The 72,089-nt window shown below is 40.2% G+C and overlaps 1 protein-coding gene, 1 long non-coding RNA gene and 1 pseudogene across 3 annotated transcripts; 2 read left to right on the top strand and 1 right to left on the bottom strand.

Moving 5' to 3' along the window:
* LOC124976602 (putative high mobility group protein B1-like 1) overlaps positions 1-603 on the top strand; it is a 6,394-nt pseudogene extending 5,791 nt beyond the window's left edge.
* Positions 604-23,151: 22,548 nt separating this feature from the next.
* LOC124978035 (uncharacterized) lies at positions 23,152-26,302 on the bottom strand. Its single transcript, XR_007107308.1, has 3 exons — positions 26,162-26,302; positions 25,893-25,956; positions 23,152-24,001 (listed from the first exon to the last, which is right to left on the bottom strand). It is a non-coding gene; the product is annotated as an uncharacterized LOC124978035 (long non-coding RNA).
* A 12,485-nt stretch (positions 26,303-38,787) lies between these two features.
* On the top strand, positions 38,788-45,927 carry Bmp4 (bone morphogenetic protein 4). Of its 2 annotated transcripts, XM_047540000.1 has the most exons (4): positions 38,788-39,078; positions 42,259-42,383; positions 43,457-43,836; positions 44,800-45,927. In XM_047540000.1, the coding sequence occupies exons 3-4, from the start codon at positions 43,464-43,466 to the stop codon at positions 45,654-45,656; spliced, it is 1,230 nt and encodes a 409-aa protein (XP_047395956.1). In that variant the 5' UTR covers positions 38,788-39,078; positions 42,259-42,383; positions 43,457-43,463; the 3' UTR covers positions 45,657-45,927. The 2 variants fall into 2 exon arrangements, with proteins under 2 accessions (XP_047395956.1, XP_047395957.1); XM_047540001.1 differs by lacking the exon at positions 38,788-39,078 and having other exon boundaries at positions 42,265-42,383; positions 43,510-43,836.
* Positions 45,928-72,089: the final 26,162 nt, after the last annotated feature.

Below are 72,089 nucleotides of genomic sequence, written 5' to 3'. Positions count from 1 at the left end.
CATGTGTTTTTCTAGAGTATCATTCATCAGATTTTCAGAGGGTCATAATCTCAAAACAAAAGTGAGAACTACTTTTCTAGAGGGGTAAAATTCTCTAGGATTTTGCTGATATGCAAAATTCTATAATTTCCAGCCTCTTCTTCAGAAGAATTAAGTTGAATAATTTAAAACTTCATTGTATTTTTTCTTTTTGCAGTTTTTGTTGCATAAAAGTACAGAAAAGTATTTTAGTTCACCCAGATTTAATCTTCCGTGTTAAAACAAAAAAGTATGAGTTGGTTCATTCATTACAAATGACATGCCTATTTAAAAGGAAATACCACTTCATACTTCAACATTCAATTTGAATTCTAGTTATTTTAACCAAAATATTTCAAAGTCCTTCTCAAAAGAAACAAAACCACAGGCCTCTCCCTGTCTATCCTGAGGAAATATAATAGATAAAACTTTTTCTCATTTAAAAGTACATAAGAATTCTAGTTAACCAGTTAAAAAAATTTAAAGTAGGGTAAATAGTCAATAAAAAAGATAAAAGGGAACACTCAAAATGACCAGTTAAATCCAGTGAAGACAGAAAAAAAGGAAAATGAAAACCAAGAATAAGTGTAATAAATAGAAAATAGCAAGAAGGTAGAATTTAATCCTGTGATACCAATCATCTAAGTGTGAATGATTTGAACACACGAGTTAAGAGACAGAGATTGCTAGACTGGATAACCTAGCAAGACCCAATTACATACTGTCTACAATAAACCCACTTGAAATGTAAGGACTTAGATTAAAACTAAAAGGATGGAGAAAGATATAACATGAAACACTAAGTGAAAACCGGAGTAAGTATACTAATTTCAGAAAAAGCAGACCTCAGAATAACAAGTTTATCAGAGATTAAGAGAGACTTTACACAGTAATTACAGAGTCCATTTTCCTAGAATACATAACAATCCTAAATACGTATGCGCCTAACAATAGAGCTTCAAACATGTGAGTCAAAAACTGACAGAAGCAAATAAAGACAGACAACTACCCAATTAAAATGGCAGATTTCAATAACTCTCCCTCAGTGACTGATAAAACAAGTAGAAAAAAAAAAAAAAAAAAAAAAGAGTATCGATCACCTAAACAGCATTATTCAGCAACTTGACTAATTGACATTTATAAACCACCCCACCTAGCGGCAGCAGAATACATATTCTTCTCAAGCACACATGGAACATTCACTAACTTAAACCATATTCAGAGTTATAAAGCAAATCTTACCAAAATTAAAAAAGAAATCACATAAAATATGTTCCCAGACCATAATGAAATTAAAAGCAAATATATAACAGAAATACATCTGGAAAATCTTCAAATGTTTGGGAATTAAACAACACACTCCTATATAACCCATAGGTCAAAGAGGAAGTCCCAAGAGAAATTTAAAGCACATGGGTGTGAAGCCAGGACAGGGTGTGGTATAAGGGAAGTTGGCATGGCCTACCTGTGAAATGGAAACAGGAGCCAGGCCCTCAGGGCCCTGAGGGGAGTACAAACACATGAGATGTGGGATGAGGTTAAGCAAGGTTGGAGTTGTGAGTGTGGGTTGGGGCGCTAGGGTGGGGAGGCAGTGCTTGGAGGACATTCAGGGCCTCAGTGGTAGGTTCCCAGTACAGCTGCCCAGGTTTTCTTCTAAACACTCTGCTTTAATGAACACAGTAAATCACATTCCTTTGGACCAGATAGGGAAACAAAGTCAAAGGATATAGTCTAGTTTTCAGTAGAATACTCAATTTATAGCTCTTTGTTTTTGATCTGTTCCTTCCAACTCTCAAAGTACCCCATACTAAGCTTTCCCCAATATAGACAAATTGTAAAAATCATAACTATGGCTTGCTTACTATGAGGTAGACACTATGCTAAGCATTTTGTAAATGTCATTCTATTCAGTTCTCATCAAAAAACACCTGTCAGGGAGATATTCTTATCTCCATTTCACTGGGGTATAAACGGAGATACAAAAAGATTAAACAGGAATACAACTGGTAAGTAACAAAGCCAGGATTTGACTCCTGTTGCTCCTAAGACTGTCAGTACCCATGGTGCAATGCTCCCCACTGAGGTTGATTGGTGGTTATTAATTTTGTACTCCTTAAAGTCTGAAACCACAAAAGTCTGAAAGGATCTGCTGGAGATGTTTTGCTTTCCTTGGGCAGAAATCTAGATGGTTTAGAGTACCCATAGAGGGATTTAGTAGGAGTTGGTGCTGCAATTATATTGAAGCAGAACCACTGAAACACACATCTATGGTATCTTCACTAGGATACACTTCACTAGGTTGAACAATCCATATACTGTCAGCGGGCCTTCCTGTTGGTCTCTTTGTCAGTGGACCTCTGAACCAAAATAAGTTGCATGGTGAAGAAATTCACTTTAGGCACACAATCTTCAATTGGGTCTTTTGTGATTACTAGAAAATACTGAGATTAAAAACAAAATGAAAAAAATAAAATATTCTTTTCATCACACAGTGGAAATATTGAAGGAAAATCAAAAGAATGCTAGACTGCAGAAAAATGTTTATGTAAGCAGACAAGGTAAAATATAAAGCACGTGGTTGATGGTATATAATATGAAATTTTGACCTTCTCAAGATGGTGGATTAGAGGCACCCAGCACTCGTGTGTGTCTCAAAGTGGTAGAATTAAAATAATTGGAATGTAGCTGTTCATTGAGCTCCTTCTAGCATGCAGAGCATCTGAGAGATATTCCAACTGTCTCCAGTTGCAAATACTCCTACTAGTCATTTGATGAGCACCACAAAGGAAGGAAAAAAGGGGTGAATAACCCCCAACCTTTCCTCTGTCCAAGGAGTATACAACCTAAGAAGACATGGAGAACAGCTCTGATGGGCATAGGCTGAATTTCCACTCTTGCTCTTCATTCAAGTACCTCAGTGGAGAGGAAATTTTTATTTTTATTAATACTTCTTTTGTTGTTGCTATTTGATGTTTGTTTCTTTCTTCTTCTCTTTGAAATATTTAGTTTTTGTTTTCTTTTCCTTTACCTCATTTTTTACATTTCTTCTGCTATTTTAATTTTATTTTTATTATTTAAAAATTTAAATTTAATTCTATGTTATTTTTCCTTTTATTTTCAGTTGATGGTGTTGCTGTTTTGTTGTTATTTTTAATTGGTTTTTACTTTATTTTTTAATCTTTTTGTTTTCTCCTTCTTCTTTTGTTCTTCCTTTTTTCTTTGTGGTGCTGGGGATTGAGCCAGGCACATCAACTATGTTGGGTGGGTGCCGTGCCACTGAGCTACGCTCCAAGCCCAGCTAGAAGGCATCATACCTTGCTCCAGCCACAGTCTAATCCTGCTCAAACTGTGGTGGATGTTTCAATTTAAAGACTAGCAGGGGATAAAAGTCCCCAACCAATGACTCATCCCCAAGTGTATGTGTCTATGGGAGGTCTCAAGTCCTGCTCCTGGATACTCACCCCAAGAGCAATAGCAGAGAGAAATAGCACAAATGTTGTGCTTGCCACACCTATAAGGGATCTTCACATCAGTTGCTCCCCTACTCAATCAGATTGTATATCCCTAATAAGACTGGAGGTAAGTATCACAGAGGGGAAATTAGGACCCTGACCCCTGTCTTCTTCTGAAACAACTGGAGCTGTAGCAGTGTCTAAATAGAGGATAAAGACTCCAAACTCATCACCATGATTGAAACAGCCAGTAACTGAATAAATTTTAGGTAACAGAGTCAATATCAACAAACCCTGAGGAAACCACCAATATCTGAGATGGGCTTCCATTCCCACTGTAGGAATAAACACAGAGGGTGTGCCCACATATGCTGTTATCTACACATACCCTTCTTGAACTACCTGCTTTTGCAAGACCTACAGAGAAAGCAAGTCTTCCAGCTTCTAACACAGTATGCACTGGGTCAAAACCCACTAATTAAAGCTGAAGAAGCCACAGGGAAACTATGCAATGACTTCCAATTGGAATTAAACTCAACACTATACAACAAACCAGTATCCCAGGGCTCATCATGAAGAGAAAGCCACATATTAAGACCCTCACATTAGAGTGGGAGAGACATCTGTCCCAATAGATCTCAACATAAAAACAGGAAAAACAAGACAATATGACATTTTCCAAAGTTTATAGCTCTCTAATTAACTTATTCCAAAGATACCAAAGTGAATGGAATGCTTGACAAAAAATTTGAAAGAATGATTTTTAAAAATTCAATGGTTTCCAAGAGGATACAAATAAACAGCTGAATGAGTGAAGGAAGGCAACGAAGAGTGTGAATGAATGATTAATAAAAAGATGGAGATTTTGCAAAAGAAACAAATGGAAATCTTGAAAAGTTCGATGAGTCAGATTAGAAATTCAATTGGAAGCCTAACTAAGAGATAAGATCAAGTACAAAAAAGAATAGCAGGGTTTGAAGACAAGGTTGAGGAATGGCCACAGACAGTAATGAGGGGAGAAAAAAAATGAATGAACAGAACATACATGATATGTGGGACACCATTAAAAGTCTGGAATACACTAAATACATGTATAAGAGGACTAGACAGGGAAGAAGAGCTATAGACCTAAGGCACAGAACAAGCTATTCAGAAAAATAATAGAAGGTTCCTCAAATCATGGAAAAGACTTGAACATACAGAATACATTTAGAAACCCAAATAGATGCAACCAGACTAGAACCTCTCTACAACATATTAAACTGCCAAAATTACTGAAAAAACATAAATACTAAAATGCTGCAGGAGAGATGTCACATTTAATGGCAAACCCATCAGAATAACAACATATTTCTCAAGAGAAATTCTAAAGGACAGAAGACATGGAATGATGTATTTCAAGTCCTGAAAGAAAATAACTCCTGACCTAGATTATGATACCCAATAAAGTTATACTTCAGAATGGAAGAAGAAATGAAGACCTTTCAAGATAAGCATTAGGCAAGGGAATTCATCACTACCAAACAAGCATTACAGAAGATACTTAAGGGAATATGCCCAGAAGAGGAAGAAATATAAACATAATATGAGAGTACAGGAAAGAATAAATCTCACTAGAAGAGTACATAAGCAATTAGGGAATAGGAAAGTGATTAAAATTGGCAAGAATCAAATATTATTACTACAGAAAAGTATCAAACCTCTAAGATGAATGAGAGGAAAAAACAAGCAGGCAATATTCAAAACAACAAGAAGAGCTACAAAATGACAAGAGTAAGTACAGACTTTTCTATAATAACCCTGAATGTCTTAATTCTCCAATTAAAAACTGGAGGCTAACTGACTGGGTTAAAAAATAAGAACTAACAATATGCTGCCTGAAAGAAATTCATCTCACCAGCAAAAACATACAGAGACTGAAACTGAAAGAATGGAAATTGATATTTTAAGCAAACAGAAGCCAAAAGCAAGGAGGAGAAGCTATATTCATATCCAACAAAACAGACTTTAAGACAAAATCAGTTCAAAAGGACAGAATGTCACTACAAATGAATAAAGGAAACAATTCATCAAGAATATATAACAAACGTGGATGCTGATTCATTATGAGGTGGGGCGGCAAGGGAAGAATGGAGGAACTTTAGATTGAGTAGAGGGGAGTGAGAGGAGGGTGGGGGTATGAAGATGGGAAAGATGGTGGAATGAGATGGACATTATTACCCTATATACATGTAAAGGTTACACAAATGGTGTGACTTTGTATTGTGTATAACCAAAGAAATGAAAAGTTGTGCTCCATTCGTGTACAATGAATTGTATGCATTCAATAATATTTGTAATATTGGTAATAATATTTGATTCTTGTCAATTTTAATTGCATGCAATGAATTGCAATGAATGAATGCATTCTGCTCTCCTGTATAACTAATTAGAACTAATAAAACAAAAGAATATATAACAAACAGAGTGTGGTGATGCATGCCTGCAATCAGCAACTTGGGAGGCTGAGGCAGGGGGCTCACCCAGTTCCAGGCCAGTCATGGTCACTTAGTGAAGCCTTCAACAGCTTAGTGAAACCCTGTCTGTCTCAAAATAAAAATTTAAAAGTACTAGGGATATATCTTGGTTGGGAAAGCACTCCTGGGTTCAATCCCCAGTACCTAATAATAATAATAATATTATTATTATTATTATAAATATATATGCACCTAACATCAGAGCAACCAAATTTATAAAATAAGCACTAGAGGGCATAAAGGGAGGAATAGGCCCCAATACAGTAATAGTGTGTGATTTCAATATCCCACTCTCACCAATAGATAGATCATCCAGACAAAAATCAAATTACACTACAGACCAAATGGATTTAACAGACATCTAGAATATTCCATCCAACTGCTTCAGAATACACATTCTTTTCATCAGCACATGGTACCTTTTCCAAAATAGATCTCATATTATTGAATTTCATAGTTCATAAAGCAAGTCTTAACACATTCAAAAAATTGAAAAAAATTCTTGCATCCTATTAAGTCACAATGGAATAAAATAAGAAATCAGTAATAAGCAAAACTATAGATATTATACAGATTCATGGAGACTGAACTTTTGAATGAATAGAGTCATGTCATTGAGGATTTAAAAAATTAAATATTTGTGTTCTTGATGACTGTCATTCTAACTGGAATGAGATGAAATCTCTGTGTAATTTGATTTGCATTACCCTAATTGCTAAAGATGTTGAACTTTTTAAAATATATTTGTTGGCCATTTGAATTTCTTATTTTGGGAAGTGTCTTTTCAATCTGTTTGCCCATTTATTAATTGGGTTGTTTGGTATTTTGGTGTTAAGTTTTTTTAGTTCTTCATATATTCTGGATATTAATCCTCTCTCAGAAGAGTAGCTAATAAAGATTTTCTTCCACTCTGTAGGCTCACTCTTCACATTTTTGTTTTCTTTGCTCTGCAGAAGCTTTTTAATTTGATGCTATTCCACTTATTAACTCTTGGCATTATTTCCTGAGTTAGAGTCTTATTGAGAAAGCTGTTGTCTGGGCCTACATGTTGGAGTGTTGGCTCTACATTTTCTTGCTGTCGCATAGTTTTTGGTCTAATTTATACATAGACAATGGAGTACTATTCAACTGTAAAGAAAAATGAAACCATGTCATATGTAGGAAAATAGATGGAACTGGAGGTCATCATGTTAAGTGAAATAAGCCAGACACAGAAAGGCAAGTATCACATGTTTCCTCTCATAGAAGGAATCTTAAAAAGGAAAAAAAAAAAAAAAAAGGAAAAGAAATAATGACCTCACCTAGAAGTAGAAAAGGAACCAATGAAGAAGGGGATGGAGACTATGGGGTTTGATGGAAAAAGAGAGGTGGTAAGAGATGGTACAAGGGAGGGTGGACATATATACATACACATATATATACATATGTATATATGAAAATGTCACAGTGAAATGCATTGATTTGCACAATAAATATGCATTAATAATTGAAACAAAAAAATTAAAATTGAGATTTATGTTTATGGATTCAAAGATTCAAATTTTTTAAAAATATCAGTTACCACAGAAGTTATCATTAGAACAAACAAAATTTATGTGCATTTCGAATGAGTTTGGGTATGTTACTTCAATTGCTCTTTGCCTTAATTTCCTTGTCTGAGAAATATGTATAATAGCAGTGTTTATTATTACACAGTATTATTATGGTGAATATACATACATAATAATAAGTGTTCAATACATTTTTAGTTGCTATAAATTTATGTCCGGTACCATGATAGAATTAAAAGCATGTGTGAAATATTTATCTTTTTAAGACCCTGATCAAGTGTGCCTTCCAAAACTTCCAAAAGAATAATCCTTCCCTCTTCCTAAGTTTTGGGTAGATTCCTATTTTAGCATCCATTACATTGTTGCATAGAGTGTAGAAACATCTTGGAAACTCTTTTGAGGGCAGGAATAGGGTCTTAATTCATCTTTCTTTCTTGACCCTCCCCTACTTCACCCTGGCCTGCAAACACAAATACAGTGGCACTTAGGCTAGGAGCTTGGAACTTAGTGTGTAGAATAAATGTTTGTTAAATGGAAATGAATTGAATTGACATGCAAAGTCTGGGCCCACCCAGGAGAAAAGAGACTGAGAGAGCAAGAGGAAAACTTAGAGCTGGCATTTGTCATTCAGAAAGTGTTATCCCACTTACATGCATTTGAATGAAAGGCTCTTGACACTGTGGAGTTTGTGGTTGAAAGACAACAAACAAAAGCTTATTTGAATCTATTGAGGTGCAAACAGTCCTTTATGAAATATGAACTGACCGGACTTCTGACTTGTCGAATTTTGGCCCCCAATTATAGTCTATGTCAGACTGGGATCTCAGAGAAACTTTTGATAAAGCTGTAGTTTGTGAGCTTTACTTGTGCAAATTAGTGTGAGCTAAAGGCAACTTCTCAAGAGACTCTACTGTGATTCCCCAGTTCATAAGATTCATAGGGGTTAAATTCGGTAAAGATAGGTGGAGTTTTGGTCTGTGGAAGCCTGACCATGGAAATCAAATGCAGTCAGTGGTGCTGGCATAAATTCCTAGGGTCAGTTAGGAAAGTTCCATTTGTTCTGCAGGGTAAACACGTGTGCACACATGCACACACATACACACTCAAACACACACAAGTCTTTAACATATATATATTCTCAGGCACACACACTCTGAAACACACTCCGAGATACACCACCTCAAACACTGACTCACAGGTACACACAATAAACACATGCACACACACACTTTTCTAGTAATGACTACAGAAATTGCACGAATCAATCCTTTGAGCAGTAACCCCAAGTATGAGTATCTAGAAATTGACTTCTATCTGGCATATAATAGTACCAGTACTCAGGGCTTTATGTTTGACCTCTACACTTGTTCTCATCTTCATATTGGTCTGTCAAAATCTCCTGTGAAATGAAAATTCCTATCCCTATGCCTTCAGAGAGTTTGTCTCAGCAGGCCTGTGATCAGAGTCTACAAATAAGCATTTGCAGCCAGATAGATAATAGAAGATCTAAAACACTTTGGATCTAAAGACTTATGGCTATGTTTTGAGGTCTAATAGATCTACCTACATTTTATCATTGAACCAATGAGACCTCAATCATCAAACATTGAAGTCTACCTGCAGCCTGGCTGTCTTCACCTGGATGGTTCTAGTGTGCTTCCCACATTTGCATCATAAGAAGGGACTTGTTTAAGAATGGGATAGCCAGCCACTCTGCAAGTTGAGGCAGTAGGATCACAAGTTTGAGACCCGCCTTAGTAATTTAAGGGGAAAAAAGGATCATCCTACACAGTTGTGTCTGAAATGAGAGCAGACAGCTCATTCCCTTGTGTAGATGTTCATGTATAGCACAGATTAAGGATACTGCCTTTGAAATGCTTGGAACATTCTGGAGCATTTTGGATTTTGAAGTTGGAGATGAGAGATGCTCAACCTGTTATCCCATTTTATCTCTGCAGAGTAGGCACTCAAATCCAATGCAACTTTCTTTCTTTCTATTTATTTATTTATTGTTTTGGTACTAGGGATTGAATTCAGAGGTGCTTTACCACTGAGCTACATCCTTAGCACTTTTTATTTTTTTTTTATTTTGAGACAGTGTCTCAGTAGATTGCTGAGGATGGAATTACAAGCATGCACCATTGCTCCTTGCAAACCCAATTTTCTTGATTATGCCACACCTAACATATGTCTTCACTGGCTGACCAGGAGTCTCATCAAATGAAATTTCCAGAGCAGGTGATATTAAAATACTTAGCAACCAGTAGAGCAGGTACAGGCCCCTTCAGAACCGATACAGATATGTGGGCCCTGAGGTTGTTGCCTGAGTGCAAGAGAGTGTCCTGCTCACTCCCCTGCCCCACCCACTGATAATGGCATAGTGTCCTTCAAGATATTATCATAGGGGACTCAAGCCCCTAATTAGGGATGAGAGAAAGAAGCAGGAAATCACCTGCTTCCACCCAGCTTCCAGAACAAATGAGAGCAAACAGAGAATGATGACCAAAAAATGCAAGTTCACTTTCTTCTTGAGACAGGGTAGAGGACTGAATTAGAAAATGGGTTTCCATAGGAATTGTGACAACCTTCCCCGCAAATAACATTGCAGACACATAATCTGACAAATATTCTGTATTTACGAAGATGAAGGATCTAAGTGTTTTAAATTGTGACCCTTCTGCAAATCATTGACCAATCAGTACCAAAAGTCGACATAATTTGGCAGTAGTGACCATCAAATGCTCTTTAATTTCCTTACTATAAAGAATTACTCTCCTCCTAGGACTCAGGTACAAACACCTGAGATGAGAATGCTGGGAATGTCTAAAAGGGTGACTCATTAAGTCCCTCACAGTTGTGCCTGGATCCAGCCCAGGTCAGCTGTCCCTGACCCTGTCAGGGCCCGTAGGATGCCCTGCAGGAGCAGGGTAGACTTGGCAGATTTCAGATTAGAAAAAAAACTCTGATCAACTACAGGTTTCCTCCTTCTCCCCCACCCCGGCTCCCATCTTCATCTATCTCAGCTCTGTTAAACTGAGTTTTTAGACTTAATATTTAATCTATATAAGTCTTACAACTCATCATTCAATATTTTCATACCAAGGTGAACTTTCATGTATGATAACAGTTTCTAACTCTCTGTTTTTCTTTTTTGTACTCTGGTCATAAGCACTCCGTTTAAGACTTAAAATACTTCTGATTTAAAAATCATGCCACTCTGATGTAAAAATCCCATACTTAATACAGCCATGCCTAATAACCATGCCTGCAAGGTATTTAAGGTAATTGGAAATTATTTTATTATGGCTTCACTTCCCTAAAAGCATTCCAACATCACTCATTGAAGTACCTAAAATAGAAGCTTGATCTTGGAATTAATTAGGGATTAACACGGAATCTTAATTTTAAATGTATCAAAGGAAAGAAAACAATTTAGACCCCAGTATACATCAAAGGATAATTCTATCTGGCAAGGCACAATGACTTTGCAGCCGCCTAATCTCTCACCACACCCTAATGCTTCCATGGCGACCGCACCACAGAAACCCCAACAACATATCTAGAGTTGCTCCTTCAGGAAAGGAGTTCCTCCAAAGCACTGTGCCTGCTACTTAATCAATTATGGCTACTTACAACCCCCCACCCAGAAGCTGTTGTATCCCAACAGAAAATTTCCACTCGCTCAGTCTGACTCTTTGGAAGTCCTAGATGAGGGACCTTCTGCTGACTGTTGCTGAACACTGATGAGTCTTGCTGGCAGAGCCTCTGCCCTGCTTTCAGTCTCTGCAGTATGAGAATCTGGAAAGGCACAGGGCACTTGACCAGGGGGATAAGTGAGAGGCCACAGGAACAAGGTGAGAGAAAATTCAGAGGCCCATGACCGGCTGCATTCAGGGTTCAAAGCGGTGTCAAATGTCAGCACTTCGCAGTGAGGAGATTCATATGCACATACCCTCTTCTTGTAAGCAAAAATCTCACGTGCATTTTTCTCTTTTTCACATATTTGAAAACTTTGCGTAGCCGAGGAAGGGATTATGCACTGGGAGTGTTTCATTTTCAAATGTTTTTGCAGAGGGCTTTTGCCTCCCACCTACATTTCAATCACATATAGTGAACTTCACTAGAAAGAAAAGGTTTTCATTTAAAATTTGAATAAGCACCATAAAATCTAGAAGGATTCAGCAGGCCTAACTCTGAAAGAGAAAATTCTGAGTAAAGGAACCATCTTTAATTTAGAGGTCAACTTCTACCGAAACACCATCATCCCAACCTTGAGTCAACCTGCTCATAATTTGAGACTTTGGTATAAGGGAGTGAAATTTAGGACTTCAAGAGCTAAAATTTTATTTCATCAGGATGCAAATCTCTTAAGTGTATCTTGTTTTCTACCCATATTGACTGATAAGGGTGTTTTTCTCTTTTACTTCTCCTTTTTTTTCTCTTCCTTTTTCTAGTAAGTGTAACTGATACAAAATTTTAAAGTTGTCCCCTGTACAATTCAATTGAATTGCCTTATCTCCAGTGCTAGTTACTCCTATTTTCCAAATACTCAGCTTTCATTCAAGTACGGAACTGAGTTCCTCTTGGCAGCAGAACAGATACTATAGAGAGTCTTTCCTTTTATTTAGAAATACCTTTTGGGGGCAACTTTCCCCTTGCCGTAGGCTAAAACAATTATTGGAGCTGTAAACAAAGCCAAATCACCCACCTTGGACAGCCAATTCCAATGGGATGCCCCTAATGCTGGAAATGGTTTTTTTATCTCTTAAGAGGGGTTTTCAGTTTAAACTGATAAACAAAAATATGTTGTTAGTGAGTGTTTTCCTGGGTATAATGTATCCCCCAAAGCATTTTTCCTGAGAGGGAAATGTTAGGCTCTTGATAAATGAAAAATAAACTCTTGTTTTCAAAGATAAATTATTACAATGAGAACTTTCTCCTACCTTAAAAATTGAATACTAATCTTTGGCTCTGTCTGGTAGAGTTTCCCTAAATTGTTGGATGCATTCCATGTTTCTCAGACTTTGTTTTGGTAAAGAACAAGGGGAACATCTCCAGTGGGTGAGTGATTTGCCTTATCATCCTTTCACCGCATCCTCAGAGATCTTTAACTTTTTAAGCAGTGGCAGTTAAGTCTTAAGAACACCCAGAAGCATGCCCCAGGCTTTAGCATTCTCATTTAAAAAAAAAAAAAAAAAAAAAAAAAAAAGCTTGGACATCAGCAAAGCAGAAAATGAATAAGGCAGGTAGTTCAATTCTGATAAGATTAGAGATCTCCTGCAAATCAGGTAAGCTGAACTGCAAACAAGTGCCCCTACTTGGGCAGAGGTGGCCTCTCCTCTTTCCTGTGTCTGAGTTTACTTAATGAGAAGAAAAGTTATAGATAGGCTCTTTCTCAGTTTATGTGAGCAATGAGGTTGTTCTTTCACTTTTACAAACATTTTTAATCACGTCTTCTTACCTTTGTGCATCAAAAAGAGGTTATCTAAACCACAATGTAACTGTCTCTAGGCTATGCTGAGAAAACTGGTACAATCATCAATTTTAAGGGGACTTTCTCATGAAATAATAGACATAAGGAATGCTTGACCTTTGCAATGACACCTCAGGCCTTCCCAAAGGAAAGCCTTTTCTTAAAAAGAAGAGAAAAGAAAAGAAAAATGACTGTAGAAACATACTTTTAAGACCTAAAATTCAGAATGCAATTATTCCTTCATTAAAAGCTTTACAAATTGGTTTTATTTAAAACTGTAATTATAAAACCAATACTTCTTATTTCAGTATGATGTAAAAACCCTTAAACTATACTGGCAAATGGAAAGGGTAATGAAGAAAATTTTTGTTCAACCTTTTGTTTGTTTGTTTTGCATTTTGCTTGAAGTGCTGCCCACGTAAAAATCATGCAAGTGAGCAAACAAGTGTACCAGTGTACCTATACCACGTTTTAACTTTTGTAAGACTGTTCTGAATATTTTACTTGATTTTTTTTTTGTTTTCAAATCAAAGTTGTATACTATATCACTTATAAAAAGATTTTTTTCTAAAGAAAAGCTTAGGAAAACCATATTTCCAAAGTTAAGTAGTTCTTGACAATTATAGTTGATTTTTTTCCTTTACTTTTTGATTTCTCAGTTTTCCTGTTTTCTGTAATAAATATTTATTGCTCTTAAAATTTAAAGCACTTTTGTGTAAAAATCATAAGAAGATCTGGATCATACTTATCTCATTCTTGGATGTTTTAAACACCAGCTTTGGGACTCTGTCTTCATCACTTCGCTGCCTATCTTTGGGTTGAGTTTCTCCTTCAGTAGCTTTCTTCCTCCTCTCAAGCCCCTTCCTAGGTATTCTTTTTCCTTCTTCAGTCAGGATCACCTGCCCTAAAACTAAGTGCCTAGGGTAACTAACAAAGAGAGGAAAGAGAGAAAGAAGACAGGGTGCTACATCAGGGGAGCTTCTGAGGGATAAGAGGCCACAGGAAGACTCATTATACAGATATGGGAAGGAAAGTGAGACGGTGACTTGTTCAAGGTCAGATCACCAACTTGCAACAAAATGGGATTAGAACCCAAGACCGTTAGTTGCAACTTGAACCTGTGATGGATCCAAGAGTCCTGAAGTGCAGACCATCAGATGTGTTCAAGACACAAGGCAGGCATTTCATGCTGAAGCTGGCTGGAGTTTATTCTAGAAATGTACTGCTGTCCCTACCCCAACACCCGCCCCCAACACCTTTTTATTCATCGTCCTGTCTTTGATAGAGCTGTGAGCATTGAGAAATGCTCCCCTGTTGTAAGAGGCACAAGTGCCAAGCGATGAAACCAATGACTGACCTGCAACTCCTGTATCTAGAGCAGTAGGGCAACCAAGAGCAGTGGCCACCACATCTCAAGGGGACCACCACCTCAGCCCGTTGTTGCCATCTATGAATTCTAGCCAGTGCTGCCAGATCTTCTGATTTGACCAGAGAAGATTTTTTTTGTGTGAAATTTGCCCATTTAAATATATTGATGTCCAACTTAGAAAAGCACAAGTCAAGCCTGAGAAATTACATCAGCTGAGAGCCAGAAAAGTTGCAAGTATTAATGAAGAATATGAAAAATGGGGCAGTTGCCTCAAAATCTTAGTGAGAATATACATATCCTTGAAGCCTTGGTGAAAAAGGGAAAGGCAGCAGCTATCTCAAGCGCTGGTGGGTAGTCTCAGAGTTTAGTAGCATCAATGCAGGGGCTGAGCATGTAAGTATAGTGGGGCACTGGGCCCTGAGCAACTGCTCTTTCTGTGCTTTTCATATTACATCTGGCTTTCTGTGTCTTTTTTTTTTTTTTAACATAGAAACAAGATTGTCATTGTTGCATCACTGGCTTACAACCAACAGACAGACCATCCCTAAGACCTAGAAAACTGTGGCAGTGGATTGGGATCTACTTGTTGTAACTTATATGTAACACACATGGATTCCTAAAACATGTGAGCCTGTACCCTGGTGACCATAGAAGGACATCCTTCTTGCCATGTCCAAGAATCTGCTTATATGTGCCACCCTCCACGTCTGACTCTCATTTAGAAAAAAAAGAAAACCCTTTCCTCACCACAGAACCTATTCGTTGGATATACCTGAAATTTGACAGAACAAAGATTGAAGGTATTCCCTTTTATATTCAACTCATAAGAGAGAGCATTCCTTTTGAAGTGAGGACAACGAAATTTCACCTTGGCAACCTCACCTAAAAATTTTAGGTATAATGCCTCTACATGTTTCTATTTTCTCCAAATTTTCTGCCATGAGTGTCTATTGTTTTTATAATCTGGAAGGGAAAATGTTCAGAAAAAAATCTAGAAGGCAAATCAAACAATGTGTCTACTTGAACAACATGTCTATGTAAAGAGTCAGATCAGCCGTCAGGTGGTTTAAGAAGGCACCAGCGAGGTGGAAAGAACTTCAGCTACAGTCAGCAAGTCCCAGTTTAGCCTCAGCTTTTCCTCTCCTCCTGAACCTCTGAGCGCTCATTCTTTTCTTCTGTTGAATGAGGATGGGGATGCCTGTGTCACCTGATGCTACCATAGAAGTTAGTGATATGTTATGTGCACATGGAAGGTTCTGGATCAATGGTCATAGTGTCTGTGATAATTTTGTTTACTGCACCACCCACCATCAGATTGAGAGAGCTGAGGGAAACCATGGTGAGCATTCAGATTCACGTGTGTTCATGAGAACAAACCCTTCTGAGGTCAACAGACAGGTGAGGAGTTTGTGTTTGTTCCCGTGCTGATACAGCTCAGTACAGCACCACAGAATCATTTTATTGTTTGGAACCTGTACAAATTCTAGGAGAAAAATTTGAGTTTTTTATTATTATTATTACTTTGGGTATTATACTATTTTAGAAAGAATCAGTGATTGAATTTTCAGAGTTGTTTAAAACTAATTTTTTTGCTTCTACATCATCTAATTTTAAAAATCATACATTCTTTTCCCCTAGAGCTCTTTAACACAAGAACAACCTTTTAGAATAAACATGAATCTTGTGCTAAAGATTGTAACACTCTTATCAATACTTTGCACACAGTAAGTATTCAAAAAATACTTTTTATATCTGATTAAATGCTCCATGGCCTGAATAATGGCCATGGTGTGATAGAATCTGATGGAAAAGTGCAAAACATATTACATTGATTGAAGCAACCTGACCCTTTAGAATTAAAGGAAATGCCAGTACCTTCAGGATTGATGCCATAAATTAAATATTTTTTCCCAGCCTACTAGTAGTTTGCTATTGTTTTCATTTTGCAGTATTTGAATTTATGATTTATTATGCCAGCCTAATTTAAGAAACCCTACTTAGGCCAACTGGAAATTAACATTCTGATCTTCTTCTGGGTCTGTTCACCTCCACTGACCACAATGAGCTCCACCTTATTGCTCCCAGGTAGACTGACTGTGTCCACAGTCAACTCATGCATACTATGCTGTCTTTCTAAAATGCCAATCTAATGCAGCTGTGACCTACTGGATAACAAGAGCTAACATTTACTGAGCATTTACTATGCTTGGCACTGTGTTAAGCATTCATTATCCCATTTAATCCTTGTAAAAGTCCCACAGAATTATTCCCATTTAACAGAGAAGCAAAGGAGGCCCAGAGAGGTTAAGAAAATTGTGCAAGTAAATTGCAGATTACATTTTGGGCTTCATTCATCCACTTAATTACACACACTCCTCCCCCACTGCAACTGCAGTAGCATGAAGGCAGGATGTATTAGGCGTGGTGACACCTCGGTCACATGCTGTCTCTTCTGTCTGGAATGCTCTTGACTACTTAGCATTGAGACAGGTCCTCTCCATTGTGAAGGCTTCTCAGACATGCCTCCAACTTTCTGCTTATCCCAACATTTCCGCCACACACCTGTGGCCTGTCTTGCTTTACCATTATTAGTTTATCTGTTTTTCTCTATCATCAAATGCCATGAGCCCTGGAACTTACCATATTGTATTTGTGTTCACTTACACAAAGCCTGTTTAGTACTAGACACTCACCGAATGTTTACAAATGGATGAAGTGTGAGATCCTCAAGGGTCTTACTGATCTTTATATACCTTAAACCAAGCTGCAGCCCCAGGAGGTCTCTCTGAAGGGACCCACCTCATGTAGACAGGTCTTAAAAGTATCCATTTCTGACAGTCACTGGCCTGAGGAACCTACTGGTTCCCACCCCTTCTGCGTGCCTTTCATTCTCTTTCCTGACTTCCGGCAACATAGGCCTTAGCTTGGAGTCATGCCTCATTCATCCTGCTTCTTGGTCCTGCCACATTCAAATGGTTGGCAAGACTGATCAGTTCTTCCTGTGCAATGCCTTCACCTGTCCCACTCCATTATTGCTATTCTCCTACTAAAAGAGTAGTGGGAAAGGAAAAATTTTAAATTGGAAGTAGGAAAGAACTAGGGGAAGAAATCATAATCTGGTTGCAAAGGAGGCTTAAGGAACTGATTTTGAAGCTGACTTTTTAAAGCAAAATATTTTCTTTAGACTGTTGCAAATTAGTAACGTGGCCAAGTTTTATAAGTACACTTTACCTAAATATAGAGGGTATCAACTGCATATACCTGATGATACAGGTATACGTATGTCAGTGATAAAGATTATAGTAAGGGACACTATTTTGTACAGCAACCATTAGAACTCCTTCCTACCCAGTTTCTTTGACTCCAAGCACTTTATCTTTTGTTGTCAAATAAATTTTCCTACAGCACAGTTTCAGTATTATTATCATTCACAACCTTTCCCTGGTTTCCAATTGCCTAGTAAATGACAAGTGGTTTTTGGTTTTGTTATTTAATGGTGCTGGGATCAAATCTAGGACCTCATGCAGGCTCTACCATTTGACTACACCTCACCTCTGTCTACTACATAAGGAACAGTCATCCTATACATGAGCTCTAAGGTTCTGCACAATGTGGATCCCCCTATTTATTTATTTACTTATTTATTTATTTATTTTTGGCTTTATCTTCCTTGAGTCGCTATTGCCCCCTCTCCTACCAATTCCTTTAGCCACAAGTAACAGAACATTTAATGTGCACTGACTTAAACAAATGGAGAGCTATTTTTCTCATCATAATAAGAAATTAAGAGATCTACTGCCCCAAGGGCTGGTGAGGTACCTGATGATGGCCCAAGCGCCTATCTCTCTATGGTTCTGTTCTGCTTATCACCTCAAGACCTCAAGATACACCTCCAGGAATCTCATCCACAATTCCCAGGAGGAGAAAGGAGAGACTGTGAAGGGCAAAAGTTGAAGGAAAGTGTGTGCTAATTTGAGCCCATCTTGTTTTTTATGGTAAGGGAAACACTCTCCCAGAATCCTAACCCAGCAATCTTCTGCTTATGACTCAATGACTAGAAGGGTGTCACATTATGGAAGGTGACTGGGGAAGGTGAAGTTGTGGATGGAGGTGGCCCAGCTAACAGCAGCACTTGTCACACTCCCTGTTCCAATCAGGTAGCACTCTCTCCTTCCTCTCCATCTGCCTTCACATCATTTCCTCCACCTCAGTGATCTTTCTCCTCCTCTATTGCTTATTAAAGTCCTTTCATTATTTACAGTCCTGATAAAACACCACATCCTCCAAGAAGCCTCCCTTGTCTCCTTCTAAGCCTCTCTGATAAAATGTCTCCTTCTGAGATCAACCCCTGCTTGTATTTCTGCTATACATAGAACTCCTCACACTGCACTATAGTTAATTATGTGTGTTTTGTCTCCTTGTCTGTATTTTAAGGTCCCAGGGGACAGGGAGTATGTCCCATTCATCTTTGTATTTCCAAGACAATCATCACAGAGTAGGTATTCAATAAGCTTTGGATGAATGTGTGCATATTCTGCAATATTCCATTTTGAACAGAAAAGTCTGCAATACCCACACATTGTGTTGTCTATAATGGCCCTTCTGATCCAAGTTAAAGGAGAACATCTGCAGTCCTCTGTGAATATTGGCTGCTGTCTTCTGTCCTCAGCCAAGGCAGGGACATCTGTGGTGGCAACGTGACTATCTACCAATGCTTTCTATGTCCCTCTGCCCAAATGTGCAGCTGTTTCCTGGGTGGGAAAATAAGAGAACAGTAAAAATCAGACAAAATAACAGCAATTTCAGCAAGAGGCTTGTAAGGGTATTAGATGTAAGAACCTCAAAACTGTGTTACAATATAAGCAATAATATTAATGCCAATTAATAGCATTTATCAAGCCCCTTATGCCATACACTACTTTATATGCAGCATGCTATCAGCTCCTCATAAAAATATACTGTACTCTTTATTAAATAAGGAAATCATGTCTCAGAAAGGTTGAACAATTTGTGCAAGGTTACATAGTTATAGGTGGCAAAATTGGGCAAACACTCACTTCTTAGCACAAGCGTGTAAGAGAAGGGGTGTTAGCTCTCTTACAGATAAGGTGCCTGCAACCCAGAAAAGTGAAATGATTTTCTCCAAGCAGAGCAGTGCAGTCATCAAGAGAATGGACTCTGGTATTGAATTGTTTGGGTTTGAATCCTGGAATACCACTTATCAGTATATGGGTGCAAATTGTTTCATTTCTGTGCTTCAGTTTCCTAATCTGAAAAATGAGGTTCTTGTGAAACAATAGGAGCTAAATGCACTTAAACAGACTAGTCTAGCATTCAGTCCAAAATGCATTTAGAAGTGATGGACTGTACCGCCACTCGTGTGTATGATAGGGGCTACCATAGCACAACATACCTGGTGTGCTGAACAGAGCAGAATTGGGTATTCAGGTATGCTCTGCTCCTTCTTGAGGAAAGAAACAAATACTGCTTTCTGACTTGCAGTGGTAGGAGTCTTCTCTCTTCAACAAAGAGATGTCTAGGTCTACCAGCCCCACCCATCAGAGTCATGCCTGTGGAGAGAATGGCTCTATCAGCATTTCTTCCCACTGCTAGCGTTACTTGACCCAGAGTTAGCAGGCTTGTGTCTTTGAAATTGTTTTAGAAACAATTTTTTTTTTTTACAAGTTTGTGCTGAGTTTTGTAGGGTGATCTCGACAATGTCATTTAATTTTGTCTAAGCCACATTTTCTGCTGTGTATCTAGTCTCCTAAAAGGTTCCCTGATGAACCATTCCTCTTGGTATGCACACCATTTGTGAAGGCCTCTTCTACAGGGAATCTAGAGACTTTGTCCTCTCCATAGAATATGGTACAAGGGACTTGTGTGACTTCTGGGTTGAGGTTAAAAGAAGTCCAGTCACCTCTGACTTGTGTACTTGGAAAGCTCTCTCAAGGGGATGCCACACACTACATGAAAGTTCAAATGCCATGAGACCTTTAGATGTCTGAGGCCCCCGCTATCATCTGACTGTAAGTGCAGGATACCCCAAGTAAGAAATGCCCAGCTGAGCCCAGTCAATCTATACAGCCATAAGAGATGACCATAATTGTTATTTTAACCCTGTTTGAGATTATTTATTTTTAAGTACCTGACAATTGAGCACTCCTGATTCTCCAGAGTTTTTGGTGCAGTTATAATACATTTGAACCCAAACTGTAGATATGAATTGTAAGTCATTTTTTTCCTTTTCTTTTCTTTTCTTCTTTTTTTTTTTTTAATGGTACTTGGGATTGAGTCCAGGGGAGTTCTAACACTGAGCTACATCCCCAGCACTTTTTATTTTTTATTTTGAGACGGGGTCTTGCTAAATTGCTGAGGCTGTTTAAACTTGGAATCCTCCTACCTCAGCCTTTTAAGTTGCTGGATTACAGGCGTGTGCCACCGTGCCTGACTTTTTCATTTTTTTTTAACTTTCATATTATATATATTATATGCATATTTATCAGTCATAATATCACCACTTAATGAGAAATCAGAAGCATTCTTACCAATATTAAAATGAAAACAAGTACTTCTAATATCTGTTTCCATTTAACATTGCAAATATAATTTGACATTATTTTTTTCTTTAGCACTGTGATGGAGATATTATTTTAAGCAATTAGACAAGAAGCATACTGATTGAAAGGACAAGGTAAAATATCTTTATGCAATTATGTTACAGTACTATAATGAAAATGAAATTGAAACAGTAAAGAATACACTAAGGTAGAAAGATATATAATTAATATACAAATACCACTAGCATTTATGTATGAGCCTTCAGATTTAAGGAAAAGCTATGATAACAACAAAAACAAGGAAATTTAGAAAGAAATATACAAAGGCCAAATGTTTTCTCTGATAAGTGGATGACTATATATAACGAGGGAAGATGGCGGGGGGAAGAGAAGAATGAAGGAACTTTGGATGGTGTAGAGGAAAATGGGATGGGAGAGGGTGGGGGATGGAAAGATAGAATGAAACAGACAGTATTACCCTATGTTTACGTATGATTACATGAATGGTGTGAATCTACATTGTGTACAACCATAGAAATGAAAAGTTGTACCTCATTTGTGTACAATGAATCAAAATAAAAATATATTTATATATACTTCAGTTTAGGTAGAAAGCATATATTTATGATGTTGAAGTTATATCAAGAACAAGGGGTATTTTTCTACCTGTTGAAACTTTTTATGGCTTTTCAGAAATGATCTGACATTTTTATCACATAGGCTTTTTCATTTTTTATTAAATAAGATTTTATTCTAAAGATACAAATCAGAATTCGTGGAAGTCCATATGCAAAGCTTTTATTAAATAATAGGAAGAGAACTACTACATCACCTATCATACTATATATTTGTCTATTTGACTGTCACCTGTCTTCCTTTTTTGAATGCAAATTCAAAGATGATGATGATTTTGTCTGTTTCATTCTTCTCTGTGTTCGCACTGCCTAGAACAGTGCTTGGCTTACAGTGGGTCTGCAGTAAATATTTATTGATTAAGGAGAAAGAAGATAAATGTAACATAAATAGTGTATAATCCAACATTAATGTCATAAATATATCCAGCCCATAAAAATCTCTCACATTGACTTCCTAAATAAAATGTGACATAAAAGTGTTCATCATATGGTATGTTTAAAAAATTTAAAAAACACTGGTTAAAAAAAATCAGTTTGTAAATCAGCAAGTGCTACATAATTTCATTAAAAATTTCCAAGTGTTTTTCTGCAAAGCACAAGACCCAAAGTATTTTTGTCAAACTATGGATAGTAGGTATCTCTGGGTGAAGGTTCACAAGAGATTTTTGTTTTTTTCTTAGTGCCTCTCGCATATTTTCTAGAATTTTAAAAGTAAAGTTTTATGTGTTTTATAATCAGGAAAGCATTATTTCATAAAACAAAGTTGGAAGCATTGATATACCTATTTTTATGCACATCTTATCTAAAAACCACAAAAATTAAAGTCCTTTAAGTTTTTCTCAATCAATTATATGTTTTGTGTGTATTATTCTAGTCATGGGCTTTTCTAACTTCCCATAGAGTCGACCATAGCACCTCTGCCCACAGGAATAATGAAATAAAAGGTAGAAATAATTCTTCTGTGGCTCAAGTAAATTCTAATAACATTTTCTGCAGACCAGATCATTGAGGCACTGATTGTCCAAGGCGTCATGGACACTGATGAAAATGAAACATTTCCCCAACTGCAGGCAGATATAGCATGTTGGTAGAAATAGCAAGTTGGTAAATGTGTGGAAGCAAACTTCCAAGCCCATTGTGAAAGTGACCCATTGCAAAAATAAAACAGCATACTTTTATGGTGGTAGATTCTTGTGTATGTATATTTCTAAAGTCCACACGAAAATGCCTTGGAATTCAACAGACAATGGAGAGAAAATTGCTTCCTCTCTGACATAAGAGAAGCTTTCTGCTTAAGAGGAAGCACACATGGGGAAGGAGCACTCCACGTTCTGAATATTTTCTTAGAAGTAAAATAGTGATGACATCGCCTATGGCACTCACACTTCTGTGACTTACTGTGATGAACAACTGCTACTAGTTTATGTGAAACTGTAAGGCCAGCCATAAATGGTACCAAAAACCAGATATGCTCTGGAAATGGGTGCTAAGAAGTCTAATTCCTTAAAGAAATAATACAGATACCTCTAAAGGTGATCCTAGTTAGTTCTCTACATGCTCCATCATTGGGAACTAAGCATTGTTTAGCGATGAAAATGCTTTTGGGAACAGACATTAACTCCATTGATGACCAGACCAAATTGTACACCATAAAGTTCTCTCAAGCCTGAGTTTCCGCCTAGATTTTCTATCTACATTAATGGCTAGAAACAATAGAATGCTTACCTCTTCTTTCTGCACATTCCTTACTTGGAAGTCTTGTCAACTAACCCTCAGAATATTCCTTGGACTCTGGTTTCTCTCCTATTCCTGTGACACACTTGGGTTTCTTCCCATCTCTTACCATGACTTGTGTACCAGCCTCTTAACTCTGCTCCTGGATGTCTTTCTCACTTGGATTAGGGAGTGTTTCTTGAAGGTGAACAGCAAGTTTTAGAGTCCCTTACATTTTCCAGAGGGCACTGTTCCTAATAGCTGTTCAACAAATGATTCTTGATCACTTATTTTCTTGCTTGACCAAAAGGTAATAAGGTGGAAAAAGCACTAAAGTGGAGAAACTAAACACCTAGGTTCTGCCGTGTGGCTCTCTGTATTAGTTACCTATTGTTTTGCAACAAATAACCTCAAAATTTGTGACTTAGAACAACAGCATCTCTCATATTATCTATGGATCAAGAGTTGAATAGAGTATAGTAGAAATACTTATCTTCCCTTTGTGATATCGAGAGCCTCTGTTGGGAAGAACTAAAAGTTGGGTGAAATGACAGCTCTGTTCTGGAATCATCTGGAGGTATCTTCATTCACATGGGTACTGATTGATGCATATCAGCTGAGGCCACAGCTGGCTGCCCATCAGGACCCTGACCCATGGTAGCCTTTCTGGTGGGTCAGTGGGGCCTCCTCACAGCATGGCAAGGGCAACTGGGTCCTAAAAGCAAGGTTTCAAGACAATTGGTTGGAAGCAATATCACTTTCATGACCTTGCCTTGGATGTCACATAGCCTCAATTCTGTAGTCATAAATTTACCTGGTATATTAGGCAGAACAAATAGCACTCTAAAACGTTCACATTTTAACCCCAAACCCATACATTTGTTAGCTCACCTGGCAAAAGGGCTTTGCAGATGTGATTAAGTTAAGGACCTAGAGATAGGAAGATTATCCTGGATAATCCAGATAGATACAATATAATCCCAAAGGTCCTATAACTGCAATCCAGAAGCTTCAGAATCAGAAAAGGAGATATGATACAAAAGCAGATGGCAGAGGGATGCTGGCCATGAGCCAAGTAATGCAAGCAGCCTCTAGAAGCTGGAAAAGGCATGGAAACAGATTCTCCCTAGAGCTTCCAGAAGGTTTCAACCCTGCCAATATCTTGAGTTTATCCTACAAAGACATATTTTGGAATTCTGATCCTCAGAACTGTAAAATAATAGATTTGTGTTGTTTTATGCCAAGAGTTTTTGGTAATTTGTTACAGCAGCTACAGGAAACTGATATACCCAAATTCAAAGCAGGGAATGTAGACTCCCATCTTGCAATGGTAAGTGTCAAAGTTGCATTCAAGAGCATATGGAACAAAACAGATTGTTGTAGGCAGCTTTTAAAAATGCAATCTGCTACACTTGACCACTAAGTAGGTGGGTAATTATAGGTTTGTCTTACTGGGTCTCAGTCTCATCATCTGACAAATGAGAGGCTTGAGTGTGAGGACCTCTAACATTCAGGTCCCCCAAATTCCTGGTCTTATGAGTGAAAGGGAGGTGTAGTATTTTCATGAGAGATCATAATAAATCATGGCTAATTTCCTAAGTTGTCCCTTGATTCTTATCATCATTTACTATTCTGAATGGAATGGGTATAGAATACCTGGATCAGAAAGTAAGCATGGTGAACTCCTAAGAAGGTAAGAGGTGGGCATGATGTTTTTTGCTTGTTTGCTTGCTTTTGTTTTCGCAAAACTTCAAAATATAAAAAGAATGAAGGAAGGAAGGAAGGAGGGAAGGAAATTATTAATTCTTTGAGACAGGGACCATCTCTTGCTGATTCTTAAATTGAATCCCAGTAAATGACATAGAGTCTAGAATTCAGATGACCTACAAAGAAAGTCATATGAAAAATAAAAAGAAAACACAAGGTGCACTGGTTATACACTGGACAGCTTTTTAGGGTGGCCTACCCTTGGGTGGATTATTGGGTACAAAGCCTTGATTCACTATTTCTTGGAAAGCTAGTTCAGTAGTCTTTTAATTGGTCTAATTTATCTTATCCTTGTCCTAAATACAGAAACTAGAGTAATTCTGATAAAAGTTAATGTTATCCATGTCCTTCTTTACCGAAAACCCTCCAGAGGCTTCCTGTCCCACTCGTAAATGAATCCAAAGCCTTTATCAGGGCCAGAACTAGGGTGAGGTCTGGGAGATTCCTGGGGTGCCTAATTTAAGGAGGCACTCACTCTTAGGCACCCACCCTGCTCTTGAACAGTTCTGAGAATGACTGCTTTCTAAAATTGTGTGCTTTGCTTGCCCCACCCTCATCCTGACACTGACCCTTAACTAAGATGGTGATTCAAGACCATACACTATTGGACATCTGATACCCCTCATCTCTCTGATTTCATCTCTTCATATTCTCTCTTGCCTCCTTCTACTCAAGTACAGTACTCTCTTGTTCTGGCCCTCATTTCTACCTCAGACTTCATACTGCTCTTTCATTTGACAGGAGCATGACTCCCTAAATGTACTTGCTCATTTTCCCTTTCTATAACAAACCACCTGAGACTGGGTAATGTATAAAGAAAAGAGATTCATTTAACTCACAGTTTTGAAGAATGAAAGTCTAAGGTTGGGCAGTTCCACTTGTTCAGCTTCTGGTGAAGGCCTCCTGGCATACAGTATTGTTGGTGGAGGTATGTGTCAGAGGGATTACATGGTGAGACAGGAAGCCAGAGAGTGAGGAGGGCTCTTTTATAAGAACCCATGTGATATTTTATAACAACCCACTTCATAGAACTAACAGATACCCTGAGAACTATGTTAATCCCTTCTGAGGGCAGTGTTCCTGGTAACTTACCTTGTGCTTAACCTACCTTCTAAAAATTCCACCATCTCCCAAAAACCTCCTCACCAAGGACTAAACTTTTCATACACAAATCCTTGGGGAACACAGTCAAATCATATCCAAACTCAAGCACTGATATCATGTGCTGGCTTCTTCGCCTCATTCAGATCTCTTCTCTGCTCAAATGTCACTTTTTCTGTGAAAAAATTATTCTATTAAAATTCAACTGTATGGTTCACCCTTTCTTACCCACTTAAATTTTATTCTTAGGACCTATTGTCATCTTATGTATTTTGGATTGTTTTTATTTATTTTGTTGAGGGTCTGCTTTTCATACTAGACTTTAAGACCTGGGAGGATAAGAATTTTTGTCAGGTTTTCAAATCTGTGTCCTAGCACCAACAACAGTGCTTAGTAAATGTAGATGCTCAATAAAATTTGTTAACTGAATAAATACAATAACAATTAATTTGTCCCATACAACAGGGCATGGTTGCTTATTTCCAGCTATGCAGGAGACTGACGCAGGAGGATCAAAAGTTTGAGGCCAGCCTTCACAACTTAGTGAGACCCCCATCTCAAAAAAAAAAAAAAAAAAAAAAAAGTTTGTCCCATAAAGTCATGAAGAATAGAAAATTATAGGATTTTAGAAAAAACAAGAATTTTACTAAAGGGATCAACAAAACATACTCCATGACCTATTTTTGTATGATGGATGAGTAAAGAATGGTCTTATGGATTGAATTGTGTCTCTCCCTCATTTGTCAAAATAATATCCAGAACTTTGGAATGTGACCTGTTTGGAAATAGGGTCATTGTAGATATAATTAGTTAACTTGAAATAATACTAGAATAGGGTAGGCCCCTAATCTGACTGTGTCCTTATCTAAAAAGGGGAAATTTGTATGTAGACTTATACACAGGGAGAACACTATGTGAACCTAAAAGCAAAGATCAGGGTGTTGCTTCTGTAAGCCAAGTGTCTTAGTCCATTTTGTGCTCCTGAAACAGAATACTACAGAGTAATTCACAAACAACAGGAAGCCCAATATCAACGTGCTAGAATGTGGTGAGGGCTTTCCTTCATGTTATGTCATCCCAGAGTAGAAGACAGAAGGGCAAGAGAAGGTGAGAGTAAGAGAGATTGAGCCAGAGGGGAAGGGAACCAAACTCATCCATTAATCAGAAGCCCATTCTTGGGATGATGACATTAATCAATTCATGAGGGCGGAACCCTCATGACTTAATTACCCTCTTAAAGGTCCCATTTCTCAACACTGTTGCATTGTGGGTTAAGTTTCCCACACAGGAACTTTGGGAGACACCTTCAAACCATACCACCAAGGAACTCCAAAGATGACCAGAAAACCACTAAAGAGGAGGAAAGAGGCATAGAACAGCTTCTCCTTCATAGCTCTCAGAAAGAATCAACCCTGTTGACATCTAGAACTCAGATGTCTACTTTCCAGAATTGAGAGTAAATTTCTGTGTCAATTGAAGCCACCCAGTTTGTGGTACTTTGTTATGGTAGCCCTAAAAAAAGTAATACAAATGGATTATACATTTGTAAGTAATTGTAGAAGAAGAAGGGGAAGGAAAAGAGGAAAAAGAAGAGGAAGAAGGAAAGGAGGAAAGGAAAAGGAGAAAGGAGGAAGAAATAATGACAGAGATGGTAAGTGGCCTTCAAAGTCTGAAATATTTACTATCTGGCCCTTTACAGATAAAACTTGCCAGTACCTAAGATTTTGAGGTCATATAACTCATATAACTTGTGAAGAAACACAAACCTTCAAAAACAGTCATATTTTCAAGTTCAAACAATAATGCTCTGGTTGGATTGTGTCCCCTGGAGTTCGTGTGTTGGACACTTAGTTTCCAAAGCAGCAATATTTAGAGGTGGGGCTATAATAGGTGATTAGACCATGAGATCTCTGCCCTTAATGCCATTATGAAGGAAGCAAGTTGGTTACTGAAGAAATGGCACTCTAGAAAGATGAGTTTGGACCCCTCCCTTTCACATGCTCTCTTTATCCATGTGATGCCTTCTTCCAGGTTATGACACAGCAAAAAGGTCCTCACTAGATTTGGCCCCTCCATCTTGGGTTTCCCAGCCTCAAATGAACTTCTATAAATTACCCTGTTTGTGGTATTCTGGTACAGCACAGAGTAAGACATAGTATGATTGGTTTTCACTATACCCCAAACAGGCTGTCTTCGAATCTATTAAAAAAAAAAAAAAGATCATACCACACTGACTACTGAATTTTTAAAAATCATTTCATCAATTCCTCCTTGTATAAATACCAAGTGTTATTAAAATGTTTTCATCTCTTATTCCAGCCCAGTATGTGTCCTATACAGAAACACATCACTCTTCAAAAGGTTTTGAGCAAAGTACCTGCTATGATCCATACTTGTTTTTGCCTTTGTTATTCATTTTCTGTGATACTAGTTCTCAAGACATAATTAAAAAATGATTATTAAAGATAAGAATAGATGTCTGCCTGCCCTCTGGATCTTCCACAAACAGTGTAGTACAGATTTGGCTATTATATATTTTATGCGAAAGAGGAACACAAATGGAGAACTATCTGTTGAACAAATCTACCCACCATGGTAATGGCATAAGAAATGATTTAAAAGAAAGTGGATCAGAACTGTAGTAGTTCTTTTAATATGCCCCAAACTCAGGGAACAGCAAAATGAATCTGTTTTATCTTCATTAGCCAATCCCTTGGCACTGTATGTGCATGTGCATACACAATGTTTTGGTTATTTAACCTTGAGTCAGATACTTAACCATTTGGGCAGATGACAGTTTGGGCCTCTGCTAGTTGTTGAAGATGAGGTTCCTACTACAATGGTTTACTGAAGGAACTGCAGGAGAGGACAGAGGTGCTCTTTCCTTCCTACAGTTGCTTAATTAGTTGAAGAAGCTATATTTATATTTACTAAAAAGTAAATATATGCATAAATTTCAGTTAAGATGCTCTTAAACCTAAACTATGGAGGAAATAGAAAGGAAGTTAAAGACAATATTTTAGTAAAAGGTCCATGAGAAGACTGCACATCTCAAGTGTGGCTGCTCTACTTTAAACTCCTGCACTTTTGTACCAAACTCACAAAGAATTTAATTTACTTAAATCTGAACAAAATTTGCACTTTTACTAACATCCCTGTTTTTAAAGCAGGGATTTTGTCTAGAGTTGAAACCTGGTGGTTGTTAGCTGGGTGGCCTGAGGCAATTTAATCTCTCTATGCTTCTTTTCTCAAATGTTATTTTTTTTTTTAAAGTGTGAGGGGTGGTGGTGATAACTATAGCATAGAAGCCATAGGTTGTCTCAAGGATTAAATGAGATAAGGAAACAAGAAAATGTCTAATAATCATTAGGGATCCAAAGTATGTTGACTTTCCTTATAAGTATATGGTTGAAGAAAATATGCAAATATTCATGTAATTATAATTATTTACATAATTGCTTATTTAATTATAACTAGCTTGTGAAAACCCATCAGTATTTTCATAAATGCCACCAGCCATATATTTTATGACATGAAAACTGGTTTCATATACACTTTAACATTTGATCCGTACACTAAGAATCACAAGAGTCAGGTGGGTAAATGGGGGGTCCGGTTCACATGGGCAGAGCAGGGATTTGGGCTCCAAGTCATTATTCTCCTAGGGACCTTTTGCCTGCTAATGCTGTCTCTTAACAGAGTGACTTTCTGTTGACTCAGTGACAACCTAAGAACATTGTTGAGTGTGAAAGCTATGTATCACTGAATTAAAGTTGTTGTGCAGGTCACTTAGAGATAGATCCCAAAAGGAATCTATACAGTGTATGATAGAGATTTTTAGCCTTTTCTGGGTTCCAAATCCCTTTGAAAATTTGATAAGAGTTATGGCCCCCAAGCACTTTAATGCTGCACCAAAAACTGTAGGCAAAAATGTCATTTTTTTCAGCTCTCCCTAACATCCATCCAGTGAAGCTATAATAGCAGGTCGAAGAATCTCTAATTTAAACAGATTAACTTTTAATTTAAATATAACAAAGACAACCAATGCCCAATTTTCTCCTTAAGACTCTTAGACATTCAATTATCTAATACTGGTCAAGTCATTCCATCCAATACTGTAGAAATAAAACCAGATTATCCAGACTCCTCATGTTCCAGGAGCCACACTGATCATTTGGCTCAAACGGAAGTCATGTTTACCTATCACTTGTAGTTGACACCCTAACATGCAGGAAATGAACAAAGATTAAAACTCAGATTTTCAGAATGAAAATCGGAAGTCTGAAGCATAGGCTACAAAATCTAACCAGCCATCCCCTTATGATGAGTAAAGGAGACTCCTCTTCTTGGTTAAACTTTTGTTTAATTGGCTCAAGGAAAGGCTGAGGCTCCAAGATTGCTCTGCAAAGATCCTCTAGACCACCAGGACCCATATGAAGCAACACCCAAAGCTTGAACCTCACACCTCCTGCTCCTTTTCTCCACCACAGGTCCCTTCACCCCACCTGGTCTTACAAATCCCACTTTGCCAATGTTGCATAATCTTGCAGGTACCACTGCTGCACTTGGCAGGAGCAGACACAGAGGGAAAAACACCCTTGTCTTTAACTGATAGGAAAAGCCACACTCTGGCCCCTGGACAACCTGTCCTTGGAAATAGCAGTGGAGTGGGTGGCTAGCTAGGGAAGCAATCTTGCAATACTCTCCAAATGCAATTTTCTCCAAACATAATCAAGGGTTCTGTACCTGGCTGTCCCAGCATCCTTAGAACTTCAAGAGGGAGAATGCCAGGGGCCAGGGATAAAATTGTCCCAGGAGTCTCTCACATCCTATCAGAGGAGTCTCATGTTAGGATCTCCCATCTCTTTTGTTTTCTAAATTTTATTTATTTACTTATAACTGGGAGAATGGCTCAGAGTTTTCAAGTTGTGGTAGATGAAAAAGGAGGTGGGAAAGTTCCTTTTTCAAGAGCCTCTGGAGCGCTGGATGCAAATTCCGTGCAAGTGGCTCACCGGGGTTGTTGGGTGCTTGCTGTTTATTCAAGTATGGGTCAGGTTAGCCACCTGGGGCACAAATCCTGCAAAACGAGTCTGAGAGTGGGGCGAGCTCTTGCAGGTAGGAGGGTGCAGCCGCCGAGCTAAAAATAGCGAGGGCAAGAGAAAGAGAGAGCCTGGCACGCGGTGGAGGCTGGGGCCGCGCTCTGCAGGCGGCGATGCAGTGAGAGGACCCAGGCTGGGCTGAGCGGTGTGGTCCCACCGACCCTCTGCCTAAGGTGGTGAACAAACACGCAGGTTACTAGGGCGTCGCGCCAGGGACTCAAGCAGTGCCCAAGAAATGGGCGCTGCAGCCTCCTGAGCCTCTGGAAACAGCCGTGATCTGCCACTCCACCTGTGGCCCTCGGACATCTAGAATGAACGCCGATGTTTCTTTAGGTGAGGGCACATGGGGGAGGTCCAGCCATGCGTCTGACCAGAGCAGGCATGAGGATAAGGAGCTGGTCTGAGGAGGGTGGGGAGACACTGGACCTGGTGAAGCTGTTGTCCCTAGCTTAGCATGCTGGCTCCCCTGCAATCAGGGAAGGCCAGGTGCAGCACAAAAATTTCAGTGCATGAGCTTCTGGCAGGTCCTACTTCATCTGCCCGCAGGAAGTGAGAGCACAGGGTGCAACTTAGCTGCCTCTCGTGGGGAAGACTTTCCCTGCCTTAAACCAACACCTTGCCTTCTCTACTCGCAGCTCATCCTCTCAACACTTCTTTTTTCTTGAAATTGAATTTGCAGATCTGTGAACCTGGCCCTGGAGACTCAAGACCTTGAAGAGAACCAAATCTTGACCACATGAACTTAGATTTATCTTTTTGCATCAAGCTGGGACTCAGCTTTGAAGGATCAAGTCACTTCTTTGGAGTCCCATTATCTTTATTACTATCCTCTCCCCAGATCATCTCCCAAGCCTCGAGTTTCCAGAATCTGGACATAGAGCCCATTTCCTTTTCTTAAGCTGTTACCTATGTTTTGGTTTTACACACTTTCATTGGGGGGGAAAATGGTGACTCTGGCATTAACCCACAGAGACTGATGCGTTGAAATACTCAGTCCAAACCTCTCTGCCAGCGAAATCAAAGAAGAGAAGAGCCCAGCAGTAGTCACAGATGCCTCTGGGAAACTTTGTGCTGACCCAGGGGTTCCTGGTCCTCCCTGGGTTGAAAAAAGTAACAGGGACCTTTTGGGCATCTGCCTTCTACCTTGGGTTGCTCTGGTGCCCCAAAGCCAGGTTTTGGTTGGTGTAGCCAACCCTGGAGGAGGGAGCCCCAGAGTGGATCTCCTGAGGCCTTAGGTCTGCTTTTCAGGGGCTGTGGCCACCAGCAGTCCATAGATTGATTAGCTGCTTCTAGTTTTGCCCTGCAAGTCCCACGGCTCTCAGCAAGGTCTCTTGCTGGGGGTTTCAACTGTTGGTCAAAGAAAGTATTTCAATTGTTCGTCAAAGGCATATTTTCCATAACTTTTTATTCAAATATAACATAAATAGAAAGTGCATAAATCTCAGGTTCATAACTTAATGAATTCCCAGAAAGTGAACATCAACCAGCATTTTTAGTTTTTTATTCTATCTATATAGAATCCTGGAGGGGCTTACAAACAATATGTAATTATTCTTGAACAGGACATTAGTGAAAGGGCTCCCTCCATACAAAGGCCCATGAAATAGTTGGGTGATCAGTAAAAACACCCAAATTTTACTTATATGGTAAAAAATTCTTGAATCACATATTCTTTTGGATACAGGTTTTCATGCAAAAGACTAGAAAGCTTTTAGCATGAATTGAGGGGAGAATATTGGTTGTTGTTATTACCCAATTGACATCTGTTTGGGAAACCACAGTAATTCACTTGGTAATCAGACATTGGACTGATACTGCGCCCTGCTTCCAAGATCTATCCTCTACGGACACTGCAGTCTTGTCCAGGTCACTGTTCACACACACCAGGGAGAGAAAGAGTAAATGGGAAGGATGTGTGAGCTGAGAACAAAGACATTGCAAAGTTTTATCTGTTTTCACACATTCTATAAGAATTTATTTCCAAATAGCACACCTGCTATATAGAATTAGGTGGGTACAGTTGACCATTTTTTTAGGAAAGGAAGCCTTAAATAGGCAAAGCTAAATAGCCTTCATTGTGTGCTGCTCCCATCTTAACCTATCTTGGAAAAGAAAGAATGTCCACATGTGTGCCCTGTCTGTCATCTACATGTTAAACATGTTAAGCTATAAAAGCAATCTTCTCATCTGTCAGATATCACTGGGATCTCAATTGGAATTATTTGCCCATTTTTAATGTTATACTTTTTTTAAAGGGCTTTTTTTAAAGGACTATATTCTAGAGAGTAGGAAGACAATAATTCAAGACATAGAGAACTGAAATATTGCATTCTCTTTCTTTTTTCTTGTGAGAAAATATTAGAATCCAGTACTAATAGCTTCGAGTGAGGTATATCAAGGGTTGACATCAGTCTTGAATGTTTAGAGAAGGGACAACTTGTACAACTGGGTTAAAAATTCTTCTTGGGGTTAGGGGTGCAGCTTAGTGGTCAAATGCTTGTTTAGCACATGCAAGGCCATTGATTCAATCCCCAGGATTGCCATAAACAAAACAAAAACTTCTTGACCAGGATAGAAGGAAGTGGTTTAGGGTTTTTTGTTTTTGCTTTTTCGCAATGGGGAATGAACCCAGAGGTGCTTTACCACTGGGTTTCATCCCCTGCCCTTTTTATTTTATTTTTTATTTTGAGATGGTCTTGCTAAATTGCTGAGACTGGCCTCAAACTTGGGATCCTTCTGCCTCAGTCTCCTGAGTTGCTGGGATTACAGGCATGTGCCACCGGGCCTGGCAAGTTTAGGTTTTAACAAGATAGATAGAGAAAATTCTAAAATAAAGGACTTAGGAATCAGAAGTCAGAAATGGAAAATGCCTTGGAGGTGTCAGTGAGTCCATCATTTCTTTGATCTCAGTAGGTATGACATTGACAGTTATGAGTTATCTTGGCAGAGTTTTATCATAATAGAACTATAATAAATGTAATTCAGGGAATGCTATTCATGTAAACAGCAACCCTTATTAAATAAACACCTGAGGTGTACACAATAGAGGTGAGACACAACCTCTTCCTTTAAAAAAATTATCACGACCTTTAAATAAAACTCAATAGCAAAGTGTCTCTTTACCTTCTACTTTGCTCATTAATCATTACTTTTGTAAGGAATAATAATTCCTAATATTTATTGACCCCGTTTGTGCCTGCCATTTTAGTATATTAACTCATTTAATGCTTATAGGAATATTATGAAATAAAAAATATGATTCTCAGGTTATAAATGAAGAAACTGAAACACTAAAGGATAAGCCATTTGACTATGATTTAACTATTAGGATTACTGTCTGTAGATCCTAGGGCTTCAGAAATCTGTGAAGAACCTGTTCAGTCATCACATTTTACAATGAGGAAACTTTGACCCAGCAGAGGTAATTAACTTCTTTTTCAAGATCACAAATTTTCTCAGAGGAGGGCACAGAAAGTCTTGCCCTAAGGTGGACTCTATATCAAGAAGAAACAAATGTGGGGTCTTGATTTTGTTCTGTCATTGAAGAACTTGGGACTGTCTCCCTATACTAGCTGCAAGACGCAGCAGTGGGTGCCTTGGCCTGGGGAAAGCCTTCAGGGCAGGCATTTTTGAGGTGGATTCACAGGGATCCACAGGATCTATTTCCATAGGAGATTCATCCATCGCCCCTGCAGGCCCAGTTCAGGTTGTGGAGGAGGAGACAGACTGACATGATCTGAGTTTTGGTCCATCACTTACAGCTCTGTGACCTTGAGCAACTTGTGTAGTCTGTAAATTTCAGATTCTCATCTGTTGAAGAGGGATTTTATAAGGGTTGTTGTGAGAGCTAGAGAACAGATATGTAACATATGGTATATATTAATAATAGAAAAACAAATGGTCCAGGCCAGTTTCAGAGATTCCTTCTGCTATGGTTTAGATATGAGGTATCTCTCAAAAGCTCATTTGTGAAACAATGAAAGAAAGTTTAGAGATGAAATGATTGGGTTATGAGAGCTCTAATGTAGTGCATTGATTCACCAATAGGGATTAATGGAGTGGTAACTGTAGACAGGTAGGGTGACTGGAGGTGGTGGGTCATTGGGGACATGCCTTTGGGATATATATTTTTTCCCTGGAGAGCAGAGCTGTCTCTTCCTCTCTGCTTCCTGGTGGCCTTGTCCCACTTTCTTCCACCACACTCGTTTGCCATGATGTTCTGCCACCCCCAGAGCACAGAGCAATGGAATTGGCCATCTATGGACTCAGACCTCTGAAACCATGAGCACTATAAAATTGCTCTTGTCAGGTCTTTGGGTCACAGCAGCAAAAAAGTTGGCTAACACACCTTCCAATTTCACTTTTAATTGCTTTATCTTACTGCTTCTCAACATTTAGCAATGGTACTGGGAATTTCTTCAAGGTAATCCCCTATAGCTTCAATCGACATGTATTGATGAAGGAGGTTTGAAGACCTAATATGATTTTTAGTTGAGGACCCAGAAGCAAGTACTACTGTGTCTACAAGAACTAGCAATTTTTCATCTGTGTAGACCTATTCAGTATGTTCTGGGTATAGTAATACTATAAGGGCCATAGTTAAGAGTTTATAAAGTATTAAGCAAGCACTCTCCTTGCTTTTTCAATAATGTCTTGGTATCTGTTTTTTAATGGTCTCTATCAGTCTTGAAACTAAGTGAAATAACTTTTAATACAGTAGTTCTCAAGCTTCTGTGTACTTAGAATCATGAGGGAACCTTATGAAATATGCAAATTTCTAGATCCAGATCTGGGGTAGGGCCAGGAAATCTGCATTTTATTATCATTCCCACCTGTATTGTGAAGTTTATAACCCTCCAGACATATCTTGAGAAAGTCTGGTCCAAGAGTTGTTGACCAGCTACTCTTTCTTGATGCTCTCTAAGAAAAACTCAACAAACAAATGCCCTTCATCCAGAAGGAGCAGCACAGGAGATGTCCTTGCTCCTGAATTATGGTAGGCATCTCCTCTTAATTTATATGCTTTAAAGTAGAGTTTTATTAGGCCTATCTGTATCATGTTTTATAAAACAACCAAGATTCAAGAGGAGATTGAGACGGGAGAAAGAACTGAATGGATTTCCCTCACCAACTCTGATCACTGGTCTGTGTGTGATTGGCTCTTTAACCAACAAGTAATTTGTTCTTGGTGGTGGTGGGAGAGTGGGTTAAAATAGTTGACAATAGGTGGTTTGCATTCATTTAAAATTTGAAGAAGGAAATAAAGCTGTCCCAAGAGAACTACAGCCTTATTCTCCCATCACACACTTAAAGATCCATATCAGTATCTAAACAAGGTATGTCAGGTGGCTTAATTGGGAACTCCCAGACAGTGGGTTTCACAGACTCATGGGTGGGCCATTGCCGCTTTATTGTCTGGGCAAAATGAGATAATAGTCCAAAATATTCAGGATTAGAAAAACAAACTACATAGGGCTTTAAAATAAAATAAAGCCCTGCTCTTAAGGATAGCATATCACTGTTGTTTCTGAGTTTAAATATTAAAGAACACATATTGTTAATAATTAAAACAACAGTGATTGATTTAGGGGACTCAGTGAACATTTAATCTGTCTACAGTGTGCTAAAGGAGCATACTGCCTGATGCCGTAGGAGAGACATTAGTAACTATTTAATGGACTTTTAATTTTGTGTTGTTAGTTTTAATAATTAATTGTAATTTTGACTGTGTTGGAAGCTGCAGGTATATTTTCAGCCATCTTTCAAGGCTGGTGTTATAGCCCTGCAGTGTTTAATCAGAGGTTCTTAGAGGAGCGAGGTTCAGGAGTGATTAAAATGAAAGAAGGTGGCTGTTCATTAAAACTACAAAAAAATAATCAAATCATTTTCAGATTGAAGGAGAGCATGAAGAATATCAGTCCTAATCCTTTCATCCTTGCAGATTAGAAAACTGATACTCACAAGAATGAAAGGACTTGGCCAAAGGTATACATCTTTGTTTCTGTTGTTTGGACAAAAGGCCTCACCAAGTCTGGAAAAGATGGCAGAATGCTTTGACCCTGCTCTGATAGTTGGTTTCTCTGCTCTCACACACTTCCCATCTTTTGTGATCTATGCTCCCAGATTTCAGGAAATAGTTTCTATTTTCTAAATATTGAAGGTGTGTGACTGTAAAGTTTTATATATGAGCTACCCTAGGCCATTATCTGTTTAAAAGTTCAATGCTTTGCTAAGACAGGGGAGTATAAAGTCTATCTCATGATAGAAATCCAGGACAGGAAATGGTCAGTCTTCCCTGGCTACCTGGAACTCAGAGCTATGAGTCTCAATTCTGCCCTGAAGCATTACCTCAAGACTCCAGAGCAGAAGCTGTGATTTACTTCAGGGCTTTGGGTAAGTCCCTTTAACCTTGCTGTCCTTCCCCTTCCTTGTTTGTAAAACAGAGATGGGGCTGATAGCTCCCTCACAGCTCCATCAGAGGCAGTGTGTGAAATTAGTTCCTGTTTGGGAAGGTTTAAAAGCCACCACATTCCACCTCCCTGCTAATATGATTACTAGCATTTGGGGGGCGGTATGAAAGGGGCAATTCCTCATCCTCCTTCTTCCTTTAAAAACAGACCAAAGGGTATCTTTTCTTGTCTCCCTGTGGCCTAAAAGGTGGTAGCTTCTGTGGTTGTTACTTTCTCGGAAGGTCAGATTGCTGAAGTTAAGTATTCTTAGGTATACCACAAATAAACAATCAACAACAACAAAAATAACTGCTGTGGCAGTGCTTAAGAGGGCTATAAACACACTTTTCTAGCTGTAAAAATATGGCCCCAAACTGTCTGCAAAGACACTTCTGTCCTCTAAAAGGTAAGGTCTGGGCAGAGGAAAGAAGGCGACCCGTTTAATGGGATTGTGTTTCTAAGGGTCATCACTAAGGCTTTCCTCACGTAGCACTTAAAAAAAAAAAAAAAAAAATCGGATGGAAAGTCACCTTTTAAGAGCTGAAGAGGTATCTTTCAGGCACACAGCTCTGTGCACAGCCTGTTTCTCAGCGTTTGGAACTTCTTTAACAGTTTATGGAAGGCCACCCTTTAAACCAATCCAACAGCTCCTTTCTCCATAACCTGATTTTAGAGGTGTTTCATTATCTCTAATTACTCAGGGTAAATGGTGATTACTCACCAGTTTTAATCATCAGTTTGGGCAGCAGTTACTCTAAACTCAGGGAAGCCCAGACTCCCATGGGTATTTTTGGAAGGTACCGCGACTAGTCGGTGCATGCTTTCTAGTACCTCTGCACGTGGTCCCCAGGTGAGCCCCAGCGGCTTCCCGGAGCTGGAGAGAGCGACGTCCCAGTCTTGGCCGAATCTAAAGGGCTGGGGCGCGCGGCGCGGGCTTCCGGGACCCGGGCCTGCCAGGCGAGGCCCGGCAGCTGGTTGGGAGGATGTGGGCGGGGCTCCTATCCCCAGAAAGGGAGGCGAGTGAGGGAGGAGGAAAGAAGGGAGGGGCTGCTGGGGAAGAGGAGGAGGAAGGAAAGAAAGAAAGAGAGGGAGGGAAAGAGAAGGAAGGAGTAGATGCGGGAAGGCAGAAGAGGAAGGTGGGAGGGAAGGAGCGCGGAAGCTAGGTGAGTTGGGCATCCGAGACAAGGGACAAGAACGCGCCTAGGACATCGCTGCTGACCGGCCTGAGTATCTGGCCTCTGTCCCTGATGGGATTCCCGTCCGAGCTGTCTCGAGCCTGCAGCGCCCCAGTCCCCGGCCCTCGCCCAGGTTCACTTCAGCCCTTCAGAGGTCCCCAGGAGCTGCTGCTGGCGAGCCCGCTACTGCAGGGACCTATGGTGAGCAAGGCTATCTGGCGAGGGGTGCCAGTCAGAGGGATCCAGGGTGCATCCTTAGGGGAGAAGTTGGGGACTCGCACCTTAACTAAGGCAAAAGGTGGCCTATTTTTACCGCCCCCCCCCCCCAACGGTGGTGCTGGAGTGGGGAGGCTGGAGCCCAAAGACACCTCCATTTCTGCTACTGCCTCTACCCAGGGCACCTTCTTCTTCGTCAGGTGACCCCGGGAAATCTCCACTTTTTGGAGGTGCAAGACAGGATAGGCGGGAAGTCCATGGTAGGTGGTCGTTAGGAAAGACTGTGGGGTCTTGGGCTGAACTCGTTGCCCGTGGGCTGGCGGTTGCGATCCCAGAACGGGAAGGGCGGTGAGAGGTAGGAGAGAGTTGGCTGTTAGCTTCAGAGATCCTGAGAAGGCTGAGGAACCGCAGCATGGGAGAGAGAACACCTGGCAGGAGCTGGTTCCGTGGTAGAAGTGCAGTCCCGTGGTCCTCTGGAGCGAGCGCGCCGCTGGAGGGGCTGCGTCGAGGTGTCTGTCACCTATCCTTGCCCCCAGTTGGCGGGGCGCTCTGTGAGCTTGCGAATTGCAACTGCGAGACGCGCCTTTTCCACGAGCTATTTTCTTAGACTTGCGGTACTTTAGGAGCCTTCCCTCTATCATTTCATGGTTTAAGGTTCCTAGGGACTATAGCCAAAATGCCAAGAGCTTCGGGGACGCATCTTCCTGCCTTGTAGTGTCTTATGGGGAGTCTCTGACGCGACACACGGCAGACGCGAGGCTCTTTCAGGCCCTCCCCACCCTGAACCCACCGGAAAGTGCCCTGGAATTGCCGGGTCCCAGCAGACCCCTTCCCGCAGGAATTGAACCTGGAGCCTCAGGCGCCTCCTCGAGCACCGCTTTGGTTGATGGTTTGTGCATATCGTGGTTTATGAGCTGAAGGTTTTGAGATCTTACAACCCCTAAAGGCACACACTTGGTAAACTGAGCCTACCTCTAAACAAACTTAGGCATTGGGAGAAGATTCGGGTATTGAATTGAAGGACAACCGCCACGAGTTGCATTCCCACCCCCAAGAAAAAGTTCTGGAGATGAAAGTTCTCTTTGGCGTTTACCCTTTTTTTATTAAAAAATAAATTGAGAAGGAAAACGGAATTGGAGAACAATCCTACAGAATCCAAAACTGAAACACGTCCCCATCTTCCCCCAGACGCATGGTTTGAGCGCAGAGAGCGCTCCCGCCGCTACCCTGGGAGACTCCTAAGGGACCAAAGATTGTCCGGGGATCCCGGCTACCTCCTTTTATACTGTACCGTGTCCCGCGGGTACCGGCCGCTCTCTCTGATTTCCCACTTCTTGAGAGCCCACCGCCACGGGGCATTTTTTTTTTTTTTAAACTCCTGACTTCTCAAAAATAATCTTTGCCACTTCAAGTCCTTTTCCAGCTTTCCCCAGCTGTGGCGCGGGTCTGGGAAAGGCGAAAGCTGCTCAAAAAGCTGTGCGACTCTTGCGGGGCGTAGATGGTCTAGAAGGGGAGCCCGCGGCCTCCGCATTCCGGTCCTCAGTGTGGGGTGGCGCCGGGCAGCAGTGGCCTGAAGGAAGAACAGAGCTGCGCTATCGTTTACGCCGCTTCCTCAAAGGCTTTCCCCCAAATAACACTAAGTTTCTTGGGGAGAGTGTGGCGGCCATACCGAGTCCTTAAGTTCCCAAGCGACTCGGGACAGAAAATGGGAACAGCCTCAGGAAAAGGAGACCGGGTGGAGCAGGCTTTGGGGAGGGAGTAGTGGGACTTGGGACCCGGGCGCGGGGGGGGGGGGGGGGGGGGGCGGTGACCCGGCGCGCGCACTACGGCTGAACGCAGAGTTACGCCAGCTCAGGTTTTCGAACAGGCCCTTGCGCTAAGCAAGCCACCCGTGTGGCATCTTTGGTTAGAGTCAGGTCATCACAGTAATAATCTGAGTTGTGGGTTGGTAAAATTCTTTAAGGAATATTTGTTGCGACTCTGCAGCTGGTGCAAAGAAGGAAGGGGGTGGGGGAAGGAAGTGGCGGGGGGTGGAGTGTGGTGGTTTAAAAAATAAGCCAAGCCTGGGAGAGAGACGCAGACGCAGAGGTCGAGTGCAGGCCGAAAGCTGTTCACGGTTTTCTCCATTCCTGGAAACGTGGTGGGATTTCCTTTCTGTGCCGAGTCGGGAGTTGTAAAAAACCTCGGCGATATTAAGATCTGAAAAATGTGATGCGCCTTTCGGCGACGCCTCTTTCTGAGTCTGCCTGGAGCGACAGCCCAGGCGTCCGTCCCTCTGCCTTGAATGGCCCTGCCGACTGGTTTCTTGGGAATCTGCTTTGCTGTGTGTGTGTGTGTGTGTGTGTGTGTGCGCGCTCGCGCGGGGGAGAACTCCGCGGCCCACCCGATGTGGGTCTTCTTGGCAAGATAATGAACAGTAGAAATTACTCTAGCAGCCGCTCCCACTAACTTTCCCACAACGATCACACCCTGATACCCTCCTCCTTCCGGCCCGTGCGTGACAGGGTCAGCAAGTTTTGACTGGGAGCTAAATCAGGTACCTAGCTCGTCTGAGCACTCGCAAGCATTCTCCAGAGGTTGGCTGCCTGTCCCTGGGAGCGATATTTGGCTTCTCAAAGACCCTGAAGAGGAGATGGCGGGCTGTGCGTGTGTGTGTGTGTGTAAGATCCTTCAGCGCTTTTCCTCTTCAAGTGCCTCTCGGTGGTGAGGCTGTGGGCAGCTAAGACTGCCGCCCCAGCTCCCGGCCCCACTAAAACGATGTTCACACTCCAAAACTCAGTCCCTACAGTGCGCCCCAGATCCTTAGGCTTCAGGCCGCTAGTGAAAGGGTATGGCCAGATGCGCCGCGCAGCGCAGGTAGAGGCGAGCACCAGGTCCACCGCACCCGGTGCCCGAAGAGCGCGCCAGCAGCCGGACACCGGGCAGAGATTCTCCGCTGAGCGCTGCCGGGAGCTCCTCCCAGACCGCTGCGGCTCGGGCGGCGGGCGCGGAGGTTGGCTTTGCCTGGAGAGGCGGGACCGAGCGGGGGCGGGAGGGTGGAGAAGAGGAGGGCGGGCTCCTGGGTGAACGGGGCGTGGCTTCTGAGTTCACGTGATTCAGAGGGGCTGGAAGAAAAACAGAGCCTGTCTGCGCCGGAGTCTCATTATATTCAAATATTCATTTTAGGAGCCATTCCGTAGTGCCATTCCGAGCAACGCACTGCCGCAGCTTCTCTGAGCCTTTCCAGCAAGTTTGTTCAAGATTGGCTGTCAAGAATCATGGACTGTTATTATATGCCTTGTTTTCTGTCAGTGAGTAGACACCTCTTCCTTCCCTCCTCTCGGGAACTCACTCTGCCCTCCCCATCCCTGATCGCCGTCTGTCCCTCACGTCGGACCTTCCTTCCAGCGTCCACACTCTGCTCTCTGGGCAGTGCTGTCGCTCTCTTCTTGGCCCCACAGCCCGGGCGCTCGAAGCGTACCGGTTCCTTTTAAAGTGCTGCTTACTCCCACTTGCCCTCTCAGATCCGGTGCGTTGCAATGAAGGGGGACGCCAGAGGACTAAATAGATGAAAGGTCCGCAGCCCTGGGTTGTACCTTGCGAGCTAACCACTCCCTACTCCTGCCCCACTTGCCTTCGGAGCGCTCAGTGCCCGGTGACGCGTTCCTAGCCTCTTGTCAAAACTCACTGAGTTCGCTCCGGATCATCCCCCACTCCTTCCCTAGGAGTGAGTGAGCGGACACGATCAGATGTTTTTTGCTGAGCATTTTAAGCTCATCGGTCATAATAAAATAAGCCATCAAGCCATCCGGGCAGCCCCCAAACTCTTCTGGGACAGTGAACCCTGCCGCCCGGTCTTCGCCTTGTCCCCCCTTCTCTGCTACCCCTGGCTCCCAAACAGCTGGAAGTTGTGGAAGTTGGGCTCAGAGGGAGGAGGAAGGCGGGGGTGAAGGAAGAGGGGGAGATGCTGTAGGCTGAAGTGGAGAGCGATGGCATTTTAATTTTCCCTCCCCCACCCTTTTTTACCCCCTCAATGTTAACTGTTTATTCTTGAAGAAGCCACGCTGAGATCATGGCTCAGATAGCAGTTGGGACAAAAAAAGATTAACAGGATGGAGGCTATCTGATTTGGGGTTATTTGACTGTAAACAAGTTAGACCAAGTAATTACAGGGCAATTCTTACTTTCAGGCCTTGCATGGCTGCAGCTGGTGGGGGGGGGGGGGGGGGGGGGGGAGGGAAAACACAAACTTGATCTTTCTGACCTGATTTACATCCTGACCCTTCTTTACTAGTCCTATATGCATATGCGGAGACATCTCTATTTCTCTCTATTTATCGGTGTTTATTTATTCTTTAACCTTCCACCCCCTCCCCCTCCCCAGAGACACCATGATTCCTGGTAACCGAATGCTGATGGTCGTTTTATTATGCCAAGTCCTGCTAGGAGGCGCGAGCCATGCTAGTTTGATACCTGAGACGGGGAAGAAAAAAGTCGCCGAGATTCAGGGCCACGCGGGAGGACGCCGCTCAGGGCAGAGCCATGAGCTCCTGCGGGACTTCGAGGCGACACTTCTGCAGATGTTCGGGCTGCGCCGCCGCCCGCAGCCAAGCAAGAGCGCAGTCATCCCGGATTACATGCGGGATCTTTACCGGCTCCAGTCTGGGGAGGAGGAGGAGGAAGAGCAGATCCATGGCTTGGATCTGGAGTACCCGGAGCGCCCAGCCAGTCGTGCCAACACCGTGAGGAGTTTCCACCACGAAGGTCAGTCCCTGCCCCCAGTTCGGGTGGGGGGTGGAGGAGGGCTAGTAGGGCAGGCTGGAGGGGCCTTGGAAGCCCTGGGGAAGAAGAGTTCAGGTTACATCAAAGCCCCAATCCAGGAGGCTGAGGAACAGAGCCCCTTACCTCCAAGAATTTCCAGAGCTGCTGCCGCTGAACTTATTTTCTGGAGACAGGGGGAGGGGTCGGGAGAAGGAGAATGACACCGCGCAGACGAGGGCTAGCCCCAGCGGTGTGTTTTTGCTATATCAAAGCCTTTTCTGCCGAGTTTTCTGCCCGTTTTTTTCAAAGCACCTACTGAATTTAATATTACAGCTGTGTGTTTGTCAGGTTTATTCAATAGGGGCCTTGTAATCTGATCTGAATGTTTCCTAGCGGATGTTTCTTTTCCAAAGTAAATCTGAGTTATTAATCCACCAGCATCATTACTGTGTTGGAATTTATTTTCCCCTCTGTAACATGATCAACAAGGCATGCTCTGTGTTTCCAAGATCGCTGGGGAAATGTTTAGTAACATACTCGAAAGTGGAAGAGGGAGAGGGTGACCATGTGCATGTTTCCTCCCTGCCTCTGCTGTTGGCCCCTCTTTCTTTACAGCCACTGGTAAAGAAAACTGTACAAAAAGCCAAGAGAGGGTCTTCAAAGGGGAGTCTGAGGGTGGTGAAGTAAGAAATTGACACATGGAAATTATTAGACATATAAAGGAGGTTGGGAGACACTTTCTGTCTTTGGTGTTTGACAAATGCTAGCTATGTTCTGATGATTTGCTAGCTGCCCCACTTCTCTGCTCCTTCAAATTGAAAAGTACACTTATTTCCCTTTAATAGTCTTCCACAATATAAGCAGAATTCACCACTCATCACCCAACACAGCTATTTCTTGACTTTTCCATCTCTCAAAAAAGTTCATAAGCTTTTTCTTTTCCCTTTCTTTCCCAACTATGCCTAGAACATCTGGAGAACATCCCAGGGACCAGCGAAAACTCTGCTTTTCGTTTCCTCTTTAACCTCAGCAGCATCCCAGAGAACGAGGTGGTCTCTTCTGCAGAGCTTAGGCTCTTTCGGGAGCAGGTGGACCAGGGCCCTGACTGGGAGCAGGGCTTCCACCGAATAAACATTTATGAGGTTATGAAGTCCCCGGCAGAAGTGGTGCCTGGGCATCTCATCACACGACTACTGGACACGAGACTGGTCCACCACAATGTGACACAGTGGGAAACTTTTGATGTGAGCCCTGCAGTCCTTCGTTGGACCCGGGAGAAGCAGCCCAACTATGGGCTGGCCATTGAGGTGACTCACCTCCATCATACACGGACCCACCAGGGCCAGCATGTCAGGATTAGCCGATCGTTACCTCAAGGGAGTGGGGATTGGGCCCAGCTCCGGCCCCTCCTGGTCACTTTTGGCCATGATGGCCGGGGCCATGCCTTGACCCGACGCCAGAGGGCCAAGCGTAGCCCTAAACATCACCCACAGCGGTCTAGGAAGAAGAATAAGAACTGCCGGCGCCACTCACTTTATGTGGACTTCAGTGATGTGGGCTGGAATGATTGGATTGTGGCCCCACCAGGCTACCAGGCCTTCTACTGCCACGGGGACTGCCCCTTTCCACTGGCGGACCACCTCAACTCAACCAACCACGCCATTGTGCAGACCCTGGTCAACTCTGTCAATTCCAGTATCCCCAAGGCCTGTTGTGTACCCACTGAACTAAGTGCCATCTCCATGTTGTACCTGGATGAGTATGACAAGGTGGTACTGAAAAATTATCAGGAGATGGTGGTAGAGGGATGTGGGTGCCGCTGAGATCAGGTAGTCCTTGAGGAGAGAGACAGATACACACATTCACACAAACACACACGTTCCCATCCACTCACTCACACACCACACAGACTGCTTCCTTATAGCTGGACTTTTATCTTAAAAAAAAAAAAAAAAAAGAAAAAAAAAACCTAAACATTCACCTTGACCTTATTTATGACTTTATGTGCAAATGTTTTGACCATATTGATCATATATTTTGACAAAATATATTTATAACTACGTATTAAAAGAAAAATAAAATGAGTCATTATTTTAAAAGTAAACTATGGCCTTTTTCTCTTTTTATCTGCCCCATACCTTCTGAATGAGGTTGGTTTTTGTTGAGGCGACATTGGGAGCATGATGGAAGTCAGAAGGTGGTAACTGGAGGTGGTTAAAGTTATAAGAACAGGAAGTAAACTGATGGCAGAGAGCGATGGTAATTGCCGGGATGAATTGTTTTCCATTTCTATTTAATGTTAACAAGGACGCAGCATCCTCTCCCATCTGGATGACACATGCCTTACAGAAACAGTGGGATGAAAGGAGTAGGTCAGATTAAAGACTCAGTTTTGGGCTTCTTGCACATCTTCTGTTTTTGGTCACCTGTTGGATGTGTGTCACATCTGAGTGTGATGGAGAAGACTCAACCAGGAAATCAATTCCCACCTCTGCTTTTATGATACTCCAGATGTCTCCAGTTATGACAAGCCCCAGTGTTGTATTTTCAAACCAATACTAAATCACACTTACATATTAACTTGTTTGCCTCCCCACCCCCCCGCCAAAAAAAAAAAAAAAAAAAAAGGGATATTTCTGTTTTTTTGTCTTTTTGGTTTTGTCTTTGCTTTTGCTCTTGTTTTGGAAGGGGGGTCTTACCCAATGAAAGAATGCCCTCTGCCTTCAACAAGTTTGGTGACCACTGTTTTAATACATCATATGGTAGGATTCTCCAGCATTTCTTGACTTTTTTTCCTGAAGCCACATGAAGGCTTTCATCGAGTTCAAAATCCCAAGAGTGGGCTGATACAGGAGGGAGTTGGTAATGGGGTCAGATACTGAAGGGTCTGAATTATTAAGTAGGCCCTATGAAAGTGTTCTGCCATTACATGGAACCTCTTGAGTCAAATGCCAGCCCTCCTTTTCTCTGTGCTGTCTCCCCCACATACCCTTCTCTGGAACTGGGCAGAATGTGATATGCTTGGTAGATTTGATGTTCGAGCCAGGGTTTCTTCAAGGAAAATGTTTGATTTTTGGCCACAGTAAAAAAGGACGATGCTAATGTGCTGGGGGTGGAATGGGGGTGTGTGTGGGGGGAGTTGTGTAGGGGATTCCTTCAGTCAAGGGCAGAAAAATGGCTTTCTGGAAGGACATGAGTAGAGGGCTTAAGAGTACCAGATGAGAAGTGTTTGTTTTTTCTTACCACCAACAATGGAATGAAACCTGCTCAGACTCATTTCTTATGTGAGCATAGGCTTATTTCTTATTCTCTGCATAGGCTTGGATGGATTGGGGGCAGAAGTGGTCAGAGTCTCTGTCTAGTCCTTTGGGGAAGGACTGGTAGGAGAGCACTTCTCCATAAAAAAAGGTGTAGGTAGGTGTGGCAGTGGTAGTGCAGCTGTTGCTGGTGGTGTGTGTGCACCCAAAGAATGTGTGAGACAAGTGCCTGGCATCTGTATTTTTGTGTGTGATGTGTGTGCATCCCCTGCATTCTTGTACACACAGCCTTGCATATGGTCTTGGGGGTGGGGTGGGTGAAGCTGGATTCATTTTTGTTTTTAATTACTGAAGTCCTACAATCCTCCAAAAGGAGCAGCTTAGTGGAAACCAATAAAAATAGAAGTGGGGCGGTTGCCAAAGCCCCAGCTCCCCGGAGAGCGCAGGTGGAGAGAGGAGATCAGAGCCCCAGGCAAAGGCAGCAAGACTCCACAGTTCCTCCAAAACTCCCCGCAAAGAGGGATCCAGCCCCTCCTTCAGCCCCCCAGGTCGCTGCCCCTTTGATTAATAGTATGGAGCTTAAATAAATCATTTAGGGGAAGCCCATTACAGGTTCCCTCAGGCGGCCTCGTTTTCTTTTGCCCGATTTCCAGCAATTTTTCTGAAATGTCCTGTCATTGAAAAGGAGCCCTAGATCTCCAACACTTGAACCAATGATGCTGGAGTGAGTCCTGAGCCTGGTGATTGTCCAGCTCAGGTCACTTTCTAGCAACCACTACCCGCAACCCTCCCCACCTCCCCGCTGGCCTCTCACTCCTACTGGCTTATTTTCAGGAATGGATAATGTTGTTTATTTGTTCAGCCAAATATTTGGTCTGGGAATTTACCGTGAAATTCTGTGAATTGCATATACCTAGTTAACAAAATAGTCCCAATGCCACAAATGTTAGCCTGGAGAACAACGAGCTGTGGCCAGTTTTAACTCTTTAAAATCCGTTGGAAAGCACAGTCCTGGGGCCTAGGGAGATAAGGAATTGGAAGTGTGTGGAAGTTCTTTGAGTTAGGTTTTATTAGTTTCTACTTAGACCTTATGTTGGACCCAGTACCTTATGGAAGTTGTAGAGTGACCCTTGGCGTTGCTTTGGGATCTGCCGTCTCCCATCTTCCTCCTTTACGATCGCCCCCCGCCAACACCCAGAGTAAGGTTCCCATTACTCAAAGAAAGATGGGGAGGAAGAATCGCCCTTGAGGAGTTCAGCAAAGACGTAACCACATCAGAGGCACTGCTAGGTCGATTCCTGCCCAACCCTTAAACTGGAACCGGCTTCCTAGGAGCTTAAGACCGAAAACAAAACAAAACAAAAAAAAAAAGGTGGGGGGGACGCATCAAACATTCCCTTGCTTTCGTTGCATAATTTGCTCAGAACCTGCCAGGTGACCTGCTGACTTTGTTTTCTGTCTTGACCGTGCTTCATTCCACCACCCCCTTGCCGCCCGACAGCGCCACACTGAGAATGCTCCGCAAGGCCGGGGCGCTGGCAGACCCCAATAATCACCCCCGGCCTTGGACCGACGTCAAGATCCGGCTCCGAGGCCCCGCCTCCCTCTGGCTCCGGGCGCTCGCGGATCGGGCGGCGGCGGGGGCACCAGGGGGCGTCCTCCCCTCCGGGGACCAGCGGGGACCGTGCACCTGGCGGCGGTGTGGCGGTCCCGCGCCGTCCTCCGCGGCCCCCTCCCCAGGCCCACTGCAGTTTCAGGTCCCCCACTGGACCTGACGACCAGTACAGCCCAGCCGCCCACCGGGACCCGGGGGCCCAGGTGAAGCTCTGCGAAGACAGACGGATCTGATTAGCGCACGCTGGTCCTCAGGGCGGTTGCTCGGCATATTTAACGTGAAATGGGGTCAAACGGCCGCGCAGAATCATAGAGTCTAGAGGGAGGCTCTTGGGGTGGAGAGGCATAGGAGGGATTGAGATCTTCAGGGGACTTCTGTCGGGGCAGAGAGCGGGAATTCGGGAGCCAACCTCTCTTGTCACCGAGTGCAAAGTGGGCCCGCTTGTTTGAGTGATTGAACCGAATGGCATAAGCGAGTGGGGAACAGAACTACTGGATGAGGGTCTGACCTGCAGACAGGCTCTGAAGGCCGAACTGGTCAGCCTCCTCTGGGTTCATGCAGGGCCTTAGGCCTTGGCCGAACTGCTACCTGACCCCCTCTCCCCAAACGTTGCAGGAACAGGAGAGGCTGAGGGTGTGTGAGAGGAGTTTCTTTTCTTGCAGAAAAGAAATGCCAGGCCCATAATACATAACGACAGCACTTCTGCTGACCTCCTCTAGCCTCTGGTCCAGGGACTCCACGGGTGCCAGATGCCTTCCCCCTCCAAAGTGAGCACAGGCAAGGAGAATAAAGCTTAACCGAGGCCTAGGTCTCCAAACTGTTCATTGATACTTCTGCTTCTACAAAGAGCAATTTTACAAATGATTCACACATTATTTTTTTATTTACTTAAAAATGATTATTATTATGGTGCTGGGTATTGAACCCAGGACCTCTGCATGCTAGGCAAGTACTTTGATACTGAGCTACAGCACCAGCCCCATACATTTTCTTTTAAAAATGCAAACAAAAGGCAAAAAATCAACCAACCAAACAATAACAACTAAAGCAACACTGGTGACCTTACATTACCTGAGAATTAGAAGGCTATTAGTATTCTCCAGAGGAATTTAGGATAACTGGTGGATTGCCAAGTTAGAATTGACCCAGAGTTACCATGTGATACAAACTAGCACAATTCAGAAAACTGTAAGTGGAAATAAATTCAAAATGGTTAGAAGGGTGACCCAGTTGTGATTCCAAGGGTCACATTTCCCTATACATTCAAAGAGCTCAGAAGTACTCTCCAGTGGAGAAAAGTCGCTGGTGTTAGGAGAATATTTGGAAGGCTTTAATGTTAAAACAAAGAACATGACACAACGCACACAAATTTTGAAAAAGAAGCCAAAAGTTCAAGGTGTACAGTGTTTAGTCAATTCTTGAAAAAGAGTTTTTTCTTTTTTTTTTTTAACTGAGAAAGCCATTTGAAATTACCATTCATAAGTCACTTAAGGTACTAAATGAAGTAAGTTCCAATTGTCTCTGCTTTTTCTCTCTAAAATATTCTTTAAAAATCCTGGATGAAAATATAAAGGTACAGTATGCTATTCAGATCAAATAATTCAGAAAGTATAATTCTATAGGATTCAGAAATGTTTACTTTAAAAATGTGAAAAATGTTTTCTGTAAGAAGAGGAAGGCAAGATGGAACAATAATTTGCTGAGTTGTATTACTAATGAGAATTTCTGAAGTCCAGCTTTTGGTCAGTTTTGCCACGTTTTCTGAAGAAGAGATCTCAATCTCTCTTAATTTTTTGTAACTCAATTTCTAGCAAAAATATTTTAAAATTACAACAAAACTCCTTTGCCCCAAATCCTTGAACTCCATAGCCAAGCTGCAAGTAGACTCTAGTTTTGTATAGTTTCATTATAGATTTAACAGTTTTTCCAGTTTTATTAATTGGTCAGATAATTCTCTAAAATTCCAAAGCACGCTGATTTTAAACAATTTAACTTGTTTACTCTTATAATTTCTCTCTCCCTATGATACCAGCAGCCAACTCAATCTCTCATATAGTTGATATAGTTAAGATATAGTTAAGTCATGATATAGTTAAGAAAATACACAACTGTGTTCAACTCAAGCTTCATGCTGTTCTAATCTTTTAATCTTTGTTATTTGGATTTTCAAAGCACTTTGTTTTTGAGGTAGGACCTGGGGGAAGAACCCACAGATAAGTCTGGAAATACAGATAGACAGACTTACTGACTTTCCAAGGGTACTTACTTTAGTCTTCTATTGATTATTATGCAAAAATAATGAAATGTTCTTTTTAAAGGATAACAACAGATACCGTTAAGGCTATAATTAGAGTTCTTTGAATCCAGACATAATTCAAAAGTAGAAGAATGACTGTCTTTTGAGAACTACCTTATAAATTTCCTTTAATTGATCAGCATGTTATGTAGCCTGAAATGTTAACTTCATTTCCAGAAAACCCAGATTGGAGTATCTAATGTCCATTTGCAATTCTTCTTTCCAGTTTGTTCCCATAACTCTCTTTCCTTCTTTTGTTTCTAGTCTTTAGCAAAATGATATTATAAAGAATAAACTCTATGAGAAATTAAATTCACTTATAGCCTCATCATCCTAAAACATTTAGGCTTTCTGTTTCCTTCATAGCTTTTATTTTATATTTTATTTTTCTTAATTTTAGATCAATAGTATAACCTTAACATATTGTGAATCCTAAAGGTATTGGTTTATACTTACGTTAAGGTGGATCATGTCCACTTTTTTGTAAGAAAGTAGATTGGACATAAAATTTAAATTTCTAACCTGAGGCAATTTTAAGCATCTTGATTATCATATCAGGGCTGTGTGCATTATGTCCAAATCTTATTCAGATTCTAATAACTTGTTATGGTTTAGCTTATGCGCAGTGGCCCCTGTACTAAACAGAATGCTTCTTTGTGTGCCTACAGTATCCTGAATATCCCATGCTCAGACATTTTTGTTAACTGAGCATATCAGACGGCTTGAATCCACATGATTTTGTCATCTTGGCAATATGTTCCTTCCCTGGAGAAAGTCAACTGACCCAGAGAGAAAGAAACATGTTAAAGGATCTCTGCCTCAAACACTGTAGGCCCTGGACCTCATTTTGTGTCCCTTATTTTCTTGCTCTGATTTCTCCTCCTAGTTTTCTTGGGAATTGAGGGTGGTGGGAAAGAGAAGCAGAAGTATCTAAACACAATAATTACCAAATTGAAACCTGTTCGAACAGTTCAGTTACTAGGCTCAGACTGACCTTGACACTTTCAACCTTCAGACTCCAGTTGGTTGGGGTCAGACACAAATGTGGAGTTGCTGAGTGATTTCCACAAGCTTCTTTTGTGTACCTTAACGAGGGCAGACAAAAGATGTTTTTCCAATGGGACTCATTCTGACCCTGGAAGAAGCAAACTAATCTCAGGCGATTTGGGGGTTTTAGGGCACTAAGGACTTTAAGAGCATGGAGAAGTCATTTGTTCAATGGTACCTTAAAAGAGTTTACCTCCAAAAGGTGAGTTCCTTTTACTGTCTTGAGTCCTTTACTTCCTTTGAGATCAGATTTGTTATTTGCATAGCAAAGCATTCCATTTAGCTGGAAAGGAGGGAGTGGAGACTGTTAACAAGCAAAGTCCCTTTTCCCACAGTCTTTCAAAACTTAGCAGTGTGGTAAGTGGGTTTGATCAATCTTTTCCCTCCCTGAAACCCCAAAACTTCAGGCTATTTTGCTCATTATCTATCTTGAGATTGACTAGCTTTTCCGGATGGAAGAGTTGTAGGATTTAGCACATAGCTGCTGAAAGCACAGTTTTGCTAACATTGTTTGTTTTGGCAGGTTAGTGTAGACTTACAGGTGAAAACTGCAGGAGATAGTAAATGCTACCAACATCCCTCTTCCTCTTCTCAGACTTTGCTTTTTATTTTTAAATACATAACCCAAATAAATCAAGGAGGAGGATTTTTAAAACGTTGGTGACACTTTTTATGGCAATGATACAAATTTATCTTGATTTTATGTTTGCCACTGTTTTCTTCTATGCAAACTCATCCATATGCTTTAATCAGGGTCTCTGGGGGCCTATGCCATGTGTAGGTTATTGTTTATTTGGTTGTCACTTAGCCATTCTCCAGAACTTGCTCATAATTTATTTTAACCAAATGTGCCCCACCTTAGAGACCCAACAACATAAATAAAGGGAACTTTTCAGCATTCTAGAAGATTGAACGCTCTGGGGTTCTAATTAGCACATGGTCTACTGGTACTCTTTTTATCATCTATTATTTCCAAGTTGGGAGATTAGTCACAGGATTCTGAAGGGAGAAACCAAACCTTTAATGAACTGGGATGATAAGAAGCGTAATTGCAAAAATATAAAAGGTTTACTGTTAGAAGATAAGCTGTGCTTTAAGTAAACTTACTTTTTTTATTGGTGCATATTAATTAAACAAAAGCTGAGTTTCATTGTGGTGTATTCAACTATACATAAAAACCGAATTTGATCATTTTACTCGTAGTACCTCCCCTGTGGCCTCCCGATTCCCTTCCTTTACCCTAATGTTCTTCCTTCTACTTTCATGGCATTCCTTGAAAACTGTGACCTTTTGAAAATTCACTGGAGAATCTTCTTCCAGTCAAACCTCCCTAAGATCATTAATGTTACATGCTCAAGTCATAGTGGCCTGAAGAAAAGTAAATTGAGGGAAATGTTGCAGAAAAAGAATGTCAGGCAGAAGAAAATGGCCTGGGTCTATTCTGTAGTCTGCTGAGAAATTTTCTAGATTTCTCTAGGAGATGCATGACTTGAGGGTGAGAAGGTAGGAGAGGTTCAGGAAAGGGTTTCTGTTTCCTCCAATTTACAATGAAAATGCGTTCAGGTTGGATGTCCATAACTATGCAAATTTTTAAGAGAATTTTGAACAGAAAAGTATCTATTAAGATAAACATGACTGTCCGGGCCTGGGGTTGTGGCTCAGTGGTAGAGCGCTTGCCTGGCACGTGTGAGGCAGTGGGTTCGATCCTCAGCACCACATAAAAATAATAAAGATTATGCAAATCAAAACTACCCTAAGATTCCATCTCACCCCAATTAGAATGGGGATTATCAAGAACACAAGCAACAATAGTTGTTGGCGAGGATTGGGAAGAAAGGTACACTCATACATTGCTGGTGGGGATGCAAATTAGTGCAGCCACTCTGGAAAGCAGTATGGAGATTCCTCAGAAAGCTTGGAATGGAACCACCATTTGATCCAGCTCTCCCACTCCTCGGCCTATACCCAAAGGACTTAAAATCAGCATACTACAGTGATGCAGCCACATCAATGTTCATAGCTGCTGAATTCACAATAGCCAGATTGTGGAACCAACCTAGATGTCCTTCAGTTGATGAATGGATAAAGAAACTGTGGTATATATATACAATGGAATATGACTCAGCCATAAAGAATGATAAAATTATGGCATTTGCAGGCAAATGGATGAAATTGGAGAATATCATGCTAAGTGAGATAAGCCAATCTCAAAAAACCAAAGGACGAATGATCTCACTGATAAGCGGATGATGACACATCCGGAGGGGGGCAAGAATGGAGGAAGGAAGGACTGTATAGAGGGAAAAGAGGGGTGATGGGGAAGGAAAAAAATAACAGAATGAGTCAAACAACATTACCCTATGTAAATTTATGATTACACAAATGGTATGCCTTTTCTCCATGTACAGAGAAACAACATGTATCCCATTTGTTTACAATTAAAAAAAAATCTATTGGAGGAAAAGAAAATAATAAAGATTTAAAAAATATATTAAAAATAAAGATAAACATGAAATTATAAGGAATTGCTTTCATCCCTGTGTTGTATTGCTGGGATACTGATTTTTTTTTTTAAGAAGTAGATATATAGATAAACAGAAGTTTGACCATTGGTGGGAAAATTGATGAAAATGAAAATGCTCCCTAGGTAATGTAATGCAACACTAACTAAAATTTCCTTAAAAATACTTTATGGAGTGTGAAGATATTCAGATGAGCCAACACATGGGAAAGAATAGATTGGCCTTAGATGGATATGAAATGACTCTTAAAAGAGATCTTTGTTATTAGGCTATCAGAGAGAGGGAGAGACAGGGCAGTTATCAGTGGAATAAGCAAATAGCCCAGAAATATATTTAAAATATTGTTAGAAGTGAACATCTGACAAAGTAGAAGCAGTACAGCATAGGAATAGCAAGAAATACTACTTGGTTAAATAAATATCATGCAAATGTGATTTCATATAGTTGGGTATTTACACTAAACTTCAGAATATCTCAACATATTAAAAGAGTTAACCATATTTTTAAGTATAGGTAACTATATTTTTAGGAATAGGAAAATTCAATTGCCCAATTCAGGAGACTGATGCAGGAGGATTGCAAGTTTGAGGCCAACCTTGGCAATTTAGCAAGACCTTGTCTCAAAAGACAAAACAAGACTGGCCATGTAGCTCAGTGTGAAGTGGGACTGAAGAGGCTGGACACCTGAGGAATTTTCAGGAAGTAGATTTATTGACTGCGTTGTTCAGAGGTGGCTCATGCCTAAGAATTCTTCCTCTGAACTATGAGTATAGAAATTCTTTGAACTTTATACCCAGTCAGGGGGAGAGAGCTAGAAGTTCATATGACAAGCACATTTCGTTCCATCCTTTAGACAGGAGTTTCACAAGTTTTTTCTGCAAACCTGGAATTTATAAACAGAAAGGAAGCTACAAACCACAATGTCTTCTGCAGATTTTTGCTGATAGCTGATGTCCTGTGCAAAAAACTCTCTGATAACATGAGGAACCTACTTGCCACAAATATGGTGGGAGTTTCTGCTTAATTATGGTAAGGGTACTCTGGGTGGAGTTCTCTGGCCTGCTTCAAGTGGAGCACCCCGGATTCAATCCCCAGTAACACACACACACACACACACACACACACACACACACACGGAAGAAAAAGAATTGAATTGCCTAATTTCCAATTTATTGCAGAAGTGTGCACTGAGACTACTAAAGAAATGAGGGGATTATTAGAGGTAAATAGACTAAATTTGATAGGTAGACATTTAAGAAAATGTACAGCATAGTGTAAGAAAACCTATACCACCATTTGACCCAGCTATCCCACTCCACTGTTTATATTCAAAGGACTTAAAATCAACATTCTACCATGATGCAGCCACATCAGTGTTTATAGCAGCTCAACTCACAATAGCTAAACTATGGAACAAATGTAGGTATCCTTCAACAGATGAATGGATAAAGAAAATGTGATATATATAGGATAGAATATTATTCAGCTTTAAAGAAGAATGAAATTATGGCATTTGCTGGTAAATGGATGGAGTTGGAAAATACTATACTGAATGAAATAAGCCAAACTCAGAAACCAAAGGCAGAATGTTTTCTCTGATATGCAGATACTAATTCACAATAGGTGTGTGTGTGTGGGGGGGGGTTGCTAGGGAAGAACAGAGTAACTTTAGATTAGGTAGAGGAGAGTGAAGGGTGGGGAAGGAGTATGGGGGTAAGAAGGATAGTAGAGTGAAATACATTATTACCTCATGTACATATATGACTGCATGACTGAAGTGATCCTACAAAATGTATAATCAGAAAAATGAGAAATTATACTCCATCTATATATGATCTATCGAAATGCACAAATGCATTCTACTGTCATGTATAACTAGAACAGATAAAATTCGTAATAACAAAATATACAAAAAGTGAACTCCAGAATATGAATTATGAAAAGTTCTTGATAAATATGAACTATAAAACACTAAGAATATAATTCAAGGCCGCATGAAAATTTATAGTCAAAGTTACTGAACAGATGCTTTAGACCAGAGGTTGGCAAAGTTTTTCCATACAGGGTCAGATGGTAAATATTTCAGGCTTTTTGGATCATAGGTCTCTGTCACAGCTACTTAACTCTTCAGTTACAGCATGAAAGCAGACAAATAGTAGACAAATGCAGGTGGCTGTGTCTCAATAAAACTTTATAGATATGAGTATTTGAATTTCATGCAGTGTTTGCATGTTATAAAATGCTCTTCTTTTGATTTAAAAAGACTATTTAAAATTCTTAGTTGGTGGGCTATCCAGACAGGTGGGGCTGGATTTGGCCTGCAAGCTGTACATAAGCAGCTCCTTGTTTGAACCTGTGTTCCGTAAGGCATTTTCCTTGAAACAACAGTCTTAAGAACTCCTGTTTGAAAAGATGCTGTGAGGAAATGTGCTTCGGAACCCTGTGATCTGTATTATCCAACTGAAAATTTACAGAGAACATCCACATTTTAAGACTTTCAGATGTCCCACAGGGAGAAACCTGCTTAAATTTGGTCAATCCAGAAATGCCTCAACTCTTTAGGCTCAGTAGCCCCTTTTTGTCCCACAAATTTTCAACTCCGCAAGGCCTACGCATGGTTTGGCCTTTGCCTGTCTCTCTGATGGCACTCTTTTTCCTTTGTTAATTACATTACAGTCACACAAGCCTTCGTTTTGTTCTTGAACCACCATGTACATTCATTCTTGTCTTGGACTGTCTGCTGTAAAAGAGGACTGTCCTCTGTGTAAAAGGTTCCTTTGCAAGATCTTTAAAGTGGCCTTCCTGATGATCAGGTTTCAACTCTATTGTCTCCTCCTCTGTGAGGCCTTCTCTGTACTACTCTAGAACAGCTCCCTCCTTCCAGCACATTCAACCACAGGTTTTCACAGGTTTTTTTTTTTTTTTTTAGTTACCAGGGATCGAACCCAAGGGTGCTTAACCACTTAGCCACATTCCCAGTCCTTTTTTAATATATTTTATTTAGAGACAGGGTCTCTCTAAGTTGCTTAGGGCATTGCTAAGTTGTTGAGGCTGACTTTGAACACAAGATACTCCGGCTTCAGCCTCCCAAGTCACTGGGATTATAGGTATGACCACTGTGCCTGCTATAGCTGTTTTCTTCATTGAATATTGTATGAAGTTTTCTATCTCTTTGCTTGTGTATGTATTATGTATCTTCACTGCAATGAGAGTTCCATGAGGGCCGGCACCTTGCCCCTTTTGTCTTTGCTAGATTATTCTGTCCCTAGAAGAAGGATCTACCATATAAAAATGAAAACAATCTAATTTTATTCAGAGAGATTGCAAAAGACAGAGAGACAAAGAATGAGAGAAAAGGAAGGAAATGAGAGGGAGAAGGAGAAGAGAGTTCATAGATCATATCTCACATTTTGGGAAATGCTCTATTATACCAAAGAAAACACAAGTGTCAAATTATCACTTGAAAAAATGCGCAATTTTACTAGTAGTTACAATCCAAATTAATAGAACTTAAAGTTTACATTGCAACTTAAACAAAGTTTATTCTAAATAGCTCACATAACCACACCCAACAATTACTGATGTTTCCAGAAATGCTTTCATTTATTTGTTTTCTGGAGCATACGGGTAACTGGCAATACAAACTAAAAGTTGCTTATAATCTTTGAAACTTTGGGGAATATATGTTATAGGAATAATCTATAGAGGAAAACAGTTTTTCTTTTCAGTAAATTGATATCAACCTGGTTTACAATAACAATAAATTGTAAACAATTTTTCTGTGCTGTTAAAAATGGAAATAATGCAAATTTTATCAGTAGCTGAACTTGTGTTTATCAAGCAATACAAATTAAAAGAACATGACAACAAAATTTGTGCCCTCTGATTTTACCTGGGTAAAAACATGCACTCATCTGCTACCAGCTAGACAAGAGATCGTAACGAAGCAAATTAAATTTTATTTGTTGCAATATTTCCTCTGTAAAGTGAAAAAGTTGACAAAAGAAAAGAGATTGGTACTTGTCTGTACTGAGGAGAGAAAACCGGTTCTGGATATGCTTTAATTTGTCTGAGGTCAAAGAGAGAAGATTTAAATAACCTAAATTAAAGGTGGCAAAACTTGTCCCATTCAGCCTTCCAAGAAGTCTGAGCTGTGATCCCAAAGGCATTCTTATTTCTCAGTTAATTCACTTTGCTGTCTTCTAAGTCCTTTGAGAAGCAGGTTACTATGTCCTATGAAGTATTCACATTAAACAGGGTGTTTTGGCATAAATTACGCGGAAGACATTTAGTTCCTACACCTTAAATTTATTAGCTTTGTTCTGTTGATTTAAAAGGTTAACATACACCTCCTGTTTAAAACTTTCAACAGCAAAAACTTTCCCATGCCTGGTCCTGCTAAGATTCGCTAAAGGGTAAGAGTATTACAGGTGTTCTGTGGTCCCGTTCCAGTAGGGTATGAATGCCAGCATGCATCTTAGTATTTGCAGACAGGGCTGTTTGATCTGCAGTGCAAATATCCATTGGTGTGTACGTGAGCTCCGTGGATGAACACTGGTCAAAGTAGAACTGTTATGTAATTATAGCATCTGTAGCGTCCGACGCGCCACTGGCCTAGCCTCATAGTTTGTATTGGGAAGTGGGCGTCATAAGGATAGTGAGAATTAATTAATGTTTATGAAGCCTTGTCCAGATTCATGGGAGAAAAGCACACTGTAAAGACAACCTCTTAAGTCATTTGGGAAATGATGTCTTCTTTTCCTAAACTGGAAGAGATGTTTGGGCAGAAACATTGTCATTTCAAAGTGAAACTTCATTTGAATTCTTTTGGAAACAATTGGGCAAATTTCTTTTGAGTCTGATTTAGAGAATGTTGATATGTTGCCAGCATGCAAACTTGAAGAACTGAGATTTGACTTGGCTTAATGTATGTCAAATATCATCATCATCATCATTTTTATTAATGAACACATATAATTAATTATCCAGTTCACATATGCTATCGCACCACTTCTTTACATTGTGCACGGTAAGCAAATTTAATTTCTATAAAACATAGTAGTATTTATAGTCCAGGAAAATTTGTATGTAAGTATAAAGAAACATAGTGGCTAGAAATGTATATTCAACTCCTGCAAATACAATTTTCATCTAGGCTTAAAAATTAAATATTGATACATTTTAATGCTATAAAATGAAAAAAATTTTTGAAAAAATTTTATAGTACTACGGATCAAATCCAGGGCCTCATGCATGCCAAGCAAGTACTCTTACCACTGAGCTATATCCTCAACACTTTTTATAATTTCTTTTGAAATAGGGTCTTGCTAAGTTGCTCAGGTTGTCCTAGAACTTGTGATCCTCCTACCTCAGCCTCCTGAGTAGCTGGGATTACAGGTGTGTGCTACCACAACTAGCTTCAATTGAAATTTAAAAAGTAATTTTAATGTTGCAAGCTAGACAATCCTTTGTGTGCTATTTATAAGATTAATCGAACAGTGAAGGCAGAAAATAAACATAATTAAAATTGTAAGGTTAAAATCAATTGTATGGAGTATTTATACTACCATTGGTTCACCTAATGACATTTGATATAGAAACACTTATTTAGTAATTTTAAATGTAACAAAGCATAAAAAGTTAATATATTTTTAAGTCTATAATTTTAAAAATAAAGTATGCTTTTGAGTACTATAAAATTGACATATACTTTGATAGTTTCTCAACCTGTGCTTCAGTTGCTGTTATAGAACACAGGATTAACACAATTCTCAGACTTTGAGCAGAATTTCCAGTGCTTTAATGAACACCATTAGGCAAACAAGGTAGCACCATCCTATTTAATTTAGAATAATTATTTTTTTCAGTACTTGAGAATAACCTTTCTTTGTAATTAAAGGAGATGTTTAAAATATCTTTAATATCATGTTGTAAGTTTCCTGTAAAAGATGCTTAACTCAGCAGTTCATTTATTCATAAGCATTTAATTAGGCTAAACACGTTTAGTGGTGAACTTGCAAAATAAAGAAACTTACTCTGGTACTGGAAACCATAGTTATCAAACAGTTTAGTGCTGATTTACAGTTTTGCTTACTTTTGATTTTCTCAATAGCTCTTTGTACTTTTTGAGGTTTTCAAATTGTTCTCTTCTTTAAATTTCATTTTCAATAAAAACCTTAGTTTGCCTGTTGAGCTAAGGAAAATATGAAATCATTACTGAGAATTATGTGTCATCCATTTACAAAGTGATTGATTTGGAGAAAGGCAAAGAATATTTGAAAACTCATTTAATTGCATTACTTTTAAATTAATTATTTTGGGGTGGTGGAATTTGAACCCAGGGCCTTGCACATGCCCTATTGTATTATTTAATATTGAATAGAACGTTAATCTACAGTACTTCTACTTCAAAAAAATAAAGTGTGCTTTTAAGCACTATCACTGCAAGGTCTCAAAATGAGGAATTAGGCTGTATTATCAAGGAGGTACAGGAAAGCCTTATGGTTGTTTTGGGTGTGAAGCTGGACTGTTCCAACAAATGAAAAAATCAAACCAAGAAGAGAAACTAAAGTGTTCCCTTTAATTTGAAGAAGAGAGATAACCCATAACTGATAACAAGGCTATTTGTTTTAGTTGCAGATTTTTACATTTGGTCATTGTGAGATGGAAACCAGAACAGATAATAAATAAGATAGAAGAGAAACTTAAAACTGGCATGAAGAAGAACTTATGAGAAATCGATCTGGCAATATTCAAATCTACAGGTTCTGATAATTATTGACCTAGGTAAAAGAAGACTCAGGTGAAGTTAGCACAAAAAGTGAAACAAACCTTCTGAGGAATTCAGTTGACTGACAAGATGTTTAAATGAATAATAAATGTATTTTTTAAAAAGGAACTAATCAGCCTGATAATTTAGCTTTAATATGTTCAAATTCTTAGGTTTATCACAAATTGCCTTAAATCTAAGCTTTTGTAGAGCAAATACAATTTTAACTAGTTTTTAAAGGTTTAGAATTAAGGTTTTGCTATGGACTGCATGTTTGTGCCCTTACCGCTCTTCATCCCCCCCAATTCATATGTCTGAACCCTAATCTCCAATGCAATGCTATTAGGAGGTAGGGCCTTTGGGAGGTAATTAGGTTTAGAGGAAGTTGTGAGTGTGGAGTCCCCACAATGACATTAGTATCTTTATAAGAAGAGAAAGAAAATAGAGCATCCCCCGACACCTTTGGCCAGGTAAGGACTCAATAAAAAGATGGTTGTCTATAAACCAGGAAGTTCCCTCTCCAGATATTGAATCTGCTGCTGCCTTGATCTTGGATTTCTCAGTCTCCAGAACTGTGAGCAAAGTAGTTTATGCCACCCAGTCTATAGTAGTTTGTTACAGCAACCCAAGTTCACTAAGAGTTCCTGGCCTGTTGTACCCTGCATGGACTTTGAGGTGGTTTCCTATTAGTCTTTGGCTTGCACAGTTTTTCCATATAGATTTTTTTTTCTCCAGGTTCCTCCTGGGACCAAAATAATACTGAATTATTAGGGCCATAGTCTGGGACTGTGCCACAGAGGGAAAGTAACAGATTTTGTAAATTGATACCTTGACCTTGCCCCTGAGCGGACAATGCTAAAACCAACTTAGCTAACTAGTCACAGACCTAAGTAGATGAGCTTGGTTGACTGAGGGGAAGCAATAAATTATGTTTGTATTGACCTTAGTAAACCTTTTAATTCTTTCCCACATGATATAGTTCTCAACAAATTGGGAAAATATGGCCTAGAGTCTAGGTAATTGCACAACGGCAGATCAATGGCCGAGGCCCGCAGCGTTAGTTTTATGGCTCGGTGTACTCAAATAGTTTCATCGACTATAGGGAATGGAGGGGTGCTGAAGCTTCAGGCCATTCCCTCCCATCATCCCAGAGAGGATCTGGGAGGACAAGGCCTCCCTTCCCACAACAGAGGAAACCCAATTCCAAGTGTGCTGGGGTCAGGGTTGATATGAGGAAGCCTGAAGCTCATTGTAACATTTCTCCATTTCTCCTACAGCTGTTATCTCTGAACAGGAAAAAAAAAAAAAAAAAAAAAAAAAAAAAAAAAAGTCCCAATTTTCCCTTCTGCATCATTTGACTGATGGTTGCCATCAGCTCAAGTAGAAATTCTTGACTTTTTTCCCTCAACCTGTTCAACTGGTAACTCTCTTAAAGCACGAAGGAAGATACATTAAAAACCTAATGGTTGCTAAGTGAAAAAATCTATACAATTTGTAAAAACTCCCTCATTCGTTCAATGAATTGTTGACTAACTACTTCCATGTGCTGCGCTATATACCAGGCAGTTGGTGTAATGATCACTGTTCCAGAGGAAAGTAGTCTATTTGAAAACACTGACATTATATATATATATAATATGCCACATATATGGTATATGTGTGTATAAGTATGTGTTTGTATGTTACATATCATATATGTATATACATATATATAGACACATGCACATACACAACACAATATAAATTTCCTAGAGGTCTCTGTAACAAAATACTATGGACAGGGTGGCTTAAACAAGAGAAATATATTTTCTCATACTTCTAGAGACCAAAAGCACAAGATTAAGGTGTTAGCAGGTTTGTTTTCTCCAGAGGCTTCTCTCTGGCTTGCAGATGGCCACCTTCTTATTGTGTTCTCATGTGGTCTTCGCTCTGTGTGTGAGAATCTCTGGTGTTTGTGTGCCTGAATCTCCTCTTCTTAAAAGAATGTCAACCAGATTTGCTTGGCACTCACCTGAAAGGCCTCAATTTAACAAAATTACCTCAGTAGAGATCCTATCTCCAAATAGAGTCCCAATCTGAGATACTGGGATCAGGAATTCCACACATGACTCTTGGGATTCATATGACTCCAGTCTATGAGGATGACATGATGGTGAGGTGAGTGACAACAGAGGTATGAAAAGTTTTATGTGAGCTCAGATATTGTTTTGGGACCAGGAAAAACAAATTCTCTGTGTTCTAGAGCAGGTGTCACTTCAGCAAGTCATAGATAGCATTAGGCACATAAACTTGATCGGTTTGACCAGTATCATGTTGAAAAAAAATTTAAGTCTATGTCCTTTAAGGTGGACAAACACTTGCCTTTTGTTCACATTTACAGTGCCCATTTGGCCATTAGATGTATTTGGGTTTGCAATTCCTGGCTAAACTCATAAGGAGAAAGAGAAACATTTTGCTCACCATCTCATAATTTGTCAGCCCACGTGAAATCAGTAAAGCACATCATTATACACCTAATTATTATTAATTTGTTCAAACGTTATTTATTTGTCCATTTCTCTCTGTCTAACCATTTTCAATAAGCTCCTCCCCCAAACAAGAATAAGAAATGGTCTCATGCTTGAACCAAACACCTCTTTGGTGCCACATAAAGATTTAGCCAAGGTTTTGAACTTTTGCTTCAGGACTTGTTTTTCTTAAATAAGAAAAACTTTTTGCCATAAAACTATGTTCATATCTTCTCTCTTATTTTCTAATTTTATTTGCTTATTTATTTTATTATTGTTATTGTGTTTTTGGTGGTGCTAAGGGTTGAACTCAGGATCTCGTACATGGTAAACCCAAGGGTCTACCACTGAGCTAAATCCCTGACCACTTTTTTTCTTTCTTTCTTTTTTTTTTTTTGGTATCTGGGACTGAACTCAGGCACACTCGACCACTGAGCCACATTCCCAGCCCTATGTTTTGTATTTTATTTAGAGACAGGATCTCACTGAGTTGCTTAGTGCCTCACTTTTGCTGAGGCTGGCTTTGAACTTGAGATCCTCCTGCCTCACCCTCCCGAGTCGCTGGGATGATAGGTGTGCCCCACCGCACCTAGCCCCTTTTTTTCTAATTTTAAATTGCACATGGTAGTGGCTGATGGTAACTAAGACCTAATCCACGTGATCCTTTAACATTCAGCTCTGCCAACCAGCAGCCTTTCCTTGGGGTATCCTGGTTAGAAGAGCAGGGGTTAGGAGTCATTGGTTAATTCATTTCCTAGGGCCAGGTCACAGGTTATCCTCATTTTAGGTATGGATAAGGCTGGTGAGTTCACTGTAAAGGAAGAGTGAATGGGCAGGATATATTTAGGTGCCTGAAATATTTTATAATGTTGTCATTGTCTATTTTTCTGTGATGGTTTAAAAATAACATTTCCCCCCAAATAAATACAATGAAAATAAAAACATTTTAAGTAAAATGTAAAAAAAAAAAAAAAAAAAAAAAAGTAGAGGGTTTCAGTAGCAACCAAAGAAATGCAAGTAAAGAAAATACAAGGTATCAAATTTGAACTTAGTTTGGCAAAGATTTAAGGATTCGTGAAGTTCTACATTTCCAAGAAAGAGGCACTTATATATTATTAATGGGGAGTAAATTGGTAACAATGTTCTGGAGGGCAGTCTGTTACTGAATTCAAAATTGAAAATTCTACTTCTAGGAGTTTATCTCAAATAAACTGTATACCTGTTGTATACAGGTTCATGTATACCTGTTGGTACAGGTATACATGAACAAACACAGCATTGGGAATAATTACAGAAAAAAAAAGAGTCTCAAATTCCCAACAGTAAAGAATAGATCAAAATCATTATTGTACATTGATATAATGGAACTGTATGTTGCCTTTAAAAAGAATGAGTCATAACTTATTCACTGGCATAGAAATATACTTCAATAGCATATTGTTTAGTTAAAAAAAGACAATCTTGAAAATAACTATGTAGGACAATCCTGTCAGTATAAAATTTGTGTGCATGTGTGTGTGTGTGTGTGTGTGTGTGTGTGGTGTAGAGAGAGTCTGGCAGACTGCTCATCATGTTCACAATGACAGTCTGGTGGATAAGATTTGGGTTTTTAAAAATTATTTAATGAATTGAGATTTTGTAAGTTTTAAACATTTTCTTTGTGTTATCCTTATAATTAGAAAAAAGTAAATTAAAATTTTTTGAATAAAAATATGCTTCCTAAGATATTTATCAAACAAGTCTCATTTAATACCTCTTCCATATAAAACTGTTGGTTTGCTCAAATGTTTTGATTTCATTCATAGGCATAATTTTTATATGCAGAATATTACTAAAAGTGCAGTGTATTGTGAACTTCTGTTTAAACATGCATGAAGTATTCCAACTGGACAAATAAATTAGGATCATGTCACAAATTCATTGAAGACAAATGTTATGGGCAGAATTATGTCTCCCTAAATTCATATGCTGAAGTTACTAACCCCCAATAACCCAAATATGACTGTATTTGGACACAGGATCTTTGAATAAATAAATAATAATAAGGTCCTTAGAGCAGGTCAATCCAATCTGACTGTAGTCCTTACAGAACAAGAAACTTGGACACAGACACAGAGGGAAATCCAGTTGAGGACTCAGGGAGAGGTCCATCAATAAGACACAGAGAGAAGCTTCAGAAATCAATCCCGTAGACACTTTGATCCTGGACTGCTGGCTTCTAGAATTGTGAGAAATAGATTTCTGTTGTTGAAGATCCCAGTCTGTGGTACTTTGCTATGGAAACCTAGCAAACTAATACAACAAGTAAACTTAGCTCATCTCTACTGAGAGTCTTGTTTGTGTTTTGCAACATTTCAAAGCTATTTAAATATATTGTACATGAATGATCTCAAAAAAAATTTTTTTAACTGCTTACAGTAGTAAGAAACACATAAGTGAGTACCAACTTTATGATACGACACCTGAAAAAGATCATCAAAAAGTCATTTTATTTTATTTTTTTATTTTGTATTTTTTTTGGATGCTGGGGATCGAACCCAGGGCCTTGTGCTTACAAGGCAAGCACTCTACCGGACTGAGCTATCTCCCCAGCCCAAAAAGTCATTTTAGAAACATAAAACTGACGACAGCAAAGAAATGAAACAATATCATCCCTAGATTGAGTTGGATTTAGCAAAGTAATTTAGACACATAGGTGTGGCATTCCATAATTTATTTAGATAAAAGTATTTGGAACAGAAATGTGACTTTAATCAGGGCTGCATCTTGCAAAATTAAAGAACCTACTGCTTTGTTCCATTTATTGCTTCTTTATGTATATGACTTTTCATAGACTTTCATGGGGGAAGGAAAAATCCACAATCCAGAGAATTTAAAAAATGGGAAGAAGCTAAACTACTCTTAAATTGGTGAACCTTTTAAAAACTTGTAGAGACTAACGAAGCCCATACAATACTTTTTATTTACCAATATCTAAAATTTTTAGATGAAGCTTTTAAGATTTTGGAATGTAAAGGCATATTAGTAAATGAAAAGTTTAATTTTACCAACGCTACTTGATAGTTATGAAGTATGAAATCCTGTGGAAAAAAAGTGACTTTTACTTAACTTGTGTTGGATCTTGTGTATTTACAGGAAATGTTTCCATTTAAGACCATTGATACATTAATAGTTTCCAGGCACATTTTATGACAGGGCCTAAGTTTGTTCTCTTTTGAACAGCTAGGAAAGGATGTTTTTAAAGTAAGCACTTAGATTTGCCTGGATTTCATTTATAAAGCAAGGGTCTTAACTCCAAATGCCTCTGAAATCAAACTATGCCCTGGAGTAGCAAATTCCCCAGAGATGACCAAAGCATCTTCCACTCAACTTCTTCCTAAGATTCTTCTACTTCTGTGTTTTCTCCCTTGAAAGTAGTGAACAGATGCAGTTCGCGGCTGTCCCTCTACAACTTTTCATTTTATTCAAGGACAGTCTGTGATTTTACTTTCCTAGTTCCTTGGATAAGTTGCTAATCATGAATCATTTATGACAATACTGGTTTAAAGCGCCATGCTCATTCTGACCCTGGAGTTTGACTGACATCTTGTAGTGGACATTATGAGACCTTTAGGAATCGCGAAGATCTGATTAGGAGGAGAAAATATGAATACATTCTCCAAGAGCAGGTCAGAGTGCTACAGTGTCCTGGAGAACAGGTGTAGTGTTGTTGACACTTGTCTTCTAGTGTGTCACTAAAGCCCTCTAGTGGCAAGGTTACCCCAATCAGGTGCTGGGTGCCCCCTTTTTTGGGGAGCTGATCTTAATTGAAGTCTTAGCTCTTTCTTTCTTCAGATTTCTCTGAACTTGGGTCTTGAGTATAGCCTGATTCCCTGGTTTCCAAATATCTCAGGGAGTTCTGGCCTTTACCTCAGCAGGCTTCCCAAGGAAAGTGAGAGGCTAACTGAGAAGAAGGTGGGTCACCAAAGCCATGACCTGTTCTTTAAAATGGCAGTGCAGACTGAAGATCTCAGTTAGGCACCAAGGCTGTGAGCTGGGGCTCCCTGGGGGTACTTTCCTGGCTTTGGGTGTCTTATCCTTCCTGCTGTACAGCTTCAGAAGGAGGGGATGGTGTCCAGTTTTCCTTTTTATTGGCGGTGCTGGGGATTGAACCCAGGGTCTTGTGCTTGTGAGGCAAGCAGTCTACCAACTGAGCTATATCCCCAGCCCCCCAGTTTTCCTTTTGACCTTTTCATAGGAACCTTTAGGAAGCTCAAAAATATAGTTAATACAGTTATACTCATGTGACTTGAGTGACTTGCTGTAAATTCAAATGACCCCTCAACATCGACTTTACAGTGAAGACCCTTGAGAAATCCCCTGTCTCCCCTCAGAACCCATTCCCCTGTGCCCATATGGCACCACTGGGCACAAGCCATTAATAAGTGTGTGATGAGAGGCCATGTCTTCTCTTGGTGATGAACAGGGTGTTTGGTGCATCATGGGTCACACAGTGAGTCTTTGGAGTCAATGAAAGTAATTAAGTTGATTTGAAGTATATGTTTCTGTGGAGATTTGAATTCTAAAAGATACACTTTACCAAGATTTTAAATTAAGATGCCTTTACTTGTGAGCTGTGTATACGGTAAGGTGCTAAGCATTGTATATAATGTTGGAGAAGTCCCAGATAGAATTAGTTCCTGTTCTCAGGAAAGAAACTATGGCCCAGTGGAAACCAAATGTCCCCTTGACCCTGGCCACCTTCAGCCCTACTCATTTCTCTACTCCCTATTAAGCTTCTTAGTTCTCCTTCCCCACCTCCTACTCACCTTTAGCCCTTTCCTGTGTTTTTACCCATCACTTCATGGAATCTGCTCTTTCTGAGGTCACCATGTTGTGAGTGCACTTTTTAGTCCTCTGACTCTTAATTTCACCTCTGGGAGCAGGGGACACATGTGGCCACTTCCTCATTCTCTACTCTTCACTCCTTTTCTATCTTTTTTACTGCTCCTTCCCAGTCTCCTTTGCCATCTCTCCCTTCCCTTCCAAATCTGAATATTGGCTTTTGAGATTCATCTTGGGGTCTTTTTCATGTTGTTCCTCTGAGTATTTTAATCATGAATGTACATTGGAAACACCTGGGGGGGTTGTATTTTTTAAGGAAAACATATCCAAACTCCAGAAATTCTGATTTATTGGGCTTCTGGTGTTTATGTTTTGAAAAAGGAAGATTCCACAGGCGATTTTTTTTAACACTGCTTTTTAAGCACTCTGGCTCTATTTCTCTCTCTGTCTGTCTGTCTCTTTCCCTCTTTCTCCCTTTCTCTAGGTGATCTCATCCTCTCCTATGGTTTCCATATGGTGGTGAGTTCCAAATCTAAATTTCATCCCAGACCTTGCTTTTAATTCCAGATCACTATGTACAAATGCATTCTTGGGTAGCACAGAGGTTTCTCATAAAACTCAACAAGTCTTCAATGTAAATTGTGATTTATTTCTCCAAATCTGTTCCTCTTCCTATCTTTCTCATTCTAGTAAGTGGCATTATCATTTCTGCATTCAGAGAACGGGACCCCTTCTCCTTTATCTCCCATACCCGTTGAAGTACATGTCTTGCCACACCTGCCTCCTAAATATGCAATTGCTGATAAGCAACACTTTTTACCACAAAAAAGCACACCATTTCAAATAATTAAACTCGACATTTACCAACTATGTTTAATTTTTTCTATTTCTGTGATATCATCTTTGTCCAAACACTGGTTCTTTGGATGGCTGTAATATCTTCCTTACCAGCCCCTCTACATCTTCTCTTGTCCTTTCCTTCCATTATTTATGCTGTCTCCAGAGTGATTTTTTAAACGTATATCTAATTACATCTTACCTTCACTTAATAATCTTCAACCTTGTTGTGGCTGCGTTACTGTAGTATGCTAATTTTTAAGTCCTTTGGGTATAAACTGATGACTGGGATAACTGGGTCAAAAGGTGGGGGTGGGGGGTGGGGAGTGAGAGAAGAATGGAGGAACTTTAGATTATGTAGAAGGAAATGAGAGGGAGGGGGTATGAAAAATGGTGGAATGAGATAGACATCATTACCCTACGTACACGTATGATTACATGAATGGTATGAATCTACATCGTGCACAACCATAGAAACGAAATGATGTACCCTGTTTGTGTACAATGAATCAAAATGCAGTCTGTAAAATAAAATTAAAAAAATAACCTTCAACAAGTTCTCAGAGAACTTGAATAAAGTATAAAATTCTTAAATGGCTTGGAATTCCCTATATCATCTGGTTCTTTTTTCCTATGTGGCATCATTCTAAGTATTTTTTTTTTTTTCCCTTTCTACTTCCTTCTATGGTCAAATCTCACTGGTTTCTTTAGGTTTCCTCTGGTTTGCAATTTCCTTGGCCTGGTATGCTTGTCATCTTATTTTTGTCTGCAGTGCTATGGAGTGAACCCAGTGCTGTGCACATACTAGGCAAGCACTCTACCACTCACTCAACCACACCCCTAGTCCTTCATCAAAGTTTTCTTTGGATAGTAAATCTCTCACATCTCATTCTAAACACTGCATCCTCTGGGAAACTCTGCCTGATGCTCTGCACTAGGTTGAAGGTCCCTATTATGAAGGCTGAAATTAGAGTACTAATTGCCATGGTTATTCATTATGAAAATCATTCTGCAACTATTTATCTACTAAATAATTTATTCATTAATTTGTCTGTGAGACTAATGCTCCATGAGAGCAAGGGACTATGTTCATCTCATTTTCCTCACTATATTCAACTTTTAGCATAGTGCCTGAAATTTGGTAAGCTCTTTTGTTGTTATTTTGGTGCCAGAGCTTGAACTCAGGGCCCTTAGGCAAGTCCTCTGTATTGAGTTATATCCCCAACCCTGATACATTCTTAATATACATACCGTGAATGTATAAATAAGATAGGAATTAAAACACAAGCATATATTTAAAAAATATAGGAAATATTTTGGAAGCATCTTATGTAGGATGAATGAAGTACGGAAAAGAAAGAGAGAGAAAGAGAAAGAAAGAGAAAAATATATCCTGAATTTTCATGGAAGATTTCACACAGAAAGAGATATTTGTCTTGGCCCTTCAGAAATAGTGAGGCTTTCCATTGATGGAGAAGCACCCTAGGTAGTGAGAAAAGCCAGAGCAAGGATATAAATGTAAAAAAAAAAAAAGGCCAGTTTGAGGAACAGCGACTGATCCAGGTGGCTTGAGGGTAGGGAATGTGCTAGGGTGTGAATGAATGATAAAACTGGGCTATATATGGGAAGGGGCATAGGATGAAGCTCCCAAGGACTTGAAAATTTTAATTTCCGGCCACTACATGAGCAGTGTTCTGAGAGAATTGATTTGGCCTTACTGTGGAAAGCTTTAGGCACCCCAAAACCAGTTAGGAAGATTGTGGTAAACTTTACCAATGATCACCAGAGCCAAAACTCAGGTTGTTGCAGTGGGAGAGAAAGGAAAGATGGTACCTGAGACTGAGATGACCAAAGTAGCATTGCTAGGCATTGCATAACTTGTGGCATGGCCACAGAAGAATACCAAACCCAGATGAGCCTTAGGTCCCAAGACTACAAGAAAGGCAGTGTCCTAGCAAAAAATTTCAAAGCACCCACTTGTTAGAATTTCAGGGGGGAAACTAGGTTGCATCAGGTGTGTCTGTTCTGCAAAAGCTGTGAGAGTTCGCTCATTAGGAAAATCTATTCACCAAGATTCCCTGCTTTCTGTCCAGCGTCCTCTTCTTGGCAACATCGTCCTCTTAGCGAGTAGCTGTTGAGATGGTTTGTAAGCTGACTTTTCAAGTGGTAATTTTAAAATGTGTTGTTTTTTTCTTTTAAATTAAAAAAAATGTTTTTGTTCTCTTCCCAGACAGCAGTTATGGTTCAGTCCACTTCACAGGTACGCCTCAGGCTTGCAAATGACTATTTCACATTTACTATGTAAACTAGTGACTCAGTGTGTTGCTTTAGAACCAGATATGTGTGGTTTTGCTTCACTTGAGGAATTCAGTAAAGAACATACTTCATGTCAGCAGAAACCCTCGTAAATCTATATGGAGAAGGACATGAGTAACAGCTCCTTTTCTAATCACATGGCTGCATGCAATTTGCTTCCTTTTCTTTACAGAGAAATCCTGGAGTTTCCTCTATGGTCCTAGAAAGAGACGGGACACCATTTCCGTCTTTTTTCTTGAATTTACTCTTCAAGATTAAAAACAAAA

This window comes from Sciurus carolinensis, chromosome 2 (genome assembly GCF_902686445.1).
Source record: "Sciurus carolinensis chromosome 2, mSciCar1.2, whole genome shotgun sequence".
Taxonomy (NCBI): domain Eukaryota; kingdom Metazoa; phylum Chordata; class Mammalia; order Rodentia; family Sciuridae; genus Sciurus; species Sciurus carolinensis.
The sequence above is the reverse complement of the archived record's forward strand: the minus strand, read 5'-3'. Positions and strand labels throughout refer to the sequence as shown.

Excerpts from the sequence above, each read along its gene's own strand:
- Bmp4 (XM_047540000.1), top strand. The coding sequence starts at position 43,464 with ATGATTCCTGGTAACCGAATGCTGATGGTCGTTTTATTATGCCAAGTC. Across the intron at positions 43,837-44,799 it reads GAGGAGTTTCCACCACGAAG|AACATCTGGAGAACATCCCA; the intron begins GTCAGTCCCTGC and ends AACTATGCCTAG.